We start from the raw sequence: 72,089 nt of genomic DNA, 5'->3' as shown, positions 1-72,089 counted from the left end.
TTCACTAATCCAATGGATTTAGCGTTGATTTCACCTAATATTCAATTACAAGTCTAATTATATTTGATTGATTGATGATCTAATTTTCTAATTTAGTCAAAGTTCAATTCCTTGACTCAATTATCCTAATATCTAATTAATTATCCTGATTCCTTAAGTGTGAATCAATCAAATATTGCATGAGGACTAAGAATTCAATAGACCATAAGATTATTAATTCTTATTCCTAAGATCTCAACAATATTGAGATTCATCTCATATTAGATTTATTCACTTAATTTCCATTGATGCAAATACTGTAGAAACAATCCAATTAAGTAACTAATTCAAGAATGAGATTAAGAGATGGGATGAATGTTCAATACAATCAAAATCTAAGAAATCAAAATAACAACTAGATTACAACATCAAAAAAGGATTCATCAATCCCTAACTAAGGAAATTAGCAAAACATAATGGAAGAGAGAGAAAGAAAGAAAGTGTAGCAGAAAAGGAGATGAAGAACTCCATCAATTTTGAGACCTAAGCCAGTTTCCACTTGAAGTGAGTCTTTAGAATCACTTCTAGATCTCTCTCTCTCTCTCTCTCTCTCTCTCTCTCTCTCTAAGAAGGTGATGACGACAAAAATTGAAAAAAAAAGCTACTAAAAATCTATAGTTTGAGCTATTTATATATTTTTCCACGCTTCAAGTGATCACTTTTGTCACCTAGAGTAGCTACGTGCAACAATAATTGTTTTTCATGCCTTTGGAGTGATCACCATTGTCATCCAGAGTGACTACACGCAACCACAATTGTTTCCTGCACCTTTGGTGTGATCACTTTTACTATTGAAAGTGGCTATGCACAACAAATCTCTTTATTTTGCCTTTTAAGTGATCATTTTCACCACTGAAAGTGGTTACGTGTAGCATATTTCCTTTTATTGTGCCTCTAAAGTGATTAATTTTGTCAACCAGAGTAGCTACATGCAAACTATTTCTTTCCCTTTTGATTGAATGTAGTCGCTTTCAGAGAAAAATTGATTACACAGAAGGTCTTCTTCATTCTTTAGACTTCCTACTCATACAATCTTACATTGAAATTAAAATTTTATGCAAAGTTATCTATTTCATGTGATTTTTATTTCTCTATATACTAATTCACACCAAAATATCCTAAAAATCTAATTATAAATCTACTAAAAGTTTGAATTTATTACCCTTTTTTTTGGAATGATGTGGCTTTCAATCTTAAGGCTATAAGGCCACTTGTGCAAGTTTTGAGGCTTGCTGATAATAAAAGAAAGCAGCCAATGAGTTATATATATGAAGCAATTGATAGACATAAAGAAAGCATTCAAAATGCATTCAAAGAAAATGTAGACAAATATAAGGAGATTTTTGCTATAATTGATAGAAGATAGAAATGTCAACTTCATCATCCATTGTATGTTACAAGTCATTATTCAAATCCTTAATTTTTTTATAGCATTAAACAAATTAAAAATGATCTTGGAGTTGTGGAAGGTGTATTTAAATGTATTGAGAGGTAATGTACAAGTGAAGATGATAAAAACAATGCTACAATTCAGTTGTCAGTATATAGGAGGTTGAAGGTCTCTTTGGTTTAAGTGGAGCAAAAAACAAAGAATAACAATGGCTTCTGGTAAGAGATTTCTTTAATTTTTCATTGTAATGTAATTATATAGATATAACACAAAGGACTAATAAGTTATTGCATAACTTGCAGTTGAATGATAGAAAAATTATGGAGTACGTGTGCCAGCCACATTTACAAAACATTATCATTAAAGTGTTGAATTTGGCTTGAAGTTCATCTAGATATAAATGAAATTGGAGTACTTTTGGGCATGTAAGTAAATGTCAAGTAACTTCAATTTAAAGTTCTTGATCTAATATTAAAAGTGTAAAACTAATATATTTTTATGGTAAAATAGATCCATTCTAAACAGTGAAGTAGACTTGAGCAACAGAAGTTGCAAAACTTGTTTTTTATTAAATATAACCAAGCTCTTAATGAACGTTTTGGGTGTTCTAATATGGTGGATCCTATTCTCTTAGAAGATGTTGATGATAGTAATGATTGGTTACTAGAATGAATTGTTGGAGATGATAAAGATATCGTAGATATTAGTGTTTGATGATGATAACTTGACTATGAGAATTGTCAATACAATTGGAGCTAGTAAGCCTATAACTTACACTAGGCAACAAGTTAGATCAAAACTCAGGACAACTACAATTACTTCTTCCTCTAAATCTAAGGGAAAAGGAAAAGAAATTGTACAAGAAGAAGAAGGATGTGATCGTGAAGAAGACACGACAGATCTTGGAGATAAAGATGATGATTGTAACACACTCTTCTCATTTTTTCAGTAATTATGTGTTATTTAATATTGAGTAGTATTAGAGTGTATTTAGATGTGAGTAGGGAGGATTTTAAAGGAGTTTTGGTGCAGGAGATCTCGCTTAGGCGAGATTGGGTATGTAGAAATATCTTGCTGCAAAACTATCTCACTCAGGCGAGATGATTCTCGCTCAAGTGAGATAAGATAAATGTTGCCCAACTGCCACCTCGCCCAGGCAAGAGTGATCTTACTCAAGCGAGTTGAGAATCTTGCTCAGGCGAGATAGATCGCTCAAGCAATGACTCACAGGAAAAATGACATACTCTTTGGACACCATCTCGCTCAGGCGAGATGGAGCTCGCTCAAGTGAGCATATCAGAAAATAGGGAGCAAGACCACTGTTTACATATCTCTCTCAGGCGACAGAGTAGTTGCTCAAGCAAGATGCTCCTCGCGCAAGCGAGAACGCGCAAGACTGAAGGGTACTTAAGAAATTTCTCGCATAAGAAATTCATTCTATTACAAACTCACGTCCTTCCGTTAAGTTTTCTCTGAACTCTCTCTTCTTTTCACTTAAATAAAAGCTTCAGAAACTCTGATTTCTCTTCATAGAAAAGCTTGAACGTTGAAGCTAAGTGATTATAAGTAAGTTTCTTCGGATTAAACTTGAGTTTTTTTTATCATTTTCCTATTCTTGTTCCTTATGGATATTTCTTGGTGTTCAGGAGAACTTTCAATAGTTAACTCCCTACCTTTTTAATATATCTCTGTGAGCTCATATTCGAAGTAAGGAGAACTCTAGTAAGTATGTTGTGCTCATAGAGCACTATTATATGAATATAGTATGAAAATAGATGATTGAGATATATGTTGGGTGGAGTATGAATGAAATATGTTTGTTTGATTGTTTAGACTGATTATTTGTATGGGTCAAATGGCTGATATATGCTTACTTGCATTGTATGATGAATACATGATATGAAACCTGCCGTGTATTTTTGGGTGATTTTATGAAATATGTTTGAGTAAAATGATATAAGGAAATGATATGAGTATGAAGATTTATGATTAAAATCGTATCTTAATGAATGTGGGTGTGAAATGGATTGAAATGGACTTAGTCTGGAAGTGCTTTACTAAGCACGATTTTATGGGTGAGAAAAAGAATAATTCTGAGAATGACTATAAGAGTCAAATTTGGATTGATTTAGTATAAATAGTTATAAAGATACACTAGGAGTATAGAGTTCGGAGACGATGAGATTCTGGGAGAAATGTAGGGTGGTGACTGACATTCACGTATGTTTACACATTCTTTCTGAGAACGAATGCGTCACATGACTTCACACTCGTTTCCTGACTATGCCTTTGCTAAGGAGCCTGATTATTGTACATGTTGTATCTGTATGCATAGGCTAACTGGCGACTATCTACCTAGTTGGGTAAGATCTTGAGAAATGTTGGAGGCATCAGTATCTGTGATCACAGTGCACTGGAAGTGCATGTTGGAATGAGAGAAAGGAAAATGAATGATAAATTATTAAATTTATGTGTGATGTGAATATGTTTGTAAATATGAATTTGTGAAATTGAATGTGTTGCCTTTATGTTAAAATTATGCTCTTATGCTAAATGATTGTAAAAGGATAGAATAGACGCTCATCCTTACTAATAATTTCAGGGAATCAGGATGACGGAGCCTCAGGGAAGAGTTAGACTAATAGATAATTTTGTACATTTTAGGTTAAATTATGTATTGATGAGTATCATAGAGTAAATTATTTTAAATTTGTTGTACTTATAGAAGATGAACCTAGGGTTTTTGTTATGATAGAAATGAATTACTCTTGTAGTATCTCTTTTGACTTCCCTAGAAGTAGGATACACCAAACTCTTTGTGTATATATGTATAGAGGTACTGTTAGGAGTCCAGCAGCCCTCACGTACTTATTCACTTACCACGATTACGATCATCTCGGAAGACCTACCCGATTGACCTTTGAGCGAGTTACCGGCACATAGGTTAGAGCTAACTCAGGAGATGATTATTTGGGTTCAGATAATGATCTTGATTCAAAGGATTTGGCTGAGATAGAGAGTTGGCATGGAATGGATGAGTAAGTACGATCTTCGGTGGTTGGTTTTGGAAGAAGACTTCTTTGAAACTTGTATATTTTATGGATTGTAAATACTATAGTTATATATATTTTGTTGTAAATCTCATTTATTATGACAAACAGTTTGTAATATTCAGAGTATAAAATATGTATTGTATATACAGGTTTCTTATGAAGACTTATAAGTTGTATTTATGATACTTATTTATTCTTTTCAATCTTTGTTAATATTGTTATATTAATACTGCAATTATTTTAAAATTTCCATTTACATTCAAAATTTAAAGAAAATTTTAGTAAACTGTTGTATAAATTCATAGAGTTATGGAAAAAGGTATATTATTTCAATTTATAAAAAAAATAATTCATATATTATATGAATTTTTGAGATAAGGATGTTAGAATGATAACTATTAAAATATTTGTATTTAAATTGAATGCTTAATATTTTTAAACATTTAAGCATTAGAGACTTGAATTTATTTGGTTCCTATATTTTGTTGTTACTTGTTATTGACATTTAACACATGTTATGTTCATAAACTTTTACTTTTAATCATTAATATTGCATACGTCTTTAATTTGAGTCTTAATTTTATATTTTTCAGCATATACATATATATATATATATATATATATATATATGTATATATACATATATACATATATATGTATATGTATACATATATGGGAAAGAATCTTCTCACACTAGTATAAATCTAAAAACTCTCATACTCAATTTAAGTTTTTTATTTAACTTACATGTAATGATTAGTGAAGTAATAAATTATAACTCATTAGATGTAAGTTAAATCAAAGACTCAAATTAAGTGTAAAAGTTTTTAGACTTGCATTAGTATAAGAAAATTATGCCCCTATATATATATATATATATATATATATATATATATATATATATATATATGGTATATTTAAAATGTGTAAAATAGTGGTCATCCCACTATAGCATTTTTAGGGTCAACCACTCTATGCCACTATTCAGAATTTACTACTATGAATAAGACTCACTTTATAAGAACATGACTACTTAGTTAATAGGAGAAAAGATAAAAGATTTGGAACAATTGCATAATAAAGAAAGCATAATTCATGAAAACTCTTAGTTAGATATGATGTTAGAAATCAATAAATGGGATAAAGATAAATAAAATTGAGGTTAAGATTATAATAAGGATCAATTGTTTAAAGGTGAGTCTACTAACGAGAAGACGGTGTTGATCTTAATGTTTTTGAAGACAAAAATAAGAAAAAGGATAGAGAAACTTTGTTGGTAAAGAAAAATCTAGGTAAAGACATTGAATTTAAATATAGAGAATGAAGCACAATGGAGGAAATTATAGGTTTTAATGTTTATGACAAAAATTAGAAATTTAAAATTAGAAGAGGAGGAAAATAGTAAAAACAAACATTTAAGTTTAGAAAAATTTATGGAAATTGACGAGATAAATAGTAAAATAGTTAGAAATAACATAGAAATGAAAACTAATGTGACTCAATTAGATTTGGACATTCTGAGAATGTTGTCTTAAATTCTAGTATTGATAAATGAATTGTATGTTTTGGAATTGTAGTGGGGCAGGTGCAAAAATCTTTCATAGACTTGTAAATTATTTAATTAGAATGTGCAGTTTAAATTTTATAACTTTACTTGAACATAAAATTAGTAATAAGAAAGCTGAAATGACTATAAAAAAATTAAGATGACCAATAATGTTTGGGGGTTGATACAATTAGCTTTTCTAGTAAATAATTTTATTCACTAGTCTATATCTTCTAAAAAAAAATTTCCGTGAATATTAATTGTCATCTATACTAGTTTTCAAGAATGTTATAGAAATTTAAATTTGCAAGAACTTATTAATTTTAGTTTAAATTTTAATTCTCCTTGGTGTGTAATTGAAATTTTTAACTCAATTTTATATGAATATGAAAAAAAAGGAGGTGTAATAGTAAATAAGAAGGCTATTTAAAACTTTTCTACTTACTTAGACTTTTCTAGTATTTCTGATATGAATTTTAAAGGAGTGCCTTTTACTTGAAAAAAAAAATTTAAGAGAAAGGATTGATAGGATAATGATAAATAATGATTAGAGATCTTTCTTTCCTAATTATTCTTTTATTCATATCTCTATTATGAAATCTAATCATACAACTCTATGGCTCAAATTAGATAATTCTTAACTTTCTATTAAAAAAAATAGACCTTTTAAGTTCCTAACTCTTTGGTTCACTCATCCTAATTTTAGAAATCAAGTAAATCAGAATTACCTCTCTTAATTTTAGTAATATTTTTGTTAAAGTAAGGTGGATATTTAATATAATAGATTAAATTCACAAAAAATTCAATAATTCTAATAATTCTTTCTTGATTGATCTTTTATCAATTCTCTAGAAGAAATATGAAAATATTTTAGATCAAGAGGAAGCTTATTAGTTTTATCAAGCTAGATCAAAATGAATAAAATTAGGGGGATAGAAACAACATATTTTTTATCAATCAATTTTGATCTATTGACATAATAACAATATTGAAGCCTTAAGGAATAATAATGATTAATGGTGTTTTGATCCTTATAAAATTAGGAGTCTAATTCAAAATCACTTCAAATCAAGTTTTCTCAGGGAATTTACATGTTAAAATTAGTTTTGATTCTCATATTCTTTTAAATCACTTCAAATGAAATTTTTTTTATCCTTCTAAAATTGGTGTTGTGAATCAAACAATATTAACCTTTATCTATAAGGTCTTAATATAGAAAATATTACTCAAAATAGACCAATTTTTCTTTAATGTTATATATAAAATTATTACAAAAATTTAAATTAATAGAATACAATTTCTCCTCCCTAATGAAAACTAGTGTAATTTTGTTCTCGAGGGTTCTCGAGGCAAGGGATAGATAATATAATTATTCTTGAAGAATTAATCCACTTTTTAAAAAATTTGAAAGGTAATTTATGGTTCTTAAACTCAATCTTTATAAAGCTTATAATAAACTTAGTTGGAATTTTATTAGAGAGACTTTGGATATGGTTGATTCTAAAAAAATTAGATTAATCTAGTTGTTGAACGTATTCTCTCTTTTTCTTTCAAAATTAATTGTAATGGTGATCTTTTGGATAGTATTTTTTCTTCTAGATGTATTCGTCAAAAGAACCATTTATCTCCTTATATTTTTATCCTTTATTTATAAATGTTAACTTATTACATTTAATTTACGGTCCAAAATGGTGAGTGACTTCCTTTTCGGTTTGGTAGGAAGGATTCTAGAATTTCTCACACTTTTTTACATAGATGATTTAATTTTAGTTTTTATAGCCTCATTAGATCAAGTTAATCTTATTCAATCTATATTGCATTTGTCATGTATAACTTCTGATTAACAAGTAAATTATAATAAATCTTTTATTAAATTATAATAAATCTTCTATTTTTTTCTCTACAAATATCAATTCTAATATTAAAAAAAACTTAGTAAAAGATTAGGGATTAAATGAATTGATAATATGGATACTTATTTGAGTATTTTGGTCTTTTGTAAAAAATCTAATAAAGCTCTTTATTCAAATTTAATTGATAAAATTAAAAAAAAACTTTTTAATTGGAAAGTTAATTCTATTTTCTTTGCTGGTAGGGTCACTTTACCTCAATCTAGTATTATGGACATCCTAAACTATACTATGCAATCTCATCTTATTCCTTTAGGAGTTTGTGAAGAAATAAATAAACTCTAAAAGAAATTTAACATAAGAATCTTCTTATAAAAGGAAGTGTTACTTAGTAGCTTGGAACAAAATTTGTAAATTCAAATGTCAGGCAGCCTCAGATTTAAGGATATACATCAAACAAACATAGCATATATGATGAGATTAGGTTGACATTTAATTAACGATCCTCATTATCTTTGAGTTAGGGTGTTGTTAGCAAAATATAAATTCAATTTAGAAAATAATCATATTATTCCTCACTCAGGTTCTGTTTTTGTTTGCTAGAAAGGTATTTGTAGTGCCTAGGCCAACTTAAAAAGAGGGTTGTTTTGGATTAAAGGTAATGGCCTAACTTTAATTTTGAGATGATTTCTAGATTCCTAGATTTAAAAGACTAGTTGACTGAAATCGTTATGTCCTTGAATGTTTGCTAAGTCTTTCAGTGGCTGATTTTATATCAAATAATTATTAGAATTGGAAAAAGAAATTCCTTGCATTATAGCTCAAACTAAACAGGTTATTAATAGTCTTATTATTCCCCAAGTAATGCTAGTCCATATATGGCTAGTTGATTTTTTTTCTTCTAATGGTAATTTTTCTTCAAGTTTTACTTTTTCTATTCTAGAAACTAATTTTGATAGTGACGAATCTAAATTGTTAGTTTAATCTAAAACTGACAAGATCCTCTTTGAATTAAATTATTTTTTTAGAAAATTGTTCATGATAAATTTTTAACTAATGAGAAGTTTAAAAGGAGTTTTTTCAAATTCTAGTTTATGTGATAAATATTGTAATAATTGTGAAATTGTGATGCATATTCTTAAATATTGTGATTTGTATATGATATGTGGCATCCTTTTATTGTTGAAAATTATAGTATTCCCTTTTTCAGTTTGAATTTAACTAAATGACTAACTTTTAACCTCAAAATTAACTGTTTAAATGGTATTAAACAATGGAATACTCAGTTTAGAATGCTATTTAGCTATTATGGTTAAATAGGAATAGTTGGATGTTTAATAGAAAATTTCTAAATTTGAAAGACTTCCTTTATAAGATGAAATGTTATATTAACCTCTAATGATACTTTATCCCCTTCTTCATCCTTTATGTAAATTCAAACTTAATTTAGATGGTTCAATTTATAGAGTTCAAAGACTGACAGCTTGTGAAGGTTTAATCAAAGATGATCAAGGCAAATTTTGTGCTGGTTTTATTAAGAAACCTAGGATCATGCTCAGTTATCTTTTTTGAATTATGAGCTCTTCTTTTAGGTCTTAAGCTAATTAGAGATCTCAAATTAGATGTTTCAGTTGAAATGGATTTCAATCTAGCTACTCTTTTAATTAATTCAAGTGTATCCATAAATAATTATTAGGAAGATCAAATTGTTTGTCAATTCCATTAGAATTGTTAATATTTATCATGTATTTAGAAAAGTTAATCGCTATGCAAACTAGCTACCTAACTGGGCTTTATCGTGCCTGAAATTAGTTAATATTTTAATATCTCCCATTACTTGTTTTCATCCTGAGAGAGAATGATACGGTAATCTTTTTTCCCAATTTAATTTGGTAGGCTTTTGTGTTTGGGCTTTTGCCCGGTTGTGAATAAGCGAAAAAAATTAAAATAGAAAGATTAGCTTCCCCTCCCTTTTCCAAATCTAACTCCCAAACGCACTTTAAAGAAACCTATATCCTCAATGAGCAAATTAACTCCATTCGTTTGCCTTGAATGACTCACTCCCAATCAAAACGTTAACAGGACAAGTCAATCGACAAAGATCAAGGAACATCATGATTTATCTCTCCATAATGAGTTTCCCCAGGCACAGGTTTTCTAAATTACATACTGATACTAAGCATCTCAAGATCAACCACATACAACATTTCTAACTTTCCACCCCAATTGCGCTATCGTCGCCTTCTAGCCTTCTGTACATCCCCTCACCTTCCACACACTGATACAAACACGCCCTAACAGTACAACTGAGAACAATAGCACAATACTCAATTTATACATAGACCAACCTAACTCAATCAGATATTAAAACAGGCTGTTCAAGTGCACCGGCTACCATGTTACTTATTTCTCCTTGAATATTCACTTAAAGCAGTGAATCAAGGTATGAATACTTTCGACACCGGCCATACTCAAGAAGGCTCCCATATGTACGATCCCAGACCCCAACAAAAAGGGACTCAGTATCTGGACTGAAAGATATGCCTGAAATCTCACCAAAGAAATCAATTTCCTGCTCCTTCTCGTACCCACTTTTCACATCATAGACATGCACAAAATCTGCTGGCTCTGCCACAGCCATGTACCGGCCATCTGAAGTATATCTGATTGAACGGATGGCTCCAAGGTTGCCCTTCAGCACAGCCACTGACTTGGATAAATTCCGCATGTCCCAAATTCGGCAGGTTTTGTCTTGGTTTCCAGTAGCAAAGGTGACACCATCAGGATGCCATGATGATGCAAATGAATAATCAAAGTGCCCAGACAAGGACATAATTGTCTGCAAAATTTAAAAAAAAAAAATACAAATAAGTAACTTGAATAAAGAATCGATTGTTTGTTGAACAAAAAGAAAGTAGAGTATTACCTTTCCATTTTGGGAGTCCACCAACATACCTTCAGGATGGTCTCCAACAATTAGGAGTAGTTTACCATTTGGACTGAGAGAAGAATGCTGCAGTAAAAGGGGCCAAAGATGGGGGGGCGGGGGGAATTAGAAAGCAAAGAGATGCTAAAAACTCAGGAACAAAAAAATTTATCTTGATTACAACAGGATTGTTATGCGATCATATTCCAAAGGTAGAGTGTTATTGGCACCCACATTCGTCTGTTATTTCTCTAAACTATTTCAATATTAAAAGTAGTAGCTAGAGAGGAGTAGGAATAGACAACAAAGACAAAACAGCCTTATCCATATCTCTAATGTGTAAGGAAATAAAAAAAACTGAAGTATCCATTTATCAGAGTTTGGAGGGAGAGAGAAACAAAGGTAAGAAAAAAAAAATCTTAAGGACTCACATTCACTGGCCAGGGAAAACGAAAATGCTTAGAAAACTGAAATTTCTCCATATCAAAGTCTCTGACTCCACAATCATTATTTGAGGCTGTGAAATGAACTGCACCACTAAAAATAGAAAGCAAGAACAATAAACTTAGCACCCATATCCATAAATAAAATAACAAAACCACCAGGAGAAGGAAATATAAATACCTAGGACAAGCATAAATCTCAATGGCATTGGTGATAGCGTTATCATCATAAGTTGTTCTTGTGCAAAAGCTAACACCAGGTCGATCTAGGTGCTGCATTCCAGTAACAAAGAAGGTGATAAAATCTTGATATCTGTTGATGGTTCTAAAACCAAGAACAAATCCTATGAGGGACAAGTTAGCAGCATCTGGAAGAGTAACTATAAAACAAAAGCATGTACAGTCTGATAGCAATAATCTACAAAAATATGCATCTGTATATGCCTACTAGAAATAACATGAATGAAAAGATAATCCAAATGGCGTTTGCAAAGAGAAGCTTAAAAATGAAATCCAGAAAGGAACAATAAAGGCAAAAAGGAGCAGAAACACTAAAGGACTCCACCGATATTCAATATTAATAACCAGTTTGATGACATCAAGTCAAAAACCATAATTATCTGACCCATACACTTCAGGCTTTTAATTATCAATATCAAGTGCAATAATGAACCAAGCCACATTGCAAAGTGGCAAAAACACCACACGCTCATTGAATTGTTTTCAAGCTCCACAGGGCCTATAAAATTTAGGGAACACAAGACTATGTCTGTGATATAGGAAGACACCAAAAAGGAAGAAAGGAACAACTGGCACACCTTCCCAGAACAATATTCTTTTAAGATCTATATATTTAAGGTTTCACAAAAAAGAAAGTCAAATGGTTTAGGGTCGAGTTTCAGAGGAGAGAGGGGTTTCAAGGTCCTAGTTAAAAACATCATGAATTTAAAACAAGCTTAACAACAGGGATACTTTAATTTCAAGACGGTAGCATTGATCAAGGTCTCTAGCAAATGGTAAAAAGGGCAACCAAAGAACCATAGAAAGAATCTGAATGGGAGCTTGCTATCAACAAAACCCTGGAAGTAAGATGAGCATGTGCAGTATAGAAGCAGACAGGACAAAATGCAGACCAATCCTGTGTTTTGGCTACAAAGATATATATTTTCAAGGCTGTTAACTGTTTCTTTTTCCCATGAAAAATAGGACAAAGACCTAGACACAAACTCATAATCCAAAGAAGATAATAACCATTTGAAAATTAAACTGTAGCTAATAGGACTATTTAAATTGTGACAACTTCTAATGCTGGAACTGTGATGACCATCAAAATTCAAAAAAGAAACTAAGAAACATAATTCTTGAGCTGAAAATTTAGAGTAAACTCCCATTTTAAACCTCAAGATTGCAGTATGTAAATTTGGTCCTTAAAATATTATTAATTTATTACATCAATTTGACTCTCATGATAATTTCTTGACATGAAACAGTCCAAAAGTTACTATTTACACGGACCAAATTGATGACACTCTGACCAAAATTTATTATTTGACGACCAATTCAATGTCACAAATCTTTCAAAAAGACCAAGTTGATGTTTCAAAAATTTGCTGAGGACCAAATAAGGGTTTAACTCTAAAAATTTAATATATTGTCAAAATTGTTTAAAACTCCCATTTTCAAAGATGAAGAGCATGTTGGAGACAGTGAATATTGATCCCATTCAACATCTACATCACATCATCCTGAATAAATTGTGAATAGTCTTACATTAAAACTAGAGAAATAAACTTTACAAAGCCATGCTGCCTCTTTCGGCAATGAAAGCTTTTAATCACCCTATAAAGAATTCAACAATAACTTCTATCTAACTGAGGAGTTAAGCATAAATCTAGTCAGCAAGAAGTAACCATGCATTTATACAACAATCTTAAAAAGGTTTGGATGATATGATGGTAATAACAGGGCCCCACCAACACTAGTAGGAGTTTGAAAACAATTCTAAACCACAGCGGATATGCTATTGAAATAACATGGAGGAAACTAGACTTCTATAATCATAAAGAATAAAGATCACATTATTCATGTAGAGGAAAAACTAAAACCAATGCACAAAGAAGAAAATAAGAGGTAAGTGTCTACACTTTACATTAGTCTCCAAAGACTGTCTGTACTTTCCTAATTTTCAACATATAGTTAAGTCTCTGAAACTCATTAACAGCTATTTGTTGATTTGTTACAGTAGTTTATAATATTACCCAAAAGACCCACTCATTGCCATACACAAGTTAATATTATGCTTGTGAGTTCTTCGCATATTGTTTTTATAAAATGTTTCATAAATTACTGGAGGTCGAGGAACACAATTTACAATTAATATATTATCTACTACAGATTACAAAAGCAATTATTCCTAATAACACATGCAAATCATCCAATTACCTTACAAATAAGTTCACCCTGAAATCCTCCAGCAACTAGAAGCTTGTCTTTCACTGCAAGCGTACTGACTTGAGTGTGAGTAAATCCCTCCAATAGACTCCCAGGATGTCTCTGACAATGGAAATTGATAGCTTGGAAGATAAGTCCACAATCAATTTAAATCATAAATGTACAAAATGAACAATCAGAGAAGTCTATAGCATTCAATTCAACAATTAGTATTAAAAGTAACACTCACCTCTGATGGTGCAACATGACCTGAAACATTGAGTACTTCTGACCTTGTGCAAGTCAAAGATGACCAATGCATTATAGAAAATTGGGACATAAGGTATACATCATGCTTTGATGTTGCCCATACCAAATTCCTCAACTGCATAATCATTTAAAAATAAAAGATGTCAATCAATCCCCACAACAGCAAGATCCTATTTTTTTGAAGGCCATACCATCAAAGTCACTGCTTGAGATTTTCATTTTATGAACAGATCATGCTACTTTGACAAAATATCAATCATACATTGAAGCTTTGCAGACCTCACAAAGCTCTCTCTACTATTGCCAGTGTTGTATATTCTGCTGATCTATAGACCAGTAATCAAGTACTTTTACACACACTGAATCTATAGACTATCTGCCTTTTTCTCTTTGTTAATATTGAATCCGTTCAAAGATTTTTAAGAAATTTCTTGTGTGTCCTTTCTGAGGTCTGGAAGGAATAAAGGGCTCTAAATTGTTTAAATTGAAACTTGGGAAACCAAAACGAAACTATTTTGAAACTAGGGGAACAAAAAGTGCAAGTGAGCTGTTGTCAAACACACCCCATTGTCAAAAGCTCTTATGGTAAGTGATCTAGAGACTATTCCTTCTTCCACTGCTCTTGCTATCAATTTCAACATAAGATGTATTAGGCACCAAATATTGGTAGTAATATTATTAGTAAGCTCATGTTTTGTTCTCATTTCAAATCCAACAGGCTTCATTGAAGGGGAGTGTTGAATTCATAAGAGCCCTTTTAAAACTTCACTTATAAGTTTGAACATTTGGTTTGGTATTTCTTTTGCACTATTAAGCTGTTTGTAACTTTTTATTATTACTAGAATAAGCAGAGCCAATATGCAGCAAAATGTCAGTGTACATTTAAATTTGAAACATGACAGAAACTCAAGTAGAGAGAGCTTACCTGAAAATGAAGAATAGTTGACTTTACTGATCTTGAATTTTTTCTAAAGTCATAAAATGAGTATCCCTTTGTAGTATTTTTACAATTCTGTTTGGTGTAGAGAACAGACAAGTCAAAATGGTATTATGCTCCTCAAAAATGGCATGATCGAAGAAAATTTTTCTCTAAAATATGAAAGAGAAAAGGGATCAATTGTTACCTTCACGGACTTGTCCCCTGAAAAGGGGATATTTTCATAATTCTTGTATTGCTCAAGCCTAGTTTGTCGATACCTTTCTCTAGTGATGCTAAGGCTATCCCAAGGAATTCCCTGTATGTCTTGTCCTCTTCTAGCCTGAGCAGCTGTAGTGTCCACCACCTTACCACTCTGTACCAAAACTACAATCTTACTCCCACAATGAGAAAGATAAATTGTATACATAGTTGGCAATCACTTGATGAATCAGTCAAGTAGGATTAACACATTTGACCTCAACACACCACCACTAAAGGCAAATGATTAATCATAATACGAAACATATTAATAAACTAGCCCAAACTGCAAAATGTAAAACAGATTGTTACAAACCGAGTAATCATATTCATCAACGTCAGACTCTACACCACCTCTTTCCCTATTATTAGATTCATCATCCATATCATCTACATCTTCCATTTCATATTCATCTGCCATATATTCAGCCTCAACCCCTCGGCGATTGGACATGTTCCGCCCAAATAATTAAAACCTACAAAAGCAATAAAGGAAAAAATTAGAAAATCAGAGGCAACCAATAGTCCAGTGTGAGCAACAACAACCGGGTCCAGAAGTTAAATACGTAAGTAAATAAATAAACAGTAACAATTAAAAAAATAAAAGTAACTAATCTAACCTGACTATGATTTCCAGAGTTCAAAAATCACCTAACAAGGACCACTAAGTTAAGTAATAATGGAAAAAAAAAAAAAAAAGCAACGAAAACATTATTCAATTTTATACCGAATTATATAATTGGAAACGCATAAAACCATGATTGGCATGGCATGTGCACCAATTAGCTATTCCTATGAATCCTGTGAAAAAAAAGGGCAAATACTAAAACTGAAACAATAACTTATACACAACCAAGAAATTAGGGTTCTAATATAACAACCTAAAAAATAATACAACAAAATCAAGGGAATTTATAAAAAACCAAAAAGGAAAAATTGAACAGTTTTTCCAAATTCATCTGAAATTTAACAACCTATATACAACCCAGATTTTAGAGTTCCAATAGAAATAAAATAACCCCCAATTTAAAAAAAAAATAATGGCATCCTTTTTATGATAATTTCTCAAATTCATCTAGAATTTCCCGATAATAGAACACGAATTTCACAACAAAAACCAAAAGTGGTTTTTATCCAAAGTTAATAAAATACGCGTAAAAAAAATTAGAAGAAAGAAACGTTGAGCAGAAATGAAAAATAAAGAAGAAATTAAGAGAAAGAAGGGAAAGTGAAAATTTGAGATTTGAGAGGATGCGAACCTTTGTTTGATTGTTCGAAGGAGCTGTGTCGATCTCAGTACTCAGAAATACAAATTAACGAATAAATATAAATAAATAAATAATACGATTAGTCTATTTTTTTTTAGAAAGTATAATTATGGAGAGAAAAATAATTTACCATATTATAAAAATTTATTTATTATCTTAAAATGAAAACACCTTTAAATTCGCATATTATATATTATAATATATATATATATATATATATTATATTTAGTATCTTAAAACTTTTTTTTATATAATTGAATTAATTTAGATATTTTTGTTATTTAAGTCTTTATAGATCTTAATTCAATTATTTTAATAACATATATTTTGACATGTTTTAGTATTTAGATTATAATTTAGACTATAGACTTCATTTTAAAGTAATTCTTGTTTTGTAAAAAATCTAAGAGATAAATATTTTGGTCTACAAATATTTAATTAGACTTATTCTAATAGTATTTGAAAGCTAACATTTAGGGCTTTAATTTACTTTTTGACTACAAAACTAAACATACACAAACTTATCATTAGAATTAGGATTTTGATTATTTTCTATTTTTAAATTTTAAACCTATTAAAAGGAGAAACAACCATATAGAGAGAGAGAAAAAGGAAAACAAACACAAACACAAACATGTTAGTTTCTTTTTCTTTTCCATCTTCTTCCATAATTTCTAAACTTTAGATTTTTGTGTTCGTGCCTATGAAAGAGTAATTTGTTAGATTTTTTAACATTAATATTTATATTTATATTAATTTATGGATTAGCATTATTAAATTATTATGGTTATGTTGTTATTAATTATGACATAAAATAAATGTGTATAATAATAATTATTATTATTATATAGATTTTGTAATTGGGCTCTTAGTGTGAATAGTACGTGATGGGTTAGACTATTATATGTGCCCAGTGAGAAGTTCCTGCTCTCATCTGATTAGGCTTATATAACTATTGCCCCATTAGACAGTTACCAGTGTGGGATAATAGCAATTAGATAAGAGAGTAGTACACGCTCACTCAAAACAAGGATTGCTTATGACTTATGGGTTTTCATCAAGATTGCTTATGACTCGTGGGTTCTCATCAGGTACGCGTTTAACGCAATTATTCAATTATATATAGTTGGAATTGTATAGAGTTGCTATGATGTGTATTATATATAATTGTGTTATCTTTAATATTTATATTTAAAATTCCTGCAAATGGTATCAGAGACAACTTAATACACATCATAATTTTCCAACTTTGAGCAACCAAAATGCTATAATTTTATGTATGGATTTGAAAAATAATTTAGGTTTTTTTTTCTTCTTCTTATATTCATAAATATCATATCCAAAAATTGTTAATTTTCATCGAGTATGTTAAGAGAATTTCCCAGTTTATTAATTTTTTGAAACTATGAACCCTAAAATCGTTTTCTTTCAAATTCTCTCATCATGGCAAAGGTTTATTTAAAAATTGATTAAGGGCTTTTATTAATAAATTGAACACGAACATAATCTAATAATTAATTCATTATTTCGTTCAATTTTAGATTGAGAATTTATTCTTTCTTTCATTTTGCGTTCGTCATTGCCCTATTTTTGTTGTACACATCACAAAGAACGTAGTGAACCCTACTCGTTGAAAGAAACTGTTTGGGTTGCTTGAATTCTCAATTACTTTGAATCCTCCATGGCTGCGCAGGTTTTAGCCTTTGAAACTCTTTTTTGTTATTCAAAATACACTCTTTGTAACAATATGAATTGGTACTTTAGAATGCAAGATTGAACTAGGTCGAGTTTCTGAATTTGTTGGACCCGTTTTGAAGCTGATGGGTTTTTTTTTTTAAGTGTATGAAGCCCCTCGCATGGCTAAGAGAGCGTCGAGTGGAGGATTATTTTGATATTAAATTTTTTGGACAATTTTCATAATTTTTTGGGCACTGTAAATATTTTTTAATTAATTAACTCGTGCCTAAATTAATTAAATAATTATTGTATTGATGGAATATGATCCAATTTTTTTTATACATGATTATACTAATATTTGATATTTATGACATTTTTTTATACTATTCACTCTCTTTTTGAATGTCATATATGTTAAAAAAAATAGTTTTATATAAATTATTTGATGTAATTTTAGTATAATTATGATTTCATGCATAATATACATATTTAAATTAATTCTGAATGCATGATTATTCTGTATAAATGTCATTTCACCTATCGTGAGACCATTTATACATGACTTGTGTAAATTATATAATTATATATATTGCATTAATAATAATTATATCCTATTGATGTATTGTTATTAATGTGATTTGAAAATACTATGCAATTGTGTTTTGCTTATGTCATTTTTTTACTGATACCCTATCGGTGTTAGGATTCTTGTGACATGAAGTTTTGTGCATTGTATTCGTCTTTCTTATTTATTGTGATCTGGGACCCTTAGGCGGGATCATAGTAAGTAAGAAATTTTGTGATGGGCATATTATTATTGCACTTGAGCTAATTGCGTATATTAAACTTTGTTGTTTCCCATATCAGTTTCTATGCCCACATCAGGGTCTATGCCCACTTCGGTGAAAACTTTGAACAGGACCAATTATGAGGATTGAGTTGACTCTGTTAAATTGTTTCTAGCCATTTTCTAATGTGAATGTTGCCCTTATTGAGAATAAGTCTAAAGTTTTTACACCTGAATCTTCCGCTGCGGTTATAGTAAAACATGTTAAATGGGCTCATTCTAATAAAATATGTCTAGTAATTATGAAGTTTATTATAGACAATGTTCTTGAGATGAGTAGTACTAAGAAGTAAGTTTAGTCACAAAATTCGTTGCAGATAAATTAGTGACAAATTCTTTGGCAAAGATTCGTCGCAAAATTGTGAAATCTTAATAGTGCCTCTAGGCAAGAAACTTAAGGAATTTGATAAGACGGAGAAAGCTTACTATCTTTTATTGTTCATAAAATCAATTAGCAGTTTCTTTGTAGGATATTGTGTAGACTCCAGGGGTTCTAGATTTTATTGTCTAACTTATACTACTAGAGTTGTTGAGTCACATGATATAAATATCTTATAATGTACGATATTACTACTCCTTCGAGTATGATTGTCTGCATTGTTAAGATGTTTATAGTTCGTGTTAGTTTATTTTGTCATCTTGTTATGGCCATATATTGTTGATTAATTTAGAATAATAAAATATTTTGATTTATGTTGTCCAAGTGGGAGATAAATTGTTGAATATTTTGTGTGGACTAACATAAATCAAATTTTGTTATAACTTGAATTTAATTCTAGAATAATAAAATCCATTTATGGTTTGAAGTAAGTTTCTAGACAGTGGTACTTGAAGTTTGACCAAGTGGTTACTTTTATTGACTTCAAGGAAAATGCTTGAGATCTGTGCATTTACTTGAAGATGAGTAAGAGCAATTTTATCATCTTTGTCATACATGTTGATGATATCTTCGAATGAGACAAAGAATATGTTGAGTAACCATTTTGATATGAAAGACCTTGATGATGCTTCTGTTATTTTAGGCATCCAGATATGTTGTGATAGGTCTTGTGTTACTCTTAGATTGTCTCAGCAAGGGTACATTGATAGGATCCTCAAGAGGTTTAATATGTATTTTTGCTCTCCATGTGTTGAACCTGTTCAAAGGGGTAAGAAACTCTCTAATTTTTAGTGTCTTCATGATGATAGAGAGTTGTTTTAAAATGGAGAAAGTTCCATATGCTTCTGCTATTGGGAGTTTGATGTATGCTTAAGTATGCACTTATCCCGATATTGCTTATGTTGATAAGGGCAAATACTTGAACAACCCATGTTTGGGTCATTGGAAAGCCATTAAGAAAGTCTTGAGATATTTGCAGGGAACCAAAGATTACATGTTGACCTATGCAAAGTCTGATCAACTTCAGGTCATTGGATACTCCAATTTTGTAGGTTACCCTGACGACCGTAAGTCTACTTCAGGCTTTATTTTTATGATGGCGGGAGGAGTTGTATCTTGGAAAAGTGTCAAATAGATAGTTATAGCTACTTCTACTATGAAAACAAAGTATATCGCTTGTTATGAGGTTACACGCTAGGCTATGTGACTAAAGAATTTGATTTCTGGCTTCCGCATTATTAACAGTATATTTAGGCCACTTGTGATTTATTGCGACAATACTTTTGCTATACTTCTCTCTTAGAATAATAAGAGTTCTACTCGTTTGAAATACTTTGATCTAAAGTATTTGTTTGTTAGAGAGAAAGTACTTGAGTTTTAGACTCAAATTGTACATTGCTACAAAGAACATGTTCGCATATCCACTAACCAAAGGCTTAACCATTGGAGCTTTTTAGAATCATGTAGCTCATATGAGTCTGGTCAAGTCTTTTTATATTTTGGATTAGTGGGAGTTAAATTTTGTACTTGTTTGTTGACATTATTATCTAATTTCTTTATGAGATATATGTTTTGTTGACGTCACTTTTATGACAATCTTTTTATACTTGGACCTTTGTGGAAATAATATTTATGTTTCCTTTATCTATATTGTGATTGGAATATAAGTTGCTTGTAGTATGTAATGTATATCCCTATCGGATATAATTGTATACTATCGAAAGCTTATTATTTCTTTGATGATAATTAATAACTTGTTACGACAACATAGTTTGTGAACTTAGTAATTTAATAATACTATCCAAGTGGGAGAATGTTAGATTTTTTAACATTAATATTAATATTTATATTAATTTATGGATTAGCATTATTACATTATTATGGTTATGTTGTTATTAATTATGACATAAAATAAATGTGTATAATAATAATTATTATTATTATATAGATTTTGTAATTGGGCTCTTAGTGTGAATAGTACGTGATGGGTTAGACTATTCTATGTGCCCAGTGAGAGGTTCCTGCTCTCATCTGATTAGGCTTATATAACTGTTGCCCCATTAGACAGTTACCAGTGTGGGATAATAGCAATTAGATAAGAGAGTAGTACACGCTCACTCAAAACAAGGATTGCTTATGACTCATGGATTTTCATCAGGATTGCTTATGACTCGTGGGTTCTCATCAGGTACGCGTTTAACGCAATTATTCAATTATATATAGTTAGAATTGTATAAAGTTGTTATGATGTGTATTATAAATAATTGTGTTATCTTTAATAATTATATTTAAAATTCCTGCATAATTTTCATTCCTAATGGAAGGATCAAGGAAATGCAACATTCTTGATAATCAATTTGCAACATTATTCTCAATTTGGATTTTTTAATCTTCTATCTAATCTATTTAATTTCAAGAATTAAATGTATTCGTTTTAATTCTATTTGAGAAGTGATGATTCAATATTATTTGGTTGAAGTGATTGATTGAATTCTAGAGGTTTCTAAAATTTTATTTTATTTTTTAAATCAAATGCATGTACGTTTTCATGTGATCACTTGGTTTGGATTAAGGTTTTATTTGAATTCAAGTGATAACCACCAATTAGAATATTATTAATTTTGGATTCAATGATTAAATATTGTTACTTTCCTTTTGATTCTGAATTAGATGTTTAAATTAGTTGATCAATACCTCTATTTTGATTTTGTTTTGTTATTAATCTTATTAAAATTTTTCATTATAAATTTTAATTTGATAAATTGCTTTTGTGATCTTTAAGAGATGACTCTGGTTGTTTATAGTAATTAAGTTTTTATTATTTTGACCTCTGTATAGCCAAAGATTAAATTAGCGCCATTGAGGGAGACCACTAGCATGTTTCTATTTTTGTAATTTTGATTATTCTTTTCTACAATTTTGTTTAAATAATTATTTCTATCCTATTCTATCTTACACATTGATCAAATATTAAGATTTATGCGATCTTTTTTTTTTAATCCTTATAGGTGGAAAATTCCCTTTTGATTTGACTTTGGAGTTTGGAGCTAAATTTTAGTGTATAAATAATACTCACCACACTAATCAACTTTGTCCAAAGAAGTTTTTATCAATTCTTTTATTCGGTATGAGTTATTGCTTTAGGACAAAAAAGAAATTTTCTGTTAATTGACTTGAGACTTAGGCAATCAAGGTAAAAAATTGATCAATATCACACAATTTTGGAACAAAATTGAGTGGTCCACCTTTGAAACTCTTAAATTCTATCATTTAGACAACTTTTTTCAAAAAATTTATTTGTGTTTTAATAGTTTTAAAATAGTGAAAAATAGGAAATTTATTGTCTAGTACTTTTGTGGTGTTCTTATATGTTTTTTTAAAATTCGTTCAGTTCAATTTTTGTATTTCTATGATAATCTTGTTAGTATTGATGACATATTTTATGTTTAGTTACTTTTTGCCATTCTGTGTTTAGTTTAATTGCAGTACAACCTGATAAACGATGCCAAGTCGCTATCAAAACAACTAAGTTTTTTAAATATTTTGTAATATAGAGTCAAACCTATGTCAATTCACGGAGACACATTCTCAATCAAATTCAATTTTAGGTTCTTTTAAAAAAAATACAAATAAGCTTTTTGAAGCTTTAAAAATTGTAAATTAATCAAATTAAATTATAGATAGAGTTAAAGTGAGTAAAAATAAATTAAGAAACATTAATCCACAGAATATCAATTGCGTATAACTCCGGTTATCACAATATCTAAATATTTAAATCCGCGTTTGAACAATCACTCAATTTAATTATTAATTCAATTGAATAACCTAATTGAATAGAGTTACGAATTAAATCAAATAATCATTTAACCTAATCCACATTAATTATCAAATCAGAGCATCAATCGAGTCCTAATTTGAATTCTAACAACAGAAAAGTCAATTACGATCGTAATACATAATTCTGAGATTAGAATAAAAAGAGAACAAACTTGAAGCAATTTAGCGCAAAACTCAAGTAAAAAATATGGCGTTTGGATTCTGCAGATTGAACGAGAGGTTTAGTCTTCTATCGAAACGCTTAACCCACGCAAGAATGAGAAAAGAACGAAAGTGTTCGAGAGAAAGTAAAAACAATGATTCTTATTTCGGCCATGTCTCAAAATCTTAAAGTATCTAATCACATCATACCCTAAATCAGAACCTTATTAGTTTATTTATATATTCTAATTAAGGTAAATTAAGTGGCCAATATTCGGGCCTCAATAATATCTAGAAGCCCAAATACAATTATTAAATAATAAAGGTCCAAATGCAATCTCGCAAAAATATTCAGCAAATCTGCTTCAATTTCAAAAAATCATAAAAAATCAAAAATAAATCCAAATCTAGAAATCTATGTATGCATTTTGAAGCCCTAGATGTGTAGAATCCAATGCAACTAAAATTAGCTAAAAATGGTATCTATAGAAAAAGTTATGGCCGAAATAGTAGTCAAAGGTCAGAATAACCAAAAATACAAAATTAAAACATTTATTTGTAATAGACCCAATTTATTCAAATAAGTAGAAAATGGTAAAAATCATAAAAATAAAATATATGAAAAGTGTTTATTAATTAAAATAAAGCTATAAATGTAAACCTAAAATATGTTACATCTACAACCTTATAGTGCATGACTAGAAATGAACGATATTCTGAGCTAGTTGCATTTTATCCTGAAATAAATAGAACTCTCCTAACGATTAGAACATTAGAAGGAAGTAGTTTGAGACAGATAATATGGCTAGTAGAACTTTGAAGAACCTTGCAGTACCTAACATTAACTGCCAAACTTTAGCCATTCAGTATCTTGATCTGCATGTAGACTTTAAACTAAAGTATAGATTAATCCACCTACAACTGTCATGGCTTAGCTGGAGAGGGCCCTCACAATCATCTAAAGGAGTTCTATGTAGTATGTTCAACCCTAAAGCCATATGAATAAAGAAAGATCACATAAAGTTAAGGACCTTTCCTTTTTCACTGGATGAGTTTGCCAAAGACTAGTTATACTACATACAATCAAGTTCTATTACTTGCCTGCAAGACATGAAGAGGCAAATTCTTGAGAAATTCTTCCCTACCTCAAGTTACTACTATAAGAAAAGACATTAGTGACATGAGACATATTAATGATAAGACATTACATGAGTATTGGAAAATATTCAAGAAGTTATATGCTAATTGTCCATATCATCAAATAAGTGATCAACTTCTAATCCATTACTTTTACAAAGGACTCTTACCAATGAACAAAAGCATGATTGATGTCGTTTTCTTGAGGTGCACTATTAGATAAAATTCTTGCAACAACCAAATGGGAAGGAAGAGAAATTTCAGTTTATTTGTTTTGTTTGGAGGGACCTTGACCTCGAACTCAAGGAATTTTAGTGTGTTCCTATCAATTTGGTGCTTTCATTGCTATGACTGATAATACTCGCTCTAAAACCCTTAATCACCTTGAGGAATCCGTAAAGCTCCTTATCCAACATCAATCCACCCTCACTTCTACCCAAATAGACCTCTCTGTCAACATTGACGCTATCCTCACCCAATTATCATCTCTATCCATTCCTCCACCTATTGACCATACCACCACCATACCTTACCGCCCTCACATAAAGTTGGATGTTCCGTGATTTGATGGTACCGACGCCATGGGGTGGATTTTCAAAATTTCACAGTACTTCGATTGTGTTGGTACTCCCGAATCTGAATGCCTTTCTATTGCATCGTTTTACATGGACGGTTCAGCTCTCAGTTGGTACCAATGGATAATTCATAACAGTCTCATCTTGTCTTGGCAAGGGTTATTGCAAGCCTTGGAGACACGATTTTCCCCTTCGTACTATGACGATACCCGTGGTGCTCTTTTTAAGCTAACCTAGCATGGCTCTGTTAATGATTATTTGACAAACTTCGAGCGCTTGACAAATTGCATTGTGGGATCGCCCCATTCTTTCCTTTTGAGTTGTTTTATCTCTGGGCTCTCCCCAGAGCTTCGCCAGGAGGTTCAGGCACATCAACCTATCTCACTTCCCCAAGTAGTGGCTTTCACAAGGTTATAGGAAGACAAACTTGAAGATCGTCATCGCTCTTTTCGCACTCGCCTTTCAACTTACCCTTCTTTGGTGGCTTCCCCTCCACCACGGCAGTTCACCCTCCAACGCCATCTTTACCAGCTCCACCCAACACCAAATACAAACATTTCTCTCAGGCCGAAATTGCCACCCGTCGCAAAAAAGGGCTTTGCTATTACTGCGACAAAAAATTTAGCCCCAACCACTTTTGCAAGGCTCATTTCTTCCTTTTGCTCGCCGAGGAAGAACTAATCGAGTCCATAGACCCCCCTCCACTCAATCCTGCCCTTACTCTTCTAGAGGATTCCAGTTCTACACCTAAGGCTCAAATTAGCCTCAATGCTTTATCGGGTCATTCCTCTCACGAGGCGCTGCGTCTCATGGGTCAATTAGCCCAGCATTTAGTCACTATCCTAGTAGATAGCGGAAGTACTCATAACTTTGTGCAGGATCGCATTGCTAAATTTTTGGGGCTTACTACACAACTCACTCCTCCTCTCCATGTTATGATTGGTAATGAGACTGTTGTTGATTGTAATTCTATTTGTCATGCTACCTCCCTCATCATCTAGGGGCAATTTTTTGTGGTTGATCTTTATGTTCTACCCATTAGTGGAGCTAAGGTGGTGTCAGGTGTCCAATGGCTCAAGGAATTGGGCCTAGTGTTAACTGACTATAATACCTTCTCTATGAAATTCCTTCGTGATGGTTCATTAGTTGAATTCAAGGCCCATAATCCATCCTTTCCTTTAGACATTTCAGCCCATCAAGTTAAGCGCCTTATTCATACAAACTCAGCCTTTGCTTTTTTTCACATACAAGTTCTTCCTGAATCAACCTCACCTTCCTCTGAGGTCCCTTCCCATCCAAACCCACTCTTGACTAGCCTCATTCAGCGGTTTACCCATCTATTCTCTACACCCACCACATTGCCACCAGACCATACCACCAAGCACAATATCTATTTACTTCCCAATGCTGCTCCTACCAACGTTCACCCATACCGCTACCCCCATTTCCAGAAGTCTGAAATTGAACAACAAGTTGACGAAATGCTTCGTTTCAATTTTATTCAACCTAGTCGTAGCCCCTTCTCCTCTCTTGTACTCCTTGTTAAAAAGAAGGATGGTACTTGGAGAGTGTGCATTGATTTTCGTGCCTTGAATTCCATCACTGTGCGTGACTGTTTTTCGCTTCCAACTATTGATGAGTTTTTGGATGAACTCGCTGGTGCTTCTTGGTTCTCCAAATTGGATCTTCGTCAAGGATTCCACCAAATTCGTATGAATCTCGATGATATTCAGAAGACAACATTTCATACTCACCATGGCCATTTCGAGTATCGAGTCATGCCATTTGGGTTATGTAATGCACCCTCTACTTTTTAAACAAGCATGAATACCGTTTTTGCTCCATTTCTTTGCAAATTCGTTGCTGTTTTCTTTGATGATATTTTGGTGTATAGTCGTTCCTTGCAGGACCATTTACTACATTTATAATAGGTTTTTCAAACCCTCATGATGGTGAATTTTATCTACGAGGCTCATAATGTCTCATTGGTCAACGCCAATTGAAATATCTGGGTCATATTGTCTCTCATGCTAGAGTAGCTCTTGAGCCCTCCAAGATTCAAGCTATGCTAGATTGGCCCAAACCTTCTTCGATGCGCAAGCTTCGTGGATTTTTGGGGTTAACAGGCTTCTATCGTCAATTCATTCGTGGGTATGCTTCTATAGTTGGACCCTTGAATGCTCTCCTTAAGCTTGGTAGTTTTCATTGGACCCCAGAAACTCAAGCTGCTTTTGACTCTCTTAAACGTGCAATGACTGAAACACCTATCCTGGCTCTTCCTGAGTTTTCATTGCCATTTATCCTTGAGATTGATGCTTCAGGCACTGCTATAGGTGTTATTTTAATGCAACAGGGTCATCCTATCGCTTATTTTAGTAAGCCTTTTTGTCCTTGCCTCCTTCGTGCTTCTACTTATGTTCGCGAACTCCACGCCATCACCTCTGCAGTTAAGAAGTGGCGACAATATTTGTTGGGCCATCATTTCACTATTCTCACATATCACAAAAGCTTAAAGCAACTGATGTCTCAAACTATTCAAACCCCAGAACAACATGTTCATCTTTCTAAGTTGTTGGGTTATAATTATACTATTCAATTTAGGCCAGTAGACATAATGTTGTGGCAGATGCCTTATCTAGAACTTTCACTGAGGATTCTGGCCTTTGTTTGATTTTATCTATGCCTCATTTCGTCTTCTTAGATGATCTCCACAAGTCTTTGTTGAGCAATGATGAATTTCTTCAACTTCTTCATGAGGTCTAGTCTCATCCAGATGCACATGCAAATTTCAGAATTCATATGAGGGGTTACTCTTTTTCAAGGAACGTATTTGGATTCCCTCATCTTCTCCGTACCGAAATCTTTTGTTATAGGAGTTTCATCAGACTCCCCTAACTGGTCACATGAGTGTTTTTAAAACGCTTGCATGACTCCAGGAAAACTTTTTTTGGCCAGATATGCGTCGCGATGTTAAGCAGTTTGTTGCGCACTGCAACTCTTGCCAGCAAACAAAATATGAGACCAAATTGCCTGCTAGCTTGCTTCAACCCTTACCGATTCCAAATGCTATTTGGGAGGATCTTTCTTTAGACTTCATCACTGGTCTTCCACCCTTTTCAGGCAACATTGTTATTCTTGTGGTGGTTGATCATTTTTCCAAGGGGGCTCATTTTGGTACGTTGCCTACACACTTTACTGCTTTCAAGGTTGCTTAGCTCTTCTTTGACCTTGTCTGCAAGCATCATGGTGTTCCTCGTAGCCTGGTTTCTGACCGTGATCCTATTTTTATTAGCAAATTGTGGCACTAAACTTCGCATGAGTACATCTTATCATCCAGAGAGTGATGGGCAGGCAGAAGTCCTTAACCATGTATTGGAGCATTATCTTCGTAGCTTCGTCCACACTCATCCTGCAAGATGGAGTCGTTTCCTTCCTCTTGCAGAATGGTCCTATAACAAATCAGTCCACATTGCCACTGGATACTATCCATTTTAGATTATTTTTGGCAAACTCCCTGCTTCCATCCTGCATTATTTTTTGGGATTTTTCAAAGTAGAAGTTATGGACCAACTTTTGCCAGAATGCCAAGAATTATTGGCTGTGCTGAAACGCAAGCTTGAGAAGGCCCAATTACAAATGAAAACCCAAGCTAATCGCAAGCGTCGTGACATCTCCTATGTTGTTGGTGATTGGGTGTATGTCAAATTACGCCCTTATCGTTAAATTTCCACTACTAGCAGCCAATACAATAAGTTGTCAAAGCGTTATTTTGGTCATTTTCAAATCATTGAATGCATTGGCCTGTAGCATATAAGTTAGCTTTACCCAGCACTTCCAAGATTCATCTAGTTTTCCATTGTTCTCTTCTTAAACCGCACAAGGGTCCACTCCTGGCTCTCAATGACCCTTTCCCTACTTTATCCCTTGATTATTATCCTTTGGTCACTCCTCTGGCCATATTACAATCTAAATGGGATCAATCTACATCTCCCCCCACATGCCTGGTGCTTGTTCAGTGGATGGAGTTGTCTCCAGAAGATTCCACTTGAGAAAATTGGGATGATCTTTGTGTTGTTTACCATCATGAGGACAAGGTGGATTTTGCAGAGGGGAGTATTGATAAAAAGAAGAAGAAGATACAAACGTGGAAGATAGTTTGAATTCAGAAGTTGACAGTAGGCCGAGAAGAATAATTGTCAAGCCCATTTGTTGTAGGAATTGAAGATTCTCATTTAGAATAGGAATTTGCTTTTCTGTTAGTTTATTTTGCCACATAAGCATTTTGTTATTGCATCATTTTGTTATTTGCATCGTTTACAGATTTCTCTTGCTGTATTAAGCTTATATATATGGCAACCAAAATAATAAATGGGAAGGAAGAGAAATTTTAGTTTTTTTTTTTTTTTTTTTTAAGGATGTACCTGATAGACCATATAAAGAAGTGAAAGTAGTAGATAATAAATAAATATATATATAACACATTGCACGAAATCAAACTTACGCACTTACAATATATTTAGCTATTATAGTATTTTAAAATGTAAAAAATAGCATTAAATTAGAAAATTGAATAAAAGCAGGGTTAACTTCTGGAAGAAAAGGACCCTTAAAAATATTGATAGATCGAATAATAATAATAATAAGTGTGTTGAATAAAATTGCAAACGTGTAATGATGGAAACTTATGATTATTTAATGGATAGAACACGCCCACGCCAGGATCAATGTTCCAATTTTCAAACCCAACTACCCTTCTCCATCGAACAATTTCGATTTCAATTTTCAAGATTCAATCTATGAAAAATAAAAAAGGAATAAAGAAGGAAGTTTGCAGTTTTTATTATATAAAAATGTTTTTACCATTAAATAAAATTCATATAACATTTATTGAATTACATACATTGACTTATAAAGAAGTTTAATTATAATTAAAATATATAAAATTATATAATTATTGTTGGTTAAAATTCTTTTTCTTATCTTCGATCGGATATTCTGCATATATAGTTGTGAGACTAGCTTTGGGTTGGTAAAATCTTTTAAGATTTAGGGTGTGTTTAGATAAATAGTTTAATTAAATATTTGTTTCTTAAATTTTTATCATATAAAAGTTTATAAAAAATTATATAAAAATTAAAGTTTTATTAACTTCAATTCTTAAAATTGAGTTTAAAATTTAAAAATAATAATTTTTAAAAAAATATTTATTATATTCAAAATATAAAAGTATAATAAATAAACTGATGTAACCACATTTTACTAAAAAGAAAAACTAAAACTAAAATTTTACAAAATTGTAAGAATCAACAAATTTGATTCAAAGAAATAAAAAAAAAAGATAATTGAAAATATAATTTAATCCAATTATTTACAGGTGTATTAAGAAAAAGAAGTGAAAGCAAAGGTAGGAAAGAATAGAAATAAAAGTGGGTTGATCGCATGGACAGGATTGAAAGAAAAGATCGGTGTGTGAAGGATGTGGACGATGGTGAGGAAGGTGTGGGAATTGGCGTTGTTGAGATCCAACGCATCAGAAGCAATTACGCATTCGGACATGGGTGAATTGGAGCAGTTACCCGCTGACATTTTGATGCAAATTCTGAGGCTTTTGGGTCCGAAAGAAGCTGCAAAATTGAGTGTGGTTTGCAAGGCTTTCAGATCCCTTGTGTTTGATAATCGCCTTTGGATTCAATTTCTTCAGACCCACCAAGCTGAACCCTCTTGGGATTCTCTCTTCTTTGCTGAGACCGCATTGAGCTCTGGGTACCCTCTTCCGTGAGTGCTAGCTAGTACTAGTCTTCTTTCTCCTTTGCTCACATTTCCGGGGATTGAAATTTTGTGTTTTGATTGTGCTTGCGAGATAATTTGATGGGGGGTGAAATTGAATTTGATGGATTGTGCTGCCCATGATTGAAATTTTGTGTTTTGATGGATGGTGCAAGTGGTTGGTGTGCTAGTGATTAAAATTTTGCGCTTTGGCCAGTCTGTCATCTAAATTGATGGATTGTGCTGCTAGTGGTTGAAACTTTTTGTTGTTTTGTGTTTGGTGTTTTCTGTTTTGTTGTTGGTGTTGTGTGCTTTGATTGATTGGTTATGTTACTAGTGATTCAAATTTTGTGCTTTTATGGGTTGTGCTAGTGTTGCTTGGTGGTTTTAGCTGTGATGGGTCATGTGCTTTTCTGGTGTTACGTGCTTTGTTCTGTTTAATATCTTTGTTGGAGTGATTGTTATTTTGTGCTTTGATGCGAGTGAATTTTATGGATTGCATTGACTAGTTATGCATGTGATTGGTATTGTGTGCTAAATTTGATAGGTCGTGTATGTGATTGGTGTTCTGTGCTTTGATGGATCTTCTAATGAAAGTGATTGGTATTTTGTGATTTTGAGTGTTTTAAGTTTCCCAAATTACAGATCCTTTGTTGGCCATAGACCTCAACTATCATTCAAGCATATTTATGGCCAGAGAGCACAAGTTCCTGGTTCTATTATTATTGATGGTTAGCCTTGCAATTTTGTTCAGTGAACTTAGCTTTCTCTTACTTGTGGTGATTAGTTTTTTTTTTTTTTTTAAACTTTTCTTTTTGTCCATGCTTATCAAGGCGGTTCTGGCTATTGCAAATTTGGTTGGAGCAAATACGCATGTCCATCAGGCCGATCAGCAACATTTTTGGTAATGATTTTGGTTGGAGCTAGCACTAATCGAGACATAATTATAATGAAAATAGTTAACTAGGTTGAAAATTGTTGTCGTCTAGTTTTTGCAGTGCTTAAACATTTTCATTTTTCCTTATTCTCATTTTAGCTTTCAGCAAGGAGAGCCTTAAATCTCAGAAAACGCTTATGCAAATACCAGGCAATGCATTATCTGTTTTTTCAGTTCCTTTCACTTATGCTGCATCTTTTCCCACCTTTTCGATGGACAGGAATTTGGTAACAATAACATTGAGTTGCCAATGTATACTAGGCTTCGACATTTTTTCACAACTATTTATAACAGGTATTATGCCATTCTGATTCTGCCTTCTTGCTGGTTAAACAGCTATAGATCTTCATAATCTTTTAAGTGAACCTTCATTCTCCCCTGCATTGCATTTATGAACTAGCATATCTATGTACATAACGTATATAGATGAATAGTACCAGAGCAATCACTTTGTTGACAAGGCTGTGTTTTTAATGATTACTGAATTATTATCACAAGAAAAATATTCACCTTATCATGAGTAAAGGCATAATTGTTTTATGTTGTTCACTCAGTTTGATACTCTTGCATGCATATTAATATTGGTTGCTCTCATGGCAGGATGCAGGTGAAACCAAATAAACAACCAATTATTGTTTCTATACCAATATGCCATTATGAAGGTCAGTTACATTTTATAATTTACTTAAGTTGTTCTAACGAGAAAAGGAAAAAGGAGTACATAAATAACTTGAAACACAAATGTTAAAATAACTTTCAGTTTAACTTCTGTTGTCAAGTTTATTTTATTTCTTTGTGGTATGTGGTTGTTCTTTAGTTTTTTCTGCATCAGAGAGAAACTATCCTGTGTCCTGAACTGTCACAATTTCACCTTGGTGTTCCCTAAAATTTGGAACTATTTTTTTGGGAATGTTCTGTCCTGGTCTATCATTTCATCTGCCATTATCAAGGCTGGATAATTGGTATCCATGCCCTCAACCATTAAGGTGAGGGCACAAGCTGTCTCTGAAATCTATGATCGGACCCTCTGAGTTCTGTCACTGAAGGCCTTGTCATGTGCCCTTCATGCAGCCTATTGTGTGAACACATGTAGCTCACTCTATCATGTGCCCTTGTTTACCACCTTCCTCTGGCTGTTAGGCTCCCTTGGGGGTCCAGTTGTCTGTGTTCAGTGGTCAAATCTGAAACCCTATTGTTTGGATCATGTGACACTTCTTACAATGCTAGCTTATCATTGAGGGCAAGAAAGTTGACTGTGTCTGGACTTGGAACACTGGTCTAAGTCCCAGAAATGTTGTCCATTCTAGATAATAGTAATACATATTTTTTCTTTCATATATGATTTTCGTCTGCACATGTTCATCTATTGTCTCATTCCAGATACTGAATCAGCTAAAGCATCAAGACAACAGCTTAAAGAAGCAATTTATGCTTCCTTGTTTGACATGAATGTTCCTGCTGTTTGTGCTGTCAACCAGGTAATGTATTTTAATGTGGAAAATAAAAATCCATAGAAAATACTTGCCCTTATTTAATGAGTATTATTACCACATTATTTTCAAGGGCTTATATGTATCTGCTCCTGTTCTCTTTATATATCCACCAATTTCACTAAAGAGAACATCTATGCTCATTCTCTTTGGATCTGTATAAGTACCCTTTGGTCTCTTGATGAAAAATAAGTACATATTCTAGCCCGCTATTTCACATTGTTAATTTATTAATCATAGTAATTGTGCATGCCTTTTGCATTATGAATCACAGGTGCTTCTGTGATTTCTTGTTATTTCCATTTTTACTTATCTATCGTGTAAATTGTAGGCAACTCTTGCTCTTTATGCTGCAAAACGAACTTCTGGAATAGCTGTTAATATAGGTTTTGAAGTCACATCTATAGTTCCAAGTATGCCCTGCTGCATCCTTGTCTCTTGCTCCTTCTATGTCTTGACATAATTCTTAATTTTTGCAGAACAATAAATTTATTGGGTAAAGAATCTCAGATTGTTGTCTAAAGGGATTCAGTTGTACTCATTGCTTAAGTGTCACCTTTTTTTTAATGTATACATTGTTTTTTGTATGTCTGAAGCAAATGACTTTATTTTCTACTTTTTCCTGTGATTGTGACCTGCATTTTCTTTTCACAGTTTTAAATGGTAAAGTAATGCGCAAGGTGGGTGTGGAAGTCATGGGACTGGGCGCACTGAAACTTACAGGATTTCTTAGGGAGAAGATGCAACTCAATAACTTAAGTTTTCAATCTTTTTATACTGTTCGCACATTGAAAGAGGTATTGACATTCATCTTGGTGGTCTGAAATATCTGTAAAATGGATATTATACTCCTTCATGTCCATCAAGTACTGTGTGATGCCATGGTACACCAAAAAGGACAGTAGCAGACCCTCCATTGCTTATGAAATATAGCCTACATAAAACCTGATTACTTCTATTTCTTGTAGTTTCCTTAAGTTAGACTAGATTTTGGAATTTAAAATATTTGACATTGTTGACAGGCTTGTTCACTGGATTGACTAGGATATGATATTCTGGTCTTTTCCCTTTCTTTCTCTCTTGCTCTGTATTTGTTCTCCAAAAAATCTGCTCAATATGTCCCGATTCCTAGTATTAGCATGCCAATATTTAATTATATTATCGGTTTTTAAGAAATAGTTATTAAGTTACTTCATTACATGGGAGGATTTAATAACTTGGTCAATGAAGACAGGGCCTCCCATGTCTTTCTGGTAGAGGAAGATTCTTCTGTCTGAAAATAATGGGAAAGGTTTTGGTTGGACTTTGCCTTGTTGGACAGAAATAGATTCTTTGGGTTGTTGTTGGTGTTTGTTGAAATTAGTGATCATCCTCATGAAATCTCTTCCCTGTGTAAACACAGTGGCTTTAATTCCGGAGGCATATTGTTTCAATCACACAAACTTTTTGGCAATGCAAGTGTTAGACACCAATAACAAAAATATTGAGCAGTAAAGACAGCCGAGAGAGAGAGAGAGAAGATGGAAATAACATGCAGAATCTGAACAAATATAACAATCCCCAACTTGAGTGTTGGTATCAGCAGACTAACTCCCAATAATATTACAATTAGCAATCTGAATCTTTTTTGTTCTTACTTCCTAAGCCTACTTGGGGATATTTATCAATGTAACGAACTCCTATCCAAAATAACTGAGCCAAAATAAATGGAATTAACATTATCTACCACGAACAAACTCCTATAGAAAATAATAAAATGAAAATAAATGGAACTAATGTAATAAATTACAAACTCACGTCTAGACCATGATTCTGCCTTCTTGAATAAGTCATCAAAGGTGGTGTTATATCAGCAAGACATTGTGTGAGAAGGACAGAGCCAGGTGGTGACATTTTGAAGAAGCCTTCATCTTCTTCACTTACCCAAGAATCTAGCCTACAAGGATATAAAATATTCTGAGGCTTCTACCTATTAGCTTAAATGATTAGAAGAGTTGGTTCTTGAGATGGTATGAAAGCCTCAATGACCAAATGGTTAGGAGTTCAATTCTTGCTGCCTTCATTCTCGTAATTAAATTATATTTCAGCACCAGATAATTGGGTCTATCTTGTCCATCTTGTCCTTGATTCAAGCCTGAAGGGCTTTTGCATGAGGTGTGTATGGTCCTCCTGTGAGATGATACGCAACATGTGGTAGCAGGTGGGTGAGAATCTCGGAGTCCAGGGATGAAAACGTGAAACTTTGGGGTTAGAGGACTGGAGCTTGTTAAAATTATATTATAGAGCCATTCATGTGTCTTCACCTAATAGCTTAAGCTTTTGGGCTAGATGGTTCATGCTGTGGTATTCCATATCACAGCCTCTATGACCAAGTGGTCACTGCCCCCATTCTTCTAATAAAAAGTTTAATTTAAGCTCAAGGTAGGTGGCTTGTGTATTATCCATGCTTCAAGCCCAAGTGGCACTTGCATGAAGGGGCATCTTAGAAATATAATATAAAACCATTCATATGTCTTCACCTAATAGCTTAAGCTATTGCCTATTGGGATAGATTGTTCATGACAAAGTACCAGATGGTGGTGTCAGCTTCATGAACGAGCACCAGGATCTGGAGCGGACTCTTATTGTGGTTCAAAATTAGCGTCCTGTAGATTACTTGGTGAATGATACATGTAAATACATACCATAAATAAGATTCATTTGAGGGTACATGTGAGATTTTACTGTTTGAGAAAATCCCTTATTTTATCTTTTCTAATTTTCTTTATATGTTTTGGTATCTTTTACCTTTTTATTTCTCTTTTTTCAGTGAACTGTGGTGGGAATGATTAGTATCCATCTTGTAGATTTCTTTTACTTAAATGTCTTATTGCTGAAGAAGTTTAATCTCTTGTTGGTTGCATGGTACAGAAGTTATGTTATGTTGCTCTTGATTATGAAGCTGAGCTATCAAAAGATACACAAGCATCATTTGAAGATGTAGAAGGATCATTTACACTTTCAAAAGAGAGGTTTCAGACAGGAGAGATCTTATTCCAGCCACATCTTGCTGGAGTGTATGTTTCTTATTTTAATTTCTTGTGACATGGTTATGATGGATTGATCATGCATATTTGCTTCAGTAATAGAAGTAATCTACCATGATTGTGGTTACTCATAAATTAGTATGTGATATCATCACCAAATTTGATGAATTGATCACAAAAGTGCATTTAAGTTGAAAATAAACCTCCGAATGAACTTGTGTGTACCCCACGTGCATTCTGTTGGTTAATTTGTCAATTATAATAATTAAACAATTCTTTTCTAATAGAAGTCTCAAACACGAGTGAGGGGGTCTTGTTAAAAGGCAGATATCGGGCATAATCTAAACTATGATAAAGTCTTCTTTGATTGATATTTACTCTCAGGAATTGACTTTACCTATATGTTTTGTTTTCCAAACTTGATATCAATTTTCAATAATTAATGGCATGTTAGATAAAACAAAAGAAGGAAAAAAAAACTGTGTTCAGTTGATTTTACCAATTTTCAAGTAATTTTTTACTTGTTTTTTTTCTGGAGGCATTTAGTTGAGTTCAAAGAAAATTATTTATATACAAATATTTCTACAAGGGACCTCTCTTTTTTCATATTTAAAGTATGCACTAAAAATTGCATCTTCTATCAATTTTTCCTAAAACAAATTTAAATCACTTGTTTATGTTGAGTGGACTTTCATTCTGTTTAGTTCTATAGTTGTACTGTTTTAAGTTACATTTAATAAAGTGTTGTGTAGTTTAAGTTGAACTGAATAAAATCCATCTTAGTTGATCCGTGACAAAATCATGAGAATAAATCATAATTTAACATTTAATTGATATGGTGGAAAACATTGGTGGAGAATGGTGATACGATAATATATCAATGATATTATTACTTAATAGGGATAGGACTATAATAAATTGTACTGCATGGTTTAATCATTAGGATAATCGGAGTTGTGGTAGAATTAGACATGTGATAGTGTAGTAGTTATTTTCTTAAGTCACAATTTCTCATATATTAAGCATATTGCTCCATGCAAGGATTGTGCGTTTTATTATTTCCTCATTTGAAAATAGATTATTTTTAGACTATCCTGTTCAGTGTATTGAGGCTGTTCCTTTCAAGGATGAGTTTACGTGGGCTCAAACCTCTGACATTGTGTAGGCTCTCCAACTGCTTATTTTAGGCTTGCTTACTGCTTGAGCATGTATTAGGCTTGTTCTGAGTTTACCTATCTACGTTCTTGTTATAAATACATTTTAGTCTATTTCCAGTAGATGAATTATTGGCGTGAAGGTTTATCTCCTTATGTCATAATTGACTATTTTCTATTTTTATCCTTCGACACAAGAAATTTTATATAATTTGAAAAAGGGAAAATGGGTAAATATGCCTGCCTAGTAATAACAATAAAAAGAAGATAACACGTGATATGGGAGGATGAGTGTGTTTAGCCTCTGTCAGGCTAGTAAATGTGTAACATTCATGAAAATCTTTGTCAGAAGTTAACTGGACATGATATGTATTTGTAATATATATTTTTTCCCTGTTAATTTGTTTTTCTTTCCCTGAATGGTAGTTTAAGCTTATGTTGCACTTGGTATAGGCACGCTATGGGTTTGCACCAGGCCATAGCTCGTTGTGTGGAACATTGCCATTCTGCTGAATTAGCAGGCGACAGTGATTGGTATAAGACTATAGTTTTATCTGGAGGAACTGCATGTTTACCAGGTTTGGCAGGTAAATATCCTTTTTTTTTTTTTTTTTTTTTGACATGACACTATCTTTGCAACAAAGCAGAAAGATGAAATGGAGCTATGGATTTAGCTCCTTTAAAGTGATGGGGTGCATTTTAGAGGATTGTGTAAAATATATGCACATGTATGAAAAACTATGGTAAAATCTCAACTGTTGATTTTCTATCAACAACTATAATTGCACTTTATCATCTACAATACAGTCACTTCAAAGAATCAAATCCAAATGGTCATGTTCAGAAAGTATACAGCATGATGAGCCATTCTAATAGGGTTCTAATTCTACTACTTTTTGGACCATTCTTGTACAGAAAGGATAGAAAAGGAACTCTATGCCTTGCTTCCTCCATACATGTCCAATGGAATTAGAGCCATACCTCCTCCGTTCGGTGCTGATACACCATGGTTTGGAGCTAAGATTATTGGCAATGTGAGTTCTCTACTACCTGTGATAAATATTCAAATTTAGTTGCTTCAAAGCTCATTCTATTTTATGGGCAATGTAGCATTTCCAATTGCAAGGTATGAATGAGACTTGAGTCCCACATAGAAAGTATGGGATTCTACTGTAGGGTTTATAAGAATCTCAAACTCTCTTAACTACAACGACTAGCTTTTGGGGTGTGATTCTACTAAGTTCCTTATGAGCTTCATTGAACATTCTATTTTTTGGTCAATGTAGCCCAAAATATTGAACCTTCCTGCAGAACTAAATTGAATTAAGGATTCATTTGATTTTCATTAATTATCTTATTCCAGTTTTAGTTTCACAATAAAAAAAAATCTCTACTTCAAGGTTAACAGTTTTTGAATTGTTTACAGTTGAGCACCTTTCCTGGTCCTTGGTGTGTGACAAAAAAGCAGTTCCGTCAGAAGCCTAGACTCAACCTCATATGGTGATTATTTTGTACACAATTTTATCCAAATTATGCACCCTCCTCCAAAGGGGCAGGAACAAAGAAGTGAATATTGGCAGCTGCTCCTGTGTGTAAAAATATAATGATTTCCTTGTTAATAAGACCTATAAACCATAGTAAGCATTCAGCTTGTTAAGAATAATAAGATACAATAGAAAAATCACGAGTGTGAAGAAATTAATATAATTGAAGAGCAAAACCACAAGGTGTGGTGTTTGGTGTAATTAGAATAATTATTTGGGATGTTCTAGTTTTATGTTGAAGTGAGATGCACCATTTAATAGAATGTGATAAACTTCTATCATGTTCTACTCTACAACTTGTTTTTCTCTTTGAATTTGATTTTTTTTTTTCCGTCTATAGTTGAGGATGTCAACCCTTTTTTAAATTTGTAAATCTCTAATTTAGTTTTCGAAATTGTACAAGCGAGGCGCATCTTAGGTTTTGTGATTCATTTATAAAAAAGTCATTCATTTTAATTTTTAATTTATAATGTTGTTTTGTACCAAAAAAGGATTAAAGTGAATAGCATTTTGTAAGCTCGGGATTAATTAATTTTTAATGGAAACACAATTCACATACAATTGCTCGTTATTATAATTATAATTGATCTAAATAACTAGTACATCTTCGATGCAATGGTATGAAAAGGTGACACTAATGTATTGGAGCAAAAAGTATATTGAAACAACGATTTAGATTTGAGTATTGCAATTTCTGACGGACAATATGCTATGGTTTCGCTTGCGAATGATGTTTAATATCTTCACATTACGTATGTCTTTTAAACATTTTGATGATCATGTTAAAACATAAAAGCTGCAATTTATTGTGTTGAAATAATTTGAAACTAATCCAAACATGTCATACACAGTACCGTGGGTGCTAAATAATCTTATATAGTACATGATTTTTCATAACAATAATAGTACAAGTGGGAAAAAAGTTCAAATTAAAACTAATTTTAGTGCTTTAATTATTTTAAACTAATTTTTTAAGCATTTTAAACGTAATACAATCTAAAAATGAAGATAGGTGCACATTTTCGAATAACTTTCTTTTAAGCTTTATTTGAGAGAGAAATTTTAAAGAAAAAGAAAGGAAAGGAGATCCAAAGTTCATATTTTTAAATTTTTCCAATTGAAATAATTTTTTTTATTAAAAAATACTAGTAATACACTCTTTAACATATTCTTTTTAACACATTATTAATTATTAGCTAAAATTTGTTAAAACTTATAAAAATATAAAAGAAAAATTAATTTAGAAGTAAAAAATATCAAACTTACATGATTTTTATAATTTTTAAAAAAATTTAACTAATAATTAGAAATGTGTTAAAAAAGAGTATTAAAAAATGTTACTAGCATTCCTCTTTATTGTTCTCTCTTTTTCTTCCTCCATTCTCCTCTCCTCTCCTCACTCCTCTTAAAACTCGTTTTTTTCTTCCTCAAAATTCTCAAACAAAACCTTCAAAGATAATAGCTACAAATTCTAAAAATCTATAAATAAAAAAACATTACTTCAAAATAAGTTAAACCTTATCTGTAATTCAGTGTTTGGTTTAGGTACAAATCCTTATATGCAGGTCCTTGTTTATTGTGATTCTGAGAAATATATTCACAAGTGCTCATTCTTCTTTGCTTTCACTGTTATTATGCAACAATGTAAACAGCACCCGGGCAGTGAAAAGCAACAAATTTTGCACGCAAAGCCTATATATCTTACGGATCTTTGTGAAATAGGATATGAAGCATTTTTATTCATGCAATATCGTAGCATAAGATAGTCATTTAAAAATGGACACTGCTAAATGAAGCTCAAAAAGTGGTTTACTCAATAAGCATTTACTCTGATTAATAGAAGATAGTCACTTGTGGCAAACGTAATTTCATTACAGAATTGGTTAATAGAGCTTTCCTTAAACTACAGGCAGACATCCTTTTTTTCTGACTCAAAAAGTAATTCACACACAACATATAAAAAATGGTCACTCTGATTATACAACAATGTAAATGCAACAAAAGAATGAAAATTCGGTATAGAAGTAGAAGTATCAGAATAATAAGATTAAGAAGCAGGCTGTGAGCATCAGCACTAGAGATGGACAATGTAGAACTTGATTTGCAGTGTCATCTGCTGATACTGATGGTGGCAATGCAGGACAGGCAAGGCCCTCCTTACTGTCGTGGCACTCACTAGCAAAGAGACCAGGAGGGTATTTTCCGTAGAGATTAATGTAACTAAACATGGTTGAGGCACAATCATTCGTTAAATCATTTAACACATCGGCGTAGGGGCAAGCAAATTCTTTAAATGCCCCACAACATTCTTTGGGAGGGTAGTGGGGTCCTTTGCATTGGCTTGTGATTATTGTGTAGTTCAAAAACTCGAAGTTCACAGAACAACCTGCAGGTGCAAGGTGGAAAAAACAGCATCATTAGACTACTACTTTGCTTTGGTCAAATTGTTGTGTGTGTATGTACATAATCTGTGGTTCAATAGAAGAGGACCCACCACTGAGGTGGGCCTTGGGGAAGACCACAAGGGGTTTCATAGAAATGGGGAGGGAGAAATGCACGGTTTGAACATGTGCACTCTTGATTCATGTCACACATCTCTACCAACTGAAATAAAATGTTTTAAGGGGTCAAAATTGGTATATATATATGGAAACAGTGAAAGGAGGGTCCCTGTAGCAGCAAGTAGCAACCACTACCCACAGCATCCTCTAACAAACAAAACCAAGACACAAGTCGTAACCATAACTATAAGGAACATTTTGAATTCACGATTCAGAGGTGATACTACTTTAAATAAAAAGAAAACACAGTACAATCAAGACATATAGTTGGTCAGCACATCAGGCACTTGCTTTGTACATTTGATCAAGATGGTATAAGCAAGCAATTCTCTTTTGGTATACATATACATATACATATCCATATACCAGTTCAAATATTACATAGCAAAACTACATGCTGCATAACAAAAAATCCATTATAGATCAATAACTGATATAAGTAAACTAGACTCACAAGTTTAGTAGTAAATGTAGAATAAAGAATCCTAGTAAATATAGATGACTTAAAAAATAATGATTAAAATTGACTACTTAATCTAGTAGTCATCATTCTTCAACTATTATCCACAAAGAATGTGCCTTGTTCTTCCCATAGTATTATGCTTCATGTATGCAAGAACTTTCACAATAACTAGAGTATGGTACCAAGAAAACAAAGATCTAGTCACATTTAAAGTTATGTTGCTAGTTCTTAATAAATAATGCCCAAGTATATCATCACTTTTACTGGATGAAACTGCAGGATGCAGAGCAACACAGGTAATAGTTCGCCCATAATAATTATAAAGGAAATTTTTGCCAAAACTCCTCCAAGACTATTGCTAATTTCAAAGCCATACTTCTCCGTTAGCCCATTCCTAATGCTAATTGGTGTATGTGAATATAAGATAGCTTATTTTTTTTCTAAAGAAAAAAACAAGCTACCATTTTGGTTCTTTAGGGTATGTTTGGGAAGGGAGGTTTTTGGAGTAAAAGGGAGATGACGACATATTTTTTAATTTTAAATTAAAAGAATTATATATCATTTATGATGACAAATACATTATCACAACATTAAGTTTATAAAATATATTAATTTATATCTTTAATTTTAAAAAAATATTAATTTTAAATATATTTATTGAAAATATAAGTCTTGCCCTCCCTTCCTCTCCTCTCTAAAACTTCTCTTCCCAAACAACACCTTACAAATACTCATCATCAATTTGATCGTCCGAAAAATTGTGATGTCAAATTAGTCTTCCAAAGATTTAAAGTAGTATCAATTTTGACCATTTTGAAGGCACATTAAATATTCAACCAACTAATTTGATGTCACAAATCAATCTTTAAAAGATCAAATTGATGTCAAATGAATAATTTGAAGTACCAAAATGGTAGTTTAGTCATTTTCTCTGGTGAAGGATGTTTTCAGGGCAAACCAAGGGCCTGTTTGTTTTCCCTATCTTCTAATTTCATGACCAGGAAAAAATAAAAACAAAGTTGAAAATATGTTTGGTTGGCTTTTAGAAAATATTTTTGTAAAATAACCTAAATTAGAACGCAAAATTGCTGTTTACTATGTTCTCATTCAAGAACTTTGAAAATGAAAACAGTCAAACACGGTGGCATACTTCTAAATAAGAAGAAAAAAACATGGGTGAGCTCTCTCAGTACATGCTTCAAAGAAAGGCAGGTGCTCCTCAACTGATTCATTGTTTTTTCCTTTTTACTTCCTTTCATCGATATTTACAGTTTTCTTCACCTTTCTTCCCCTTCAACCAACATTCTGTCAACTCTGGGCAGTCCTTTTGGGTGGCGGTTCACAAGGTGATGGTGAGGGACCTGAGGTTATGTGTTGGAGGATGATGGTTGATGGTGTTTTAGTGATGATGATGATGGTTCATGGGACCATCATGGGTCATTGTTTTACAATTTTTCTAGATACATAAATCAAACACATTTTCATTGTTTTTATTTTCTCAAAACAGAAAAAAAAAAAAAAAAAACTAGACATTAATACCCACAAGTTTTCTAGTCTTATAAATATGAAATAAAAACAGAAATATTCTCAGCCTTCTTCCTCGCACTATCGCTTTACTTACTGCTAATGAACTTTATTTTCTTCGATAAAAGAATGATTAAAACAGAAAATTCACAACAATAATAATAACAAAAATAGAGGACGTAGATAAATTGAATTGGTAGATCGAAAAGCATCAGCAGAAATAGAAGAAACCTTTTTTAGCCTGAAGAAGGTTCCGACCAGTATGCGCTTGAGAATCGAAAATGCTGTCTGCAAAGAGAAAAACCCAAACATAAAAAAGAAACTTTTTTTTCCGTTTCTAAAATTAAAATCAGAACTCCCATGGAAGCAAGAAGTACCAGAAAGAAAAGTGGTAGTGAGAGAAGAAACAGAGAGCGCCGTGAGAAGAACAAGAAGAGAAGAAGAAACCCAGAATCGTTGTCTGGCCATAACTGAGAGAAGAAAGTGTAAGGGTGGGTAGATCCAGTTGCAGAGAGAGAGAGAGAGAGAGAGAGAGAGAGAGAGAGAAAAGGGTTAAGCTGATAAGTGTTTGTTTTGGTTTGGTTGTTTGTTGATGTTTGGTTTCTTTGTTAGCTCCGAACGAGAGTTATGGTTTTGGGTTTTTGAGTAATGAGAAGATTTTAACTCCAATTTGCATTTGCAATTTCATGGAAATAAAGAAATGGAAAGAGAGAGAAATGGGAAGACAGAGAGGCAGACACGATATGATGTATTATGTTAATGGGTGACAGCACGATTACGCGCTAATACCTCCTCTTTCCCAACTGTCCCTTTCTCTCCTCCAAAACATCAACAAATTTCATTTTATTATATGTAATTCAAATATGCCCATTTATATTTCACAAAAAATAATCTGAATTTCAGAGTACACATGTTCCCTCTCGCAGTGTTGAGTACTACTTAGCAACTTAATATTCAACTTTATAAACTTTAATACTATTATAAAATTTGATCTAATTCACTTAAAAAATTAACTTGCTCAAACTTTCTAAGAAACATTTTAGTCATGTTTATAATCAAGGAGGCATCTTAATATATTGTGTATTAGATGGGTTATATATAATTTAAATAAAAAAATAGAACAGAAAGACACTAGACCTCGCACAATACAATAAGTGAAAAATATACTGCTAATGTCGCCCAAGAAATGAACAAAACGATGTAAAAAAAAGAGTAAGGGTTCTACCAAATGGCTCTTTTATAAAATCAATAACTTCCCTGCAATAGGTAAGTAATTGTAATTTCAGAATTTTAAATACTTCACTCCTTTACACTGATAGTGAATGTCCTAAGACTACCTTTACGAGTGATTCTTAAAAATAATTCTTGAATTCAAAATTATTTTTCTATAAAAATTACTGGTAATCACCAGCAAAAGTACTCTACTCTTGAGGGATAATGCTTAGTCAAGAACTAAGAAGAATCATACTATTTTCCAAAAAAATAATTTTTTAAAATATTCTTTTCCAACTGAAAATAATATAATAATTTTAATAGGACCTACAAAAAGTAATTCAAGAACTCAAGTTTTAGTTTAGCAATGACAAAGGGTAAGATACTATAGTGTCTATTCTTATACCTGTATTTAAAAAAAAAAAATATCTGTACTTAGCTTCATACTCGCGTGTGTATGAATATTAATCCTCATATCTGTATTCTTTGGATATCCGCATACCCATACTCGTACCTATTACTGTATTTGTTTGAGAAAAAAATATTTACAAAGAAAAATATGTTTATATAACTTCACATAAGTATTATAATAATACAAAAATTCAATATGTAGTTGTTGAACAAGGTACAAGCATAGATAGAAAGTAAATATTCAAATATTAGAAGTGTCAAATGTATCTTAATATAACAACCTTCTAAACTAAAATTTTTAGAAACTATAAGCAAAATTAAACACTTAAGTTATTTGTCAGCGATGACCTTGTTTTGTGTGAGATTCGACCGAACGACAACAACAAAGCAAGGACAAGATAAATCTGTACAATGAGTGACCTCTCATGTGAAATTACTTTGTGACTTCTTGTGGCGAAATTGACAACTAACTCTAATGAATAACGATTCATGATTGCTGCAATAGGTTTGAATTAGACAGACATTGAGAATGAGAATAGGATTAAGGTAAAGAAGTTCAAGTACTAAACAACAACAAGAAGTTGACAAATAACACTTTTTTTTTAAACTTTTGAATTGAAATTGTAAGAAAAATAACAGATTTAATTAAAATAATATATATATATATATATATATATTAATACTAGTATTTTAACTCATGTACTACACAAGTATTTTGTCAAAAATATAAATTTTTGAAAAATTATTTTAATGAATTAAATATTTATAATGTATATAAATTTTAAAAGAAAGAATTTGAATAAAAGATAAATGGTCACAGTAAAATTTTATAATAAAAAAATATACTATTTTATCTGAAGAAAAAATTAATAAATAAGAATTAATAATATTTTTTATATTTTATATCTTTTCAAAAACTTCTTTGAATGTAAATAAATGGTAAGAATAATATTATTTAAATTTAATAGATTATAGTTGCTTGTAATATACATGTTGCATAGAAAAATATTATTTTAAATTGAAATATAAAAAATAAAATTTAAATATTATCAATAAATAATAAGCTTAAGGTGATAGTAGGTGATTGTAAAATTTATAAAATATTTACAATATGTTTATTATTTATCATTCACTTTATGATTTAAATATTAATATAATTTTATTAACAAAAATATTTGTGTGAAAAATATTTTATATGTGTCATATATAAATAATTTTAAAAAAAAAGTCAATCTCATATCAATTATGTAATAATTAAATTATATTAGCCTAGTTAAATGATATAAAATAATAAATAAATTTTTCTATTAAAAATATGAATTAAAATAATTTTTTTGGTTTACTTTTATTATTGAATATATTTTTATATTAATTTTATATAACATTACATAAGTAATATAATAATAAAAAAATTTAATACATAGTTGTAGAGCAAAGTTCAAGCATAAATCAAAATTTATATAAGTATCACAATTAATATATATAGGTGGGTACTTAGATACTCATACCCGCACTCATTTCCATTAAAATTTGCAGTATTTACCCATACTCATACTCGTATCCATAGTAAATACTCTACCCGTTGTGGGTAAATTTTGCGGGTACCTATCAGATCCTTTATCCATTGTCATCCCTACTTTAATTCTAGTATTAAAGGAAAAATATGAAAAAATTCTTCAAACACATGACACTGTCCTACCCATATAAAGTAAATTTAAGAACCCATTTGAATTTCACTACTAAAGGTACTCTAAGTTTGTGCTTCACAACGAGGTAATTTTTTTAAAAAAATTAAATATGTTTTTTAATTTTTATTTAAATTTACTTTTGCTAAATATTTTTTTAAAAAATAAATAATAAAGATATATGTTATAAGTTTATATAACTGTTATAATGATAATTATATTTTTATTTATATATTGAGTTTTTTTTCCAAAAATTAGTGTAGATGTATATGTAATATTGCCAATTTGTACTTTTTATATAGCATAACACTCCATACATTTTTGGACAATGCAAACTCTTTAATTTTTTTTATGTAGTTATATGAGTTAAAAAATCACAGTAATGTCAAAAACAGTAAAAAAATTATTGAGAATTTTTTGTAAAACCTAAAAAAAGTGAATATGATTTTAAAATTTTATTATTATAATAATAATACTTAAAATTATCATTTATTAAATGTAGTTAGTATTGTTTTAATTAATTATGATTATAAAAATCTATTTTAATCGTAATACTGCATACAGTTTTTGAGATTTAGCAAAATTTTATATACTATTTTTTTTAAAAAAATTATACAAAAATATACTGGTGCATATTTTTCTTAATTATAGAAGCCATCTCAATTTGTTATACAATTTTATAAATCAGGATAAATAAAGTAATGTAAAAAAATATCAAATAAAATTTTATTAAATTTAAAAAGAAAAATGTAAACTTGAGAAAGTCTGGCACGATTGGATCGTGACTATTATGTGGTTAACAAATATATAATTTTGCCCATGAATAATATCTGTGTTGCTTTTATTTCTATTTTTTTAAGGGAATTAATTTTTAAGAGTTTTCAATTTATTAATTGCTAATTATGCCTTAGTTAATAGACTCCAATCTTGGAGGAAAAAAGTCTAAAATGAGTAAATTGACTTTATGTTAATGATAAAAGTGGAGAAAAGCATGTAGAGTAGTAAGTAGCTATAGAAATAAAGACAATTGTCCTAAAATCAGTTATAGCTTACATTTTTTTTTAAGTTTAGTCTAACTTAATCTATTTAAATAATAAATTTAATTTAAATTTTTAAAAGATTTAATTAATTAATTAAGTTGAACTTGAGCTTAAAAAAATATAGTAAACTTTTTTAATAATCTATTTAAAATTTATAAAATTTATAATAATATTAAATAATTTTATATAAATTACAATAAAATATTATATTAAATAAATAAAATTTTAAAATAAATAAAATTTTGAATTAAAAATTTTAATCCTTTTCGTTAGAGTTGAAAAGTGTTCTTGAAGTCTATTCAGTGATTTACTTATTTAAATCAAATATATGGTTTAAAAGTGATAAATAAAAATATAATTTTATTATAAATATTTAAGGTGTCAAACCATTTTTTATGATTTATTTAGATATAAACTTTATGACTTTTATAAACATACTTATTTATATGATTTAACAACTTATTTGTAAAAAGACTTAATAAATTTTAAAATGAAGTACCCATTAAAAAGGTTAATAGATCAAATCAGACTTTTAAAAAGAGCAGACTAGACCTAATAAAAAAACTTATGACAAGTAATAGACTATACTTAAACTTTAAAATTATTAAATAAGTAAGACATACTTATGAAAAACTTAGCCTAGCCCATTTCAATCCTTAGTAGTGAGAAAGAAAGAAAGTGGTCATTAGAGTGAGAGAGCAAATACTTTTGTGAGAGAAGAAGAGAGAAATTTCATTTCTACATAAACTTAGATTAGTCTCAGTAAATCTTTATTTTTCAAAGTCATTTGTTGTTAGATCGGGTTAAAAATTTGACAATCATTTTAAGATGTATGGTTCTTTATTTTGAATGGTTGGATCATTGAAACGAGATTTGTAATGTGATTAATAGTATTCGCACAATAGCTCTGTTTTCTTGGATATTTTCATCTCTTTGATTATTAATTTTGTAAGCTTTATTGTTGAGATTAATTGCTCGTTATAAGCATAATTTGTGCACTTATTTATGACTCTCTTGTACCCCTGTTTTATCATAGTGAAACCATTTCTTTACTGTGGACGACTCATGATTTTGTTTCCTACTCACATTTAGGGGATTTTTTTATGTTAAACAAGTTCGTGCTTACTTTTAATTTTATTATTACTCCTTGTAGATTCTTGCAAGTTGAGAGATTTAATTTTGTTACATTATTCATTACTTCATTTGTGTTGGTGTCCTTCATCAGAGTGGTGACAAAGCTCTTTAGTTTAAATGCATTGTACTTGCTTAAATGATGGAGGTAAATACAAACAGAATGGGTAGTTTGAATGACAATAATTATTACTGGTGGAAGAGAAAAATAAAGGCTTGTTATTTATGAAGGGAATGCATCTTCTTGTCTTTACTACTTAAAAAGTCAGATTCTATGTTTGATGAAGAATGAGACTTTGATCATTAATAAGTGTGTGATTTCATTCAATATTTTGTGGATGACAACGTTTTATAACTACATTGCGAATGAGACACATGTTAGGACTTTGTGGGAGGAGATTGTCTAACGCTCTGAATTTTGTAATATTAATTATTGATAATTAGATAAATCTAAATTTATATTCATGTGTGTATTTTTAAATATATGTTGTGAATATGTATATATATATATATATATATATATATGGGTGTATGCATGACTGGTTGGGCTGAAATAGGCTAAGTGTCTAAGTACAGGGCGAGATACTGGGCTGTTCTCGCTTCCTCTCGCTGCTGCAAGAGAGCGACAGTTTGGGGTGCATTTCTGGCTGCAATCTCGCATTAGCGAGAATGTCTCTCTGTAGAGAGAGTCTACAGAAACTAGAGTATAGTTTTCTCTTATTTTTTCGTTGTAGCGAGAGTATCGCGACCAGAAAAGGATTAAAGGGGGTTAGGGTTCGGGGAGAGTTATTTCTCCCTCTCCCTTCGATTCTCTCATTCCCCAAAGCCCTATTCCACCGATTAATTGCCTCCAAAGCTGTTCGAGAGCTTGATTGAAGGTTGAATTCGTGTGGAGGACGCTTTGAGGTGAGTTTTAATGGTTAGGTTTCAGTTTTTCATCCCCTTTCTCTGTTTTCATGGTTTCCTTGGGTTCTCATAGAGTTTCTCCATGTGTTTAGGACGAATTCGTGAGGGGGAGCACTTCTTCATGGATTTAGCGTGTGGGTCTTCAATCCGAGATAAGGGAGACTCTACCCTATCTCAATGCATTATAATTCTTGTGTGATTGTTGATTAATGCAATGTGGCTGAGATAGAGAGTAAGAATTGTGTGTTTGATGAAAATTAGTGTGTAATGTGATGTGTGCTGAAATAGTTAGACCCCGTGTGGGTGATTGTGTGTGATGGATTGCCTTTTATTGGTGAAATAATGTTGTTGTGAATAAATGAAGGCTATGTGCCGTATATTGTGAACAAATGTGGGCCGAGGGCCGTGTAATATAGATAAATATTGGCTGTGTGCCGTGTAATGTGAAATAAATGTGGGCCTAATGTCGTGAATTTGAATGCAATGTGGGCTGTGCGCCGTTTGTAAGCATAACTATTGCATGCGTGAATGAAATATTTGTGAATGGGCGTGTTAGCGTCGTTGTAAAGTGTTGTGAATGGTTCAGCGATACACTGGAGATGTGGAAAATGAGGACGATAGAAATACCTTAGGGAAGAGGGAGTCGTGGTGACATCGACTGCGAAACGGGTGCACCACGGGCTACACACTCTCTTCCTGACTAGACCTCTGACCACTATCTTTGTTGAGTGATCTGTCACTGTTCACGTGGTATCCGTGACGCGGGAGTAACCAGCGACCATTCATGGTGTAAATCTGTGATCACAGTACTATAGTAAGTGTGGTTGTTGTGCGTATACACGAGTTTGTGTATTGTGCTTGTGAATGTGAAATGTTGCCTGTGATTGTATTTGTTTAATTTATTAGAAATATTCTGGAGGTGAGACTCTACGTTTATTGTGTGTTTTTGGGTAGTGTAGAATACTCACCCTTACATTCATTTTTCATGTAATCAAGATGATCAGCACCGAACTCAGTGAAGGGGTGGATGGAACTGCTATAGGACTTAGGATATCATTTTGAAAACTATTGTATTTAAATAAGTCCTGTAGCAACTGGTTGATATAATTTGTAACCCCTTTCTTTATTTGAAAATGTTTGATGAACTTGGATTAAAAATGAAAATTTTATTATTTTAAAAATTTGCGAAATTCCTTATTTATTGAAATTAAATTTAAGGTGTTACAGATTGAATCTTGATATGCTTTTAAGTTTGGAAACAACAAGTTATATATGTTGAGTTCCATTGTAAGTTTGAAGTACAAGGAAAAGACTTCCATTTCATATTACTTGAAGAACTTTAAGAGCTCCTTGATCATATGTTGAAAATGAGCATCAAGTTTGATGATGAGATTTTAGGACTCTTGTTGTTGAATTCTCTACCTTAATTTTGAAAGATATTTAGGCTTTGTTTGAGAGTTTGGAGAAAGAGGGAGGGAAAAGGTTTGAAGGGAAAGGAGGAGAAGGAGGTTAAACCCCTCCCTTATTTGGATGTTTAATATTGAGAGGAGAGGATAATAGAGAGTTTAATTATATAAATAATATTATTATATTTTATATTTTTTATTTTTATTTTTTTATTTTTCAAAAAATAAATACTTTTCTTTCTCTAAAAATTAATATTTTCAAAATTATTTTTATTTTTTTAGATTTTTAAAAAAATTCTCACTTGAAAAGCCAACATTTAAAAAAAAAAAAAGTTAGAATCCTAATCATAAAAAAATACGAGAGAGTGTGAGAGAGAAAACTCACAGAAAATTTCCAGATTCGAGAAACTAAAAAAACTACTGTTAAGAGGGCTTTATAAGGTTCAAAAAAATCTTCAAACCCTTCGTCTCCTAATTAAATAACTCTCAAACAAGGGTTAACCCTTCTCTTCCCGCCTTCCTAAACGCAACTCCCAAACATAGCCTTAAGTTCTCTATTACAAACTTTGTCCCCAATGGTGTTGTTTATTTGCAAATGATAAAAATATAGTGTTCTTAATAAGAAGATCAGAAGGAAGACATAAAATTTTTCATCTCAATCTGATGTGCTTGTCACTGAAAATAGGGAAAAGTCAAAAAATCAAAAGGTGGTAGAGAAAGAGTATACGTAAATTTAGATACAAGAATATGGAGTGTCATTACTGTCACAAAACAAGACACATATAGAATAATTGTTTTCAATAGGAAAAAAAAAAGGCAAGAAAGGTAAGTCAAAGGAGAAGGATCGTGATTATGATGATTGTGTCACTACTACTACTAGTATAGGTGATGATCTATTTGTTCTTTGTGACTTTGAGTTAGTGAATCTGTATTAGATAAGAGCATATTAATAATTGACAGAGGTGCTACACTACATGTTACACCAAGGAAAGAATTTTTCACATTTAACACTTTATGTGACATTAGAGTGTTGAAGATGGATAATGATGGTGTGTCAAAGCTAATTGGTATTAGTAATGTTTGTTTACAAACCAACATGAGAGTGCAATTGTTACTTAGAGGAGTCAAACATGCTCTAAATATTCACTTTAATTTGATCTCGACGTAGATGCTTGATGATGATGATTATGATAATTACTTTGGCTCTAGAAAATGGAAGCTCATAAGAAGTAACTTGATTACGGCTAAAGGGAAGAAAATTTCTAAATTATATTGGACAAAACTTTGGTTGCTAAAAATAATGTGAATATCATGGATTTGGAGACATTTTTGTGCATCGAAGATTTAGTCACATCAGTGAAAAATGGCTGAACTGCTTAATTAAAGAGATGTATTTTCAAGATTGAAGAATGAAAAATTAGAGAAATATTTTAATTGCAGGCTAGTAAGCAAACAAGAGTATCATTTGAGAAACATCCTCTCTAAAAGGAGTTAAAGTTATTTGAATTGGCACATTCAAATGTTTGTGGTCATTGAAGGTAAAGTCATTTAGTGGTGCCTTTTACTTTATTATCTTTATTCATGATTGTTCTAGGAAGCTTTGGTTCTATACTTTGAAGACAAAAGACCAAGTGCTTGAAAAGTTCAAACAATCTTAGGCTTTAGTTTAGAGATAGTTAGGCAAAAGCCTTGAAGGCATTTGTTTTGACAATGGTAGTGAGTATTTTTTTTACCCTTTAATACTTATTGCAAGTAACAAGGTATCAGACATGAAAAGACTCTTTCTAAAACTCCTCGGTTGAATGGTTTAGTAGAGAGGATGAACATGATTTTGATTGAAGGAGATAGGTGTTTTTCTAAAGCAAGATTGCCTAACATTTTTGGGATGAGACACTCTACATGGCATTGCATGTTATTAATTTTAGTTCTACAGTTGCTTTGAATAGTGAGGTGCCAAACAAAATTTGATTTGTCAAAATATCAAGTATGATCATTTGCAAGTCTTCGGTTGCAAGATTTTTTGTCATGTTTTAAAGGATGAAAGATTTAAATTGGATGTAAAGACTAAACAATACATCTTCATTGCCTATGGTTAGGATGAATATGGTTATAGGTTATATGATCTTATTGAGAATAAACTTATTAGAAGTCGTGACGTAAATTTTATAGAAGACCAAAATCATCAAAAACATTGATAAGGTGGAGAACAATACACCTAAAAAAAAAATAATTTATTTAATATTGATCCAGCTTGGATGCTTTGTTCTTATTTTTTATTTTGTAATTATTCCTCTTAAATTATTACCAGTTGAAAAGATGTAATTCTAGTGCATTATTCATTATTGTATTTGTATTAGTATCATTATCAATATGTTCATCTAATTAATAATTACTTTTAGTATGATAAAAAAATACTAATTTTATATATATATATATATATATATATATATTATATCATCATCTAATCATAAATTAAAATATCATTAATGATAAATATTTATTTTTAAAATAATCAATTTAAAAACTAATCTTTATATCAAACTATATATTTACTGATTTACTAACACTCAGTTGATAGTTTGTTAGAATTTTTTTTATTTAAAATACAAGCAGATAAATTATTTACAGTTCAAATGAATGAAATAGTTTTTCTGAAGTAAAATATTTTTAATTGAAAATATTTAAAATAATATTTATTTAAAATATTCTAAAAACTAAAATTTATTAGTTTTAATATTTTTTAAAATTAAAACCAATAACTTGAACTTTAATTAATTTGTGCCTCAACAAAATGAGAATTAACTAACTGAATTTTAGGATGTAAACTACAAATTTAAGTATTTGTTTTATTTTTCGTTAAAATGATATTTAACGAACGTTTGGTTTAACTCATTTATTGTCTTCATGTTTTTTCTGTTATAACTCGTGCAATGACTTTCAACGGTAACCGAACATAGCTAAGCGTCTGTGTCCCATCTACCGTTAAAACAAACACTATTTCTGATTGTGATGTATACCCAATTCTATACACAAATTCAAATTCCTTAACTGTTCTTCAAGATCCCATGTTTAAACATGGAACACCATATGCACTTAGGAACCTTTCAAAAATATCATGGTGAATTTGACTCAACATGAGAGTTAGGCAATCTTCAACGCCGTTGCATATTGAGTTGCTAATATTGAATTTTTTTAAAGCAGCTTTTATGGGCTTATGTATAATGAACGCCTTTCAACGTCAAAAACTAAAATCCACAAATATTTTATTAGGTGCAAGAATATTAATGCATTTATTAGGGATATTTTCAGGTTGTGTTCTTGAGCATGATCTTCTTGTATGTATGATTAGATTTATGAGATGTTTATTCTCATTTATTTAACAGGACGTCTTTTTCAATAGTCATTGTTTATTCAACTTTCTTACATTTGCTTAATAAAAACATAAATATTATTCAACACAAAGAATATAATATAATAAAAACACAAATACGCAAATTTTTAAAATTAAAACTGATAAAATGAATGTATAGTTACAATATTAAATCAAAAGAAGAAAGTAATATTTTAAACTGCGTCATTGTAAATAAAAAGATTATAATTTATTTAATTACTATTATTATCTCATTCAAAAAAAAAATTATAAAATAAACTATAATCATTTAAAGTATCCGTATGAATAACACATGGATACAATACCAACACTATTATTTTGAAGAGGAGTGCTAAAAAATACACTTTTTTTTAATACTATTAGCATTTCTCCATTTTGAAATATCGGTAAACCAACTCTATTTCATGAACTTTCATTGGTAAACTATTTGCAAATGTCCCTTTATCTTCATCAAAGCTTGTGACGTGCTTTAAGCTTGAAATGAGAAAACTTGCCAATTCACTGGGTTTTTAAGATGTGAATCGGGCCAGTTTTAATACCAAACCAACCTTACGTGAGAAAATAGACTATTGTCATACCCATCTGCTGACTTATTATCCCAATGTCTGTAAAACATTTTCAAAATAATTTATGCGAAACACACAGGGATTTCTTAAACTTTCTGCACTGTAGACTTTTCTATTATCTTTCTATTCTCTATACTGTCTAAAACTTGATAGAATATCTGGCCCATGCATAATTACACATTTTTTTTTACCAATATACTATGAAGAATGACAAAAAAAGATTTAAGAGGAAATCTATATTAAATATTTATAAAACAAAGAGGACTCTACCATCTCAATTCCCCATTTTCTGCGAATGCTCTACAGGAAACTCATTAGGCTTGAATTGTGTACTCCGTTGCCTCAGGCTTCCGTGAGTCCAATCTAGGTATGAGCTTACGCGAAGTCTTCTCTTTAATGGAAATATCTTCTGTGATGCCAAGGACTCCTGTTGCTGAAAGTTTAGACGATTCAACAGAATAGCCTTCTTTGCTGCAAAAGAATAATCCTTGTCAAAAGTTTTCAAAAACTAAAGATATGAAGTATGAACTCACTCAAGTTCTAATATAACAGCACTTGTGCGCCAGGGTGAAACCAGAACATGTTGGGAGTGCAGGTGTAAAAATTTATTCTTTTTTAAATCAAAGCCAATGCTGTATAAGAAAGTTTTCTGTGGATGCATCCCTGATCATGAACATGTGCACTCCAATTTATTCTTAAATGATGCTATTGTAATTTATGACATATTTCAGTTGCAAAACAAATGATTCAGGATTCACTAGGGTGTTGACTAAATGAAAGTGGAATTGGAGCGCACAGAATCACAAGCCACCTGGTTTGGGCAAGAGGCAGGGTTTGGAGTATAGTTTGCAGGGAGACTAAAGACCTCATTGTGGCCATGTAACTGAGAAATAAGAAACAAACAAAACACCAATGTCCAGAATAATAGCATGAGAAAACTAAGGAGGATGAAAGGAAGGCCAATGAGCACTATACAATTGAGATATAATCAAGATTTTCAGTGAAACTTGAAGCTGTAGGCCTGTAACTACCAATTTCACCAGCAAAATTTTAGCCATTGCATTCTCAACTATATACAGATGTAGAAGTATTGCTAGAAAAAAAAAAAAAAACTAGGGCAAAAACCTCCTCTATTAGTCCACAGTTAACAACTTAACATAGTTCATTAATACCATCCATTCATTGAATATAAAAATATTCTACAAGAACCAACTTACTCTACACTTTGTTTTCTTCATGTTCTCCAGTGATTCGGCAATCTCAAGCTGCTTCATCACTGCAGCATGTAGTACCTACAGTAAAAGCACAAATTTTGAACACCATCTTTTCTAAGGGTGTCAAATGAATGATTGGAGAAATTTTGAATTGAATTATAATGAATGGGTAAAAAATAAACTATTAATACATTAAAAATGTGTTAAAAAAAATTCAATCCATCCATAATCCATTTAAACAAAAAAATCCTTCCACCAACTATTTTTTATAGATGAATATCCAACCCATCCATTTAAAGTATATTATATTTTAGTTCTTAATTTTCATTTTATTTTTTTGTAAAATAAAGTTCAATATTTATACACATCAACCCTATAGAGTCTAGGATCCATCCTTTAAAGACTTATGTCCAACTAACAAACTTTGGACTACTTAACCTAATGGATTACAATATATAGTGACATTATCCATTTAATAACAAATGGTGATCCAATCTTACTTATCCATTATTATTATTTTTTACATGAGGTTGTTGGATTTATGCATAGGTGGATTGGATGATTAGTGGATAAATGGATTGAATTGTCACCCTTAATCCTATTAGATTGGCATAGTCAAAAGTTCTACATGACTGACAAAAGTATAGATGAATACCCTCTTGGTCTTTTCAAGATCAAACTCAACAGACTTAATCCTATCCAAGGAGTCCATAAGCATTTGCTCCTTCTCCTGAGGCATGCCATCAGGTTTGTTGTCAAGTTCCTCAAAGACTTTTTCTAGTCTCTGAAGGCGTTGTACACATGGAAGAATATAATCTCTTTCGGAATTTGCTTCAACAGATGCTGAATGGCTGTTAACATTATGTTCCATGGTAACTGAAGGGTGAACATTGTTCTGTGTTCTCCAAAATTCAAATCTTAAACAGCGGAAGAGTGTAACTAGTCTTTCCATGAAGGATGTCAGCACTCTTGCCACATATAAGATATTTATTTTCTCTACTTTTTCCTTAACAATGCTAACCCAATTGCTAACTGAAGTACCTGACAAAAAATCAAATTAGAGTTCAGCAACAAGGACACTACTGAAATTACATGCCGATGCAATTGGTTAAACCTAACATGAATTATAGCTATTATGAGTTCCATCTCCCTCGTTCAAATATGACAAAGTATCTCTGCAACTTGTGTTCCACATAGCAAATAAATTTAATTGCTTCAACAATTTCATAACAATACCTTCTAAATCCCTTCTACAAGCAACATTCCCTACATCATTAGTTTGCAATGACTGCTTTCGAGTAATGTGAAATTGATCACTTTTGACCACTTCCTCAACTGCTGGAGCACTATCATCACAACTGTAGTAGCCATTGAGATCTGGCGCTTTAAGCTACAGAAGGTACAGTCTTAGGTATGATTAAGAGTTTTAAGACAAAATGATACATAATGTGCATGCAGTACGTAAAAGCAAGAATGAGGAATCTAGAAAAAAATCAGGTTCAAAGGTTTAGAAACTGACTTCTTCGTGAACTGGGGCTAAATGAGGATAAGGACAGCTACCCTGTCCGCTGGGAGAGGAGTAATCATTAACATCAGACCCTGATTCAGCTATTGATGTATCACTGCATCGTTCCTGGGAGATGAGAAAAAGAAGTTAAGAGCCCATATATCTAAAGTTAACACCTGTAAGTCCCAACTTCTCAGTGTCAAGAAGACCAGGACTTGCCTTCCGTGGATGCATTTGAAAGGAGTCAGATTTCTGTTGTCCATTGGGCACTCTAGTGATTTGTCTCACATATGTTGCTTCAGCATTAAGTACCAGCTAAAGATAAGATTATCTGACATTAGTTGCCCAAATACTAGTTTGACAAGTAATTCCAAGTCATATATTTTCAAAAGCTGACACATGTAAATAGTACAAAGCAAGATAAACAAAGAAACATTACCTTCATGATATCAGGATCATTCCATGGACCCTTGTTGGACTTAAGACATCCACCTTCTGCTGCACATGTACAAGAACCACCCAGAAAGTCTGGCAACTGACTGTATAGATTCATTTACAAAATCCAAATTACTCACTAAATTGAATAGAAATTACAGTGCACTATGATGAAGGCACAGATGTATACCTAGAGTCAATGACTTCCAGTAACTTATATAAAGACTTAGGTTCAAGAATCTGGACATTTGGGACATGAATATAAAATCAGTATCACACAGCAAGAGAAGATCTTATGATATATTAGCTGATAGTTATATCCTTCACCTGTATCTTTGCAATAGTTTTGGAATCAAGAAACTTCTGGGCAGCAGGCCAAAGCATCTTCTTAAAGCCAGGGCCAGCATTGACTACGTACATTTGATGTAATGTCTGCAAATATAGAAGATAAGGTTTTATATAGAAAGGAAGAGGAGTGAAAAGAAGTTAATCTGTGAAGGGATGAGACAAAAACCTCAGGATAATAACTGCTATCTATTTTTGTCATAGCAGACAAGAGATTTGCAGCAGTACGTGAGAAATTTTTCATTCCCTGCATCACATATGTCAAGTGCCAGCTCAAATTTCAGCAAAAAACATTTTGACAACTTGAAACAAGGTAGTTTCTAAAATAGAGAAACACATGACTAGGAATACCCCCTCAATAAATAGATTGGTTTTCTAAAATAATCAAGGCAGATGACATACTTGATAAAATGCTTATGGGATAAGTAAATAAATAATCTATCAAAAAGCAGTTTAAACTATCAGGCATACAAAGAGAAAAAATCAACACAAATATACATGATATTAGTGATAAGCTGCATAATATTTACTGCAACACAACATACCAAGCCCTGTACATCCAATATTGTTGTTGTTGAAGAAATCCGTCTCTTTGCTGCAATGGAACATGCTGGAAATTTCTCCTGCAGGGCCCTCTCAAACTCCTGGACATGATATTTCAAATATCGATCTATTGTGGTGATGCGCATTAGCCGGCTTGGATGGGCTTTCCCAAGCCTCTCAATGTAAACTGGCCTGCCTTCCTTATCAACTCCATGGTACCCTTGAGGATAATATTGCAATACTTCTTCCAGCTCTTCAAATTCAAAATCCTTCAAAGATCATTATCACATCAGAGCCAAATTAAATGTATCAAGTGTCTTCTGGCATAGAACACATACTGATGTTGAAATGTTCAAATATTAAAATAGCAAATAATTTTGTTCTGTCATGGACCAACTCTCCTAAAAGCTTCAACCATTAGGTAAATGAATTGTTTTATATATCAAACATGCCCCCTCACATGAACTATTTGTGCTTTGATGCAAGGATAGAATTGGGGTAGCAGGGATCAAACTCTTGACCATAGAGACTCTAATTTATGTCATAGACCAAATATCCTAAAGATTAAGTTATTAAGTGGAAGCTCAACATAAATGGTTAAATTTATTTCTAACATGGGGCAGCAAGGATGGAACTCTTGACCACTTGCTTGGTCATATAACCCTAATACCATATTCTTGTAAAAGCTTAAGCCATGATGAGATGGAGGCTCATGAATGGTTTTATATCTAGCTTTTTCAAATTATAGAACAAACAAATTCAATAATATATATTCTATAAAATCAGATAAACCAAGGGACTATGTGTTGTCCTTCATTACACTAAAACATTCTGTGGACTAAAGCAGACTATACCTTTCATGGCTATGACATAAATTACAATCATTACCTCAAGAATGGTATCAGTTCCATATTCCTTTCGCCACATAAGCATTTCTTCCCACATTTGAATCGTCTTCTCAATGTTGAAGTCCCTAGCTTTAAGAAACCTACCAAGAAGACCAAGCAACAGAGCAAGTGTAAGCAAAAAAAAAAAGAACACTTTATATTTGACTGTGAGCATTTGAAGTGAGGAAATACCTTAATAAAGTATGATAATCATCATGCCTACGAGGTAAAGATCCCCTTTCGATTAGTTTTTGACGTAATTCGTGGACAGCAGTCTCCTCCCTCGCATCTCTTACATCCTCAATGGACACCGATGGAACCCTATAATCAATTTTCCTTTTCCCTCTTTTCCTAAGGGAATGAGTAAATCTAGATGAAGCATTGATCGCCTTCTTCTTCAAGGTTCCAATTCTCGACCACCGCCTCTCATCCTCCGAGTTCTCAACATCCGACCTTCTCTCTCTAATCTCATCATTATTACTACATTGCCCTTCAAATCCTTTCCCACCAAATTTCAGCAACAAGCAGTGAAATACATGATCAGTTTTTTCACACTACAAAGTCATGCCACTCACAACATACATCAAAAACATCATAAATTTGCAAAGAGAGAGCAGAGTATACCTGACATTGACATTTCAGTCCCACGAAAAACCAATGACAGTTGATCCTAATTGTTGAATCAGTGAATCAAATTCACACCGAACTCCATCAAATCCTAAATCATTGCTCCACAAACAACCAAAAATCAAAATGAAAATTCAATTTCAAATTCAAAAAGTAGAGGAAAGCGCAAGAAAGCAAATGCATTTTAAAGACAGAAGTACCTTACATTTCACTAAATTGTAAGTCACATGAACAGATTGAACTCTTAATATAATTTTTTAAAAAAACTAACAGAGTCATCGAATTGATACAAAATAAGAATCTAGAGGTAAATTAAATCTAACAAGGTGTGAGAATTGCTGTTCATGAAGCTTTCTAGCTGTTTCATTTGTTCTTTCTTTAACCTCAATCAAATGCACACAGACTAAAATCAACACAGTGATAGTGAGGGAGCAAAACAAAACTCTCGATTCCAAAACGACACGCCGTTTGGCGCAAAAGCATAGGGAAAATTATCTACCTTGGACGACGATTGCAGTGTCGCTTGTACAAAGCCAATGTTAACAAGTTGGTAAAGCAAAGCGTTTTCTTATTTTCTTTTTTTAATTTTTTGGGTGTCATTTAATGAAGCGAGCTGAAGAGAGAGATGCGAGGCTCGTGATATAAGGCGTTATACATATGAATATGAATAAGAAGCAAGATCATATAGTATATCATATATTATTATTATTATATTATAAGGTCTATTAATTAATGTCATGGTTGGATCCGTGGTTGCATTTATTTATTCCTTCTTCACCCGACACCAAAATTTACCCAAAAATGAACGCATTTAATTGATTTTGCCAATGCTTGAATTTTCATTGGATCTCACATGACATAACCACAACCACCCTTCCCATGTCCAACCATCGTTTTTGCATTTATTATAAAGCAAAACGCAAACAGAAACATTTAGAGTATATAAATGAATATGTAGAGAAAGAAAGAAGAGAGAGAAGAAGAACATGCATACCCTTTGGGTTTGGGAACGAAGAGAGGAAGAGAACGCTGTGGATCCTTCTACTCTGCCTCTTCTAACTATTCTTCTCTCTTTCTTTTTCTCTCTTTCCTTTTTCCCCTTTACTCTTTTTTTATTTTTCTTATAATTCTGTAAATAATGAAAATATCAACTGAAATTGATAAATAAATATTATTATTTTTCTTAAATTTAGATGTATGAAAATTAATGAATAATTGGAGAAATTTTGAACCGATGAGTTGAGGCAATGGGTGAAAGTGTGAACCAAAACTCAACAAATGCATTAAAAAAAAGTGAGAAGAAAGAGGAAAATTGCTACTGAAGGGAAAATGAGAGAAAAAGGAGTGAAAGGGACAGTGATGGACACTGTGAAACGTGAAGGTTCGAGCATCTAAGAAGCAAAATCCGTCACCGAAAATTCGTGTCATGGCATCTTTGTTTAGTGCTTTGTTACATTATTCGTGAGATCGCCGTGTGTCCACTTTCGGCTTTCTTTTCTTTGGTGCTTCTTATACGTGTCATGTTTCACACTCTTCTTTTATATATGTATACATGTTTTACCTTTTAATTTTCTTTATATTTGGAGCAATGCTTAGAGAATAAAATAAAAATTAACAAAATTGTTTGTAAAAGTTTAAAATCTATATTTGAATTATTTTTCTCTTGATAAAGGTTTGAATTTACTTTTTATTTCTGTCCAAATTTTATTTTCAACAATAGTTTTTTAGTTTTTAAAATTTTTAAAAACTTTAAAAAAAATTGTTTCAAGAATTATTTTTGGGTAAATCAATTCAAAATATTCTTTTTACTGACTTTAAACAAAACAGATACATATTTGAATTTATCTATGAAAAATGTTTTAACTGTATCAATTTATAACAATATTAAAATTTTATTTCATTAAATAAGGTTAGAATTTTTAGAGATATTATTAATTATAAAATTTCTTTTAATAAATTTTTACAGGTTTTTTTTAACATTTATAATATGTTTTGCAAAAAGGAGAAATTTTATCAAATAGTAAAAGGAAAAAAAAATACCATCTACACAAGAACCGTGTTATTAAATGTCAAAATTAATTTAGGCATACTCAATTATCAAGATACGATAAAGAAATGTAAAAGAGTCTGAAAAAATTTTAAAATGCAAATTAATGTAGAAAAAGAAGAAGGAGAATTTGATTCAACAAGTTTACAAATACTAACAACACTAATAATTGAATCAAGATAATCAAGATTAATAAAAACATAATGAAATATTCAAAACACTGTGATGCATCATAATTTGGGTCATTTCTAATTTCTAGAAAAAATTACTTACTCATAATTTGATTACCAGCAAAAGTAATGAATATGAACATAAGAAAAAATAATAATAACATGAAACAATAGTTCTTGACTTCCAAGTCTTCACTTTTGTTGAGATAGTTTTTGATAGGTTGGTAATGGCATGGAACCCTTAGAATGTGTTTATTTTATATTTAAATATACTTGGGCTTTTATAATTATCTTTGGCCCTTTTAATTTTGTTGAGAAACTTTTTAAAAATAGAATAGGTAATATGAAACTTTAAAAATAGATTGGGCTTTGTAAATGCTTGACTGCTCTCCCTTTCTTCCATGGAGCTTTTAATCTTCATATTTTAGCTCCCAAAATACACTCATTTACAATGAACTAATCCATGTCTCTCCTTCGTATTAAAATTCACTATCTATACTTAAAAGATGCTTTACCTTATCTCAAATAAGAACAAACCAACTTATATCTTGAAATAATAAGGCAAAAAAAATTATCATTATTGTCACCAATCATATAATTCTTTCTAGAGTATCCAACATCAAAATGACATTGCCTTAAAAATAAAGGTCCATTGCACTCCCACTACACCCCTCTAATTGCAGGTATTATAAGAAAATTAGACATATGAATAAGAATTGTTCCTTGTGCCTATCTAGGCTTAGTCAAAACAAAGGCTCAAGTTTATTTTAGTCTAATTCCTAAGCTTGCCACTTCAATTGCTAGTGAAGATTCTTCTTCTACCTTTTAGATCTCATTCACTCCCTATGACCTTAAGTTTGTTTTCAAACAACTTATTTCTCACTTTAGTAATTGTAGGGCTATTCCTTTTATTTACATTGTTGATGGTTCATTTATGACAATGAGTCATAAAGGATCTATCTCTTTCCCTTTTTATCACTTTATTTGAAACTTATCTTGTTTTCAAACTAAATTTTAATCTAATATTTATTGAGCAATTTTGTGATCTTGGCTACATTTTGAAGTTTTTTCTATTAGTTATTCATTTTAGGATCCAAAAAAATGGGACATATAATTGGTAATAGGTGTAAAATTAACAAATTGTTTGAGCTCACTAGTTTTCATATATCTCAAACATATTTGAGCAACCTTTTTGTTAATTCTTCACTTCAATTATTGCATCAACATCATAGGATAAGTTTCTCAATAAAATGTAATCTCTTTTATGTCAAAGGTTATTAAGGTATGTTAGAGAAACGTCTCTTCATTGTATTTTTTTGTTTTCAAATTACAAAGCAACTTGTTTTACCTTTTGATCTTGTGCACTCTAATATTTGGGCTCTTGCACATGCCAACCATAGAAGGACATAACTATTTTGTGATATTTGTTAGTGATTACTTTTAGTTTACTTGAATATTTTTTATGAAACAATTTGAATTTTCTCAAATATATGCTAAATTTACTTCTATGATTAAAATTCAATTCTCTACGACTTTGTTTGGATGTCAAGTAAGGAAAGAAAAGTGAGGATTTATTTATAATTAACCCTTGCTTAGGAGTTAAAAAAAATGAAGGGAAGAGCCTTAAGTTTGCCTGACTTTAATTTTCAAATTTCTCCTAATCTAAGGACTTTCTTGAAATTTTTTTTATAAAATTACCAATTTATCCTTTTGAAAATACAAGTTCTCCCTTTGATAATTAGGTAAGTTCTTCCTTCTCTCAAATCCAAATTTTTTCTCACTACTCACTTTCTTTCTCTATGATTTCAAACCCTAGCAAGCTCTCTTTCTTTCTAAGTGCAAAAATCCTATGGTTTCATTTCAGTTTCAATTTTCTAATCAAATTTTATCATTGTGATAATGCTATGGAGTATCATGACTCCAAACTTTTTCAATTTCTTGCAGAATATGGGACTCTCTAAATTTCATGTCCAAGAATATCACAACAAAATGATGGAGAAAAAACAAAATACCGTCATATTCTTAACTTTATTTATGCCATGCTTCTTTCTTCTTGTCAAGAAAAAGCATAAGGTAAAACTACTTTCATTGCTTTTTATGTCATTAACCGTCTTCCTTCTTCCGTTCTTATAATATCTCTCTTTTTAACGTTTGCATTAAGTTTCTCTAACTGTTTTATTTTCTTTTAACCTCATGAATAACTTAAGTCTTGTGCTTATCTTTATTGATTTTTGAAATATAGCATTGAAGTTAAAGGTTAACACTATTGGAGTCAAAACACATTCACATATCTTGTCATGCTGTTTTATTGAAGGTACTAAGTTTTCTTCTCTTTCCCACTTCCTATCCATCCTTTCCACCATCACTTCCTTACTTACTAATTCTTCTTTTGATCTTTTTCAAATGATTTTGCTTCTAATAGTTTAAGTTCTTCTTCATAAAATAGTTCATGTGTAGATCCATTAAGAGAACTTACTAATCTTTTGGATGATACTCCCTTTCACTCCTTAATAATGAGATAACTTTCAACTTCACTTTATGTTATTATTATTTTTCAACAAAGCTCCTCATGTATAGTTTGCAAAAATCAGCTCTACCATTAATAAACATGGCTTAACTATTACATGATTAAAGTTGTCAACATAGATTAAAGTCCAATACTCACCTTATATAGCTTATTATATAGCTTTTTTCCCTTAAGTTTTATAGTAGTGGATTTACTTTTGTTCTATACTCCAATGTATTAAAAAAAATTGAGTCAAAGTTAGAAATAGGTTAACCCACTATTTTTAGAGAATAGTTAATAAGGATGGGAATGGGTCAAACCGTCCATCGGGGGGCCTATAGCCTAACCTATTTAAGGCCTAACCCAACTCGGCTCGTTTATTAAAACGGTCAGGCTTAAGCTTTAAAAAAAGCCTTCCAGACCTATAGGGCCAGCCCAATTAAATAATTATATTATTTTATAATTTATATTTATTTATTTGTTTGTTTGTATTTTAATATAAATATAATTGTCTAGAAAAATGATATATATATATATATATATATATAATGTAATGTATCACATAGTTTAATATTTATACTTAAATAATATAATAATTATAATTGTACTGTTAGAGTATTTAAGATGGATGCACAACTTGAAGTTATCACATTGAAGATTTGATATTTTGCTCAATGGCTTGACAATTGTTTGTTGAGTTATACATTCTAGTCTCATTTTTTATTTTATTTTTTCATAATAAACATCATAATTGTTAGCATAGTATTTGAGATTATATAATATGGACATGTTACCTTTTGGATTATTTGAGATATAAAATTTTGTGGAGTTATCGAATATGGTCATTTTGAGATATGATATTTGTGAAGCCATTTGTGTATTTTTATTTTTATTTTTGCTAAACATAGTATTTAAATATAATTACTTATCATATGTTTTCTATTTTACTAATACTAGGTCTCTCAGCTTGCTAACCCATTAGTTACTAGCTCATTAACCTACTAGCCCGTTAAATTTAAATTGTTAGTATTTTTTAAAGGCCTTATTGGGTCATGTTAGACTTCTAAAAAGGTCAAGTTAAGCCTAAAAATTTAGCCAATGTCAGGTCATAGGCCTAGGCTTAGACTCTAATTTTATGTAGTAGGCTAGACTCATTTAACCTCTGGCCTAACCTATTCCCATCCTTAATAATTAACAACTATTATATCATTTTTTTCAAAACACACCTATAATTTTAATAACTAGAAGACATTAATTGTATAATAATTTTAAAAAATTATTATTTTCTCTTATATTTGACTAGTGATATAATTATTATTATAGTTGATGATTATGGAGCTTAATCAAACAATTTTTTTATTTACCACTTTTATGAGATAAAAAAATTAGTATAATTTAAATATTTTAAATAAATAAAACTTACTTTCAAATAAGAATATATTATAGAATCAAATTAAATCAATGTAAGTTACATCTATTCTTACATCATTTGATAACTTTCTGTTGGACAATATAATCCTAAAACTAATGGTTAAAGTAAAATTTCCAATCACAGATTATATATACAAATTTGAGATTGATTCAAAATTATTGATAACTTATTCATATACAACAAAATTAACATAATATATATTTATGAAATTTATAAAAATAAGGACCATTTGATAATAATCTTACAAATGTTTAATTTTGATAAATTTGACACAAATAATCTAAATAATATATAATTATAATTTAACGGTTGGATTGATATGCATTATTTTTATATTAAATTATTAGTAATATAAGAGTGAATATAACATATACTAGTGTAATTTAATTTCTTCCCATATATATATATATATATATATATATATTTTAGTGACAACAAAATATTATTTAAATTAAGTAAATAAATAATCATTTCACCTTATCAATTTTATAGTTTAAACTAATTTCAAAATAATAAATAAATGCATCAGCTAGATATTCTTATTTATTATTTTTGCTAGATTAGCATAAAAATTGATAAAGCCCTTCTCTACTTCTTTTTTCATTCTATTCAAGAGATAAGCAACTTTAAAAACATTTGTTAAAAGAAAAATGTTAAATTCTTATATTATTTTATTGGTAAAATTACTCTTTTTGTCTCTTAATTTTATGATAAAATTTACTTTTATCCTCTAACTTTTTTTAATTCATTTTCACCCTCAAACTTTATTTTTTTCTCACGTTAGTCCTTTAGGGTTTTTGTTAGCTCTGTTAGATGACCTAACGGAGATATCCTAAGTGGTATTGAAATGGCCTTAACACTATTAACTTAATTCTATTTGGATTTTTTATTTAAAAATAATGAAGTGGCGTTGAGTACAACTTTCTTTTTTCCTTCCCTTTCCCTTTTCCTTCCTTCTTCAGCAGCTCCTCATCCCTTTCCCCCTAACTCACTAGCCTTGTCTCCCCCTTCCAGTAGCCCCTTCCCCTTTCATTCCTCCTTTCACAGCTTCTCCATCCCTTTCCCTTTAACTTACTAACCATGTCTTCCCTTCCCATAATCCCTCTTTTTCCTTTCCCGCAGCCCGTCTATCCTCTCCCTTCCCCCCCTCATAGCTCCATCACCCCTTCCCCTTAACCCACCAGCTCTATCTCTCTCTCTCGCAGCCTCTCTTTCCCCTCTTCACAACTTCTCATCTCCCTTTTTCCTAGCCTCTCCCCTTCCATTTTCCCAACCCACCAGTCTCCCTCTCTTATAGCCCATTTTTCTCTTCCTTTTCTCTAACCCACCAAAATCTTGAAGTACACCTTATGTCATTAATTAGGAACATAAGTATCTTTGAAAAATTCCAGATTTCATAGAATAGGTAGTTGTTACAAGGAAAAGGCTCAATAATTAAGAAGAGGATATTTGTATTAATAATTTATGCTATACACATTGTTTAGACAAAGAATTAGCTGAATAACTAAATTTATTGCTTGCGTCCAACCCTCATTTAACACCTTGGCAATAGGAAGATATATAAATTATTTTGTATTATTAAATTTTGCTGAACTTGGATCATATGATTGTATTTGGCATATTTTTTAGTTTGCAGGAAAGGGAAAAAAAGGGTTAAGGGAGGGAAGACAAGATTGATGGATTAGGGGGAAAAGGTATGGAGGAGAGAGGGGCTGCTAGAAGGGGAGAGAGGAGCCGCGAGAGGAGGAAGGGAGGGAAGGGGGTTGAGGGAAATGGAAAAGAAGGGCTACAAGAGAAAAAGACAGAGTTGATTGATTGAGAGGAAGGGGTGGGGGGTATGGGAAGAGGAATAGAAGGAGAAGGGACTACTGGAAGGAGGGAGACAAGGCTGATGAGTTAGGAGGAAAGGGATGAGGAGATGCTGAAAGAGGAAAAGAAGGGGAATGGTAAAAAGAAGTTGCATTCAGCACCACTTTATCATTGTTAATAATTTTTTAAATAGAAAAATTTAGATAAGATTAAGTTAACTGTGTTAAGACCATTTTAGTACCATCTAAGATATCTCTGTTAGGCTATCTAACAGAGCTAACAGAAAGGACTAACGTGAGAAAATAAAATAAAATTTGAAGATAAAAGTGAATTTTACTTTAAAATTAAGGGACAAAAAGAATAATTTTACTTATTTTATTTTATAATTTTTTTTATATAAATACATGTATTTGAAAGGAAAAAAATATAAATATATAAAAGTTAATCATTTTAAAAAAAAATAAATGTCTCTTTTTTATAAATAAAATAATTTATAAAATAGAATAAAAAATTAATTAATATTTTTGTGTGCTTCAATCCAAGAGACTACATTTTAATACATTTATATGCATTTAATAAGTAATTGTTATTTATACAGATAATTATATCTTATAAAAGTATAAAGCTCACTTATATAAGCTTTTCTTCAACACCTTATTAAATATTATGAATAAAAATAATTTAATATAAATAATAAAAAATTTAATTAGAAATAATTTACCGTATCACCTTCTTAGTTATGTTTGATTACGTGAAATAAAATAATAATAAAATAGATAAAATTTATTATTATAATTTAATAATTATTAATAATATAGATACAAATTAGAAAAATGTGTAACACAATTAATTTTATATAAATTATCGTTTTATTTTATATTAATATTTAATACTATATAAATTTAATATTTCTTCATCTATTTTTTCAGCAATTTAATTTATCTATAAGTTGATTAAAAATATATTATATGAAATAAATATTTTTAATGAACTATCCCATAAGGTAGTATATAATTATTGTATCAAAAAGTGATCTTATTTTTTTTTTAAGAATTAACTCTAACCCACTTAATTTTATGACCCTTTTAGCTCTAATGGATTTTTTTATATAGTGGACTTTTTTACCTTTTAAGCTTGATGACTCACATGGATTAGGACTAAATTAGATAGAACTAATCTATTTGACAGTTCTATCCTGATTTAGCCTTAATTCATTGGATAAAGGTACTACATTTTTGCTTCTTTATGTTGACAACATTATCATTACAGGTGATGACATGATAATGATCTTTGTTCTTACACTTTCTTGAGCCATCAATTTAGGGTGAAAGATTGTGGTTACTCAACTAATTTGTAAGTGGTGATTCTCTCCTCAATAAATGACCACTTTCTATGCCAAGCTAAATATGTATTAGATCTTATTTTCAAAGTAGGTCTCAACTATTATGACTTATTAGTTGGTTTAAGACTTGAGTCCTATTGATTTGCATTGTGATAATTAGAGTATCATTCAAATTGTGAGAATTATGAATATAAATACACCAAACACATCACTTTATTTTACAACACATTACTTTTGCTGCTATTTATCATTAATGAACCAATTTACTACTCTTTTATGCCAAAATACTTTGAAAGTTTACTTTTCAAATCAAGTTAGTTTCTCCACACCTACTTGAGTTTGAAGAGAATTCCATATTGATGTAATTAATATTAATTATCATATTAACATTTCATTATAATTCCTGTAATTAGCTTACATTTAAAATATAATTTGATTTTAATTGCACATTTTTCTAATTTGACTTAGATCTCTTGTTTTATATGCAACCCTACAAAAATATTTATTTGTTCATATGCTTGTCTTTATTTTCAATATATATAATTAATTATTTTTTATTGGTGAGTATTAATTTTTGTACATATCCAAATCATCTTAATTAATTTTCTATCATTTTGTCCTTGATAGGTGCTATCTCAATCTTTCCTTATATACAATATTTTTTTCTTGTCTTTTATCATGTGGTAACATGTCCATTTTAACATTATTATTTATTTTACTCTAATTTTCTCCCTCTTATACCCTTAAACTCCTACATTAACTATAATAGAATATAAATAAAAGTATTAGAATTCAATAAAAATATTTCTTTAAACTTAATAGGTATTTTGTAGTTATAAACAATTCTTATTATTTTTTCATTTTAGTCATCCAAATTATTTTTTTATGTGTAATATCTTCGTTAATTTTTCTATCATTGTATAAAATAGATCTTAAATACTTAAACACTTATGATAAGTTATCATTTCCGATTTTAACCTTCAAATAATTTTTATTTTGTTTAAAATTATTTTGTTTCTAACTGTATCAACTTATATACCAAATAAAATAAAAAATAAACCAAGCAGGATTTTTTAAGTTGTCAATTATGTAAACTATTTTCTAGTATTTTAATTTTTTTTACGGATGTAGGTTTTAAAATATATAAAACAAAATAAACCAAATATGGATGTATTACATTTTCTCACACCTATCCCATGTCACTTCTAGTTCCTATTTCACTCGATATTTTAAATTAAATTAGCTAGACATTGATTTTCAAAGAATTAGTTTGTCATGGAAGAGAGGCTCATAGCTTAAGTATTTATTTTACTCATTATAGAATTAATAGCACAAAACGAGTTTATTTATTATCGTATTGTCAAAATATAGAAAATAATAAACTAATTTGTGTTTTAAAAGGTGAGTTGAGAATGTTATTGCATCTTATTTTATGACATATTGATAGGTCAAATCGTTTAAATAATTAAATAGAAAAATATAAATTAAAGAAGTGAATGTAATGACAAATAAAAGAGTGAATAAAAGTAATAATTGAAAAATACTATGAATCAAAGCTAAAGAATGGCCCAACATAATAATTTAACCTATAATATCTCTTTTCAACTCACAAATTATATGAGATGAGTTAGGAGAATTGATCGACTAACTGACAAATACGTTGATTCAACATGCCACACCTACTTTATTAACTCTATTTTGATTGGTATAATCATTAGTTAAATCATATCTATTTCCATCATGCTATGTTTTTTATATAAGTTTTAAAAAAATAACATTAATTCAATATATCTTGTTCTGACCTTTCAATAAAGTGAATTGGCATAGACCTATTCTCAGCCATGGTGTGGTTGGTATGTAATTGGTGGAGCCAATAGTCTGATTTTCTTTATAATGGGTACTGCAAACCATCCTTGTTGGACATGACACCATTGAGATAGGAGCTAAGTGTATTGAAAATCATTCTAACATGTAAAAAAGATAGAAAAGTTAAAGGAACTATTTGCTTCATTACATGGAGTTTTCCA

At 31.1% G+C, this 72,089-nt stretch overlaps 4 protein-coding genes across 12 annotated transcripts; 1 reads left to right on the top strand and 3 right to left on the bottom strand.

Moving 5' to 3' along the window:
- Positions 1 to 9,894: 9,894 nt before the first annotated feature.
- On the bottom strand, positions 9,895 to 16,452 carry LOC113874875 (uncharacterized WD repeat-containing protein C2A9.03-like). 5 transcript variants are annotated; one of them, XM_027513100.1, is made up of 11 exons: positions 15,852 to 16,381; positions 15,745 to 15,775; positions 15,441 to 15,600; positions 15,072 to 15,239; positions 14,873 to 14,959; positions 13,928 to 14,062; positions 13,690 to 13,800; positions 11,429 to 11,520; positions 11,236 to 11,341; positions 10,805 to 10,891; positions 9,963 to 10,717 (listed from the first exon to the last, which is right to left on the bottom strand). In XM_027513100.1, the coding sequence occupies exons 3-11, from the start codon at positions 15,576 to 15,578 to the stop codon at positions 10,304 to 10,306; spliced, it is 1,338 nt and encodes a 445-aa protein (XP_027368901.1). In that variant the 5' UTR covers positions 15,579 to 15,600; positions 15,745 to 15,775; positions 15,852 to 16,381; the 3' UTR covers positions 9,963 to 10,303. The 5 variants fall into 5 exon arrangements, with proteins under 5 accessions (XP_027368900.1, XP_027368902.1, XP_027368903.1 ...); XM_027513099.1 differs by lacking the exons at positions 15,745 to 15,775; positions 15,852 to 16,381 and adding an exon at positions 16,384 to 16,452 and having other exon boundaries at positions 9,895 to 10,717; XM_027513101.1 differs by having other exon boundaries at positions 9,958 to 10,717; positions 15,072 to 15,237; positions 15,427 to 16,308.
- A 13,975-nt stretch (positions 16,453 to 30,427) lies between these two features.
- On the top strand, positions 30,428 to 39,238 carry LOC113845904 (actin-related protein 8). 3 transcript variants are annotated; one of them, XR_003501595.1, is made up of 12 exons: positions 30,428 to 30,760; positions 31,397 to 31,482; positions 31,585 to 31,655; positions 31,909 to 31,982; positions 32,289 to 32,350; positions 33,069 to 33,166; positions 33,510 to 33,591; positions 33,833 to 33,975; positions 36,089 to 36,234; positions 37,307 to 37,365; positions 37,812 to 37,945; positions 38,274 to 38,392. XR_003501595.1 is itself a non-coding variant. In XM_027473592.1 (12 exons), exons 1-12 carry the CDS (start codon positions 30,462 to 30,464, stop codon positions 38,860 to 38,862), a joined length of 1,392 nt encoding a protein of 463 aa, XP_027329393.1. In that variant the 5' UTR covers positions 30,434 to 30,461; the 3' UTR covers positions 38,863 to 39,238. The 3 variants fall into 3 exon arrangements, 2 of the variants coding, with proteins under 2 accessions (XP_027329393.1, XP_027329394.1); XM_027473592.1 differs by lacking the exon at positions 37,307 to 37,365 and adding an exon at positions 38,785 to 39,238 and having other exon boundaries at positions 30,434 to 30,760; XM_027473593.1 differs by lacking the exons at positions 37,307 to 37,365; positions 38,274 to 38,392 and adding an exon at positions 38,785 to 39,161 and having other exon boundaries at positions 30,438 to 30,760.
- A 1,478-nt stretch (positions 39,239 to 40,716) lies between these two features.
- Positions 40,717 to 44,205, bottom strand: LOC113847502 (GPI-anchored protein LLG1). The gene is made up of 3 exons (XM_027476654.1): positions 43,828 to 44,205; positions 43,682 to 43,738; positions 40,717 to 41,288 (listed from the first exon to the last, which is right to left on the bottom strand). Exons 1-3 carry the CDS (start codon positions 43,916 to 43,918, stop codon positions 40,936 to 40,938), a joined length of 501 nt encoding a protein of 166 aa, XP_027332455.1. The 5' UTR covers positions 43,919 to 44,205; the 3' UTR covers positions 40,717 to 40,935.
- An 11,082-nt stretch (positions 44,206 to 55,287) lies between these two features.
- Positions 55,288 to 61,896, bottom strand: LOC113846355 (phosphatidylinositol/phosphatidylcholine transfer protein SFH13-like). 3 transcript variants are annotated; one of them, XM_027474505.1, is made up of 16 exons: positions 60,962 to 60,980; positions 60,754 to 60,858; positions 60,322 to 60,628; positions 60,131 to 60,230; positions 59,245 to 59,511; positions 58,869 to 58,946; positions 58,682 to 58,786; positions 58,545 to 58,594; positions 58,359 to 58,458; positions 58,139 to 58,234; positions 57,932 to 58,045; positions 57,649 to 57,802; positions 57,068 to 57,453; positions 56,416 to 56,490; positions 55,969 to 56,081; positions 55,332 to 55,669 (listed from the first exon to the last, which is right to left on the bottom strand). In XM_027474505.1, exons 2-16 carry the CDS (start codon positions 60,764 to 60,766, stop codon positions 55,513 to 55,515), a joined length of 2,115 nt encoding a protein of 704 aa, XP_027330306.1. In that variant the 5' UTR covers positions 60,767 to 60,858; positions 60,962 to 60,980; the 3' UTR covers positions 55,332 to 55,512. The 3 variants fall into 3 exon arrangements, with proteins under 3 accessions (XP_027330308.1, XP_027330306.1, XP_027330307.1); XM_027474507.1 differs by lacking the exons at positions 55,969 to 56,081; positions 60,962 to 60,980 and adding an exon at positions 61,751 to 61,896 and having other exon boundaries at positions 55,288 to 55,669; positions 60,754 to 60,847; XM_027474506.1 differs by lacking the exon at positions 55,969 to 56,081 and having other exon boundaries at positions 55,505 to 55,669.
- Between the last annotated feature and the right edge of the window lie 10,193 nt (positions 61,897 to 72,089).

The sequence above is a fragment of the Abrus precatorius genome, unplaced genomic scaffold (genome assembly GCF_003935025.1).
Source record: "Abrus precatorius isolate BTA unplaced genomic scaffold, Abrus_2018 Scaffold8, whole genome shotgun sequence".
In the NCBI taxonomy this organism is placed as follows: domain Eukaryota; kingdom Viridiplantae; phylum Streptophyta; class Magnoliopsida; order Fabales; family Fabaceae; genus Abrus; species Abrus precatorius.
The sequence above is the reverse complement of the archived record's forward strand: the minus strand, read 5'-3'. Positions and strand labels throughout refer to the sequence as shown.

Coding starts and splice junctions, on each gene's coding strand:
- LOC113847502 (XM_027476654.1), bottom strand. CDS start 43,918: ATGGCCAGACAACGATTCTGGGTTTCTTCTTCTCTTCTTGTTCTTCTC. Junction 43,739..43,827: donor CACTACCACTTTTCTTTCTG/GTACTTCTTGCT, acceptor TTCTCTTTGCAG/ACAGCATTTTCGATTCTCAA. Junction 41,289..43,681: donor CCTTCTTCAGGCTAAAAAAG/GTTTCTTCTATT, acceptor TTGCACCTGCAG/GTTGTTCTGTGAACTTCGAG.
- LOC113845904 (XM_027473592.1), top strand. CDS start 30,462: ATGTGGACGATGGTGAGGAAGGTGTGGGAATTGGCGTTGTTGAGATCC. Junction 33,592..33,832: donor AGTCACATCTATAGTTCCAA/GTATGCCCTGCT, acceptor TTCTTTTCACAG/TTTTAAATGGTAAAGTAATG. Junction 38,393..38,784: donor GAGCTAAGATTATTGGCAAT/GTGAGTTCTCTA, acceptor AATTGTTTACAG/TTGAGCACCTTTCCTGGTCC.
- LOC113874875 (XM_027513101.1), bottom strand. CDS start 15,578: ATGTCCAATCGCCGAGGGGTTGAGGCTGAATATATGGCAGATGAATAT. Junction 11,342..11,428: donor GAGATTTATGCTTGTCCTAG/GTATTTATATTT, acceptor TTCTATTTTTAG/TGGTGCAGTTCATTTCACAG. Junction 10,892..11,235: donor GTTTTCCCTGGCCAGTGAAT/GTGAGTCCTTAA, acceptor CTTTTACTGCAG/CATTCTTCTCTCAGTCCAAA.
- LOC113846355 (XM_027474505.1), bottom strand. Junction 58,235..58,358: donor ATGATCCTGATATCATGAAG/GTAATGTTTCTT, acceptor TCTTATCTTTAG/CTGGTACTTAATGCTGAAGC. Junction 57,803..57,931: donor TAGCCCCAGTTCACGAAGAA/GTCAGTTTCTAA, acceptor TACCTTCTGTAG/CTTAAAGCGCCAGATCTCAA.